Source organism: Dama dama, chromosome 15 (assembly GCF_033118175.1).
Source record: "Dama dama isolate Ldn47 chromosome 15, ASM3311817v1, whole genome shotgun sequence".
NCBI classification, from domain to species: Eukaryota; Metazoa; Chordata; class Mammalia; order Artiodactyla; family Cervidae; genus Dama; species Dama dama.
Genome location: NC_083695.1, coordinates 57,528,199 through 57,600,287, shown reverse-complemented (window position 1 = coordinate 57,600,287; position 72,089 = coordinate 57,528,199). Strand labels below are relative to the sequence as shown.

General features: G+C 40.3%; 1 protein-coding gene and 1 long non-coding RNA gene across 2 annotated transcripts; one reads left to right on the top strand and one right to left on the bottom strand.

Annotated features, from left to right (window-relative positions):
- Positions 1 to 14,819: 14,819 nt before the first annotated feature.
- On the bottom strand, positions 14,820 to 46,615 carry FAS (Fas cell surface death receptor). The gene is made up of 9 exons (XM_061162130.1): positions 46,483 to 46,615; positions 32,710 to 32,872; positions 25,100 to 25,237; positions 23,713 to 23,821; positions 20,804 to 20,859; positions 20,562 to 20,636; positions 18,724 to 18,785; positions 17,560 to 17,584; positions 14,820 to 16,844 (listed from the first exon to the last, which is right to left on the bottom strand). The coding sequence occupies exons 1-9, from the start codon at positions 46,510 to 46,512 to the stop codon at positions 16,525 to 16,527; spliced, it is 978 nt and encodes a 325-aa protein (XP_061018113.1). The 5' UTR covers positions 46,513 to 46,615; the 3' UTR covers positions 14,820 to 16,524.
- On the top strand, positions 46,440 to 54,898 carry LOC133070224 (uncharacterized). The gene is made up of 3 exons (XR_009696105.1): positions 46,440 to 46,578; positions 47,024 to 47,182; positions 52,836 to 54,898. It is a non-coding gene; the product is annotated as an uncharacterized LOC133070224 (long non-coding RNA).
- The last annotated feature ends 17,191 nt before the right edge of the window (positions 54,899 to 72,089 follow it).

Genomic DNA, 72,089 nt, shown 5'->3' with positions numbered 1-72,089 from the left:
AGTGCAGTCTTGAAAGCATCATATAGAAACAAGAATGCTTCTATAGCTCTCATTAGGAACTAATACATTTTGTGGACTTGAAACAGAATAGAGTTGATGACCAAGAGAAGTAGGGTATGGGAGGAGGCAGGGATGCTCAAGAAGGAGGGATATATATATATTTGCTTGTTTGCCTGTTTATTTATGGCTGATTCACCTTGTTTGTGGCAGATGCCAACATAACACTGTAAAGCAATTATCCTCCAATTAAAAAAAACAGAATAGGAAATTCACATACACATACACAGAGTCTGTGAGAAGCAGTATGAGGCATAAAGGATACCTGGCAAAGTTTGAGCCTGGTCTGGTCATCCTTATTGAGTGTCAGCTGAGACAGTCTTCTCTAAGTGAGGGCAGGCACCTCTTCATCTAACTCTAAATCTCATGTCAGACCCATGTTGGTTTTCAGTGAAAGTTCATTAGGCTACCAGTGAGATGTGGGTATGAATAAGATTTCCTGCAAATGACACTGCTCATTATTTTAGAACTTTCTGTAGAATGTAAAAACTCAGTCTGAGTTGTCAGCTGAAAGATGTATAAATATGTATAAGGCTTTATCTTCTTAAAGCCTTGGTTGCTTCATCCTTAAAACGGGGGTAATAATACCTACCTCAAAGTCTGGGAATAAAATGCATTGATGGAATTAAAATTTAACAGGATTCCTGAGTGAACCAATAATCAGTCAATCAGTCAGTTCAGTGGCTCAGTCATGTCTGACTCTTCGCAACCCCATGGACTGCAGCACACCAGGGCTCTCTGTCCATTGCTAACTCCCAGAGCTTGCTCAAACTCATGGCCATCGAGTCAGTGATGCCATCCAGCCATCTTGTCCTCTGTCGTCCCCTTCTCCTCCTGACTTCAATCTTTCCTAGGATCAGGGTCTTTTCCAATGAGTCAATTCTTTGCATCAGGTGGTCAAAGTACTGGCGCTTCAGCTTCAGCATTAATCCTTTCAATGAATACTCAGAACCAGAAATATTTCTCCATAAATGAAAAAAGTAAGAATACCTCAAATCTCTCCACATCTGAGACCCTCCAGTCTCACATCTTGCAGGAAACAATCTCACTAAACCTCTATTGAAATGCTTGCTTTTATTGACAGTAAGGGCAGAAACTGAGGAAAGACTACGCAAGGACTTATCAAAGCTGTTATTGTTGCCACGTGTGTTCTGGATCTTTTTTTAAAATTTTTATTGGAGTATAGTTGATTTACAATGTTGTGTTACTTTCAGGTGTTATTCTGTATCTTTATCCAAAGAAAACTTGCCCTAGGAAATATAAATCTGATAAGCATTGTATGTGTCACCTGAAGCTGAAGCAATCAGAATCTGATTATAACTATCAGATAAGAACTAACATTTCCTTTTTTTCACTGCAGAATTAAAATCTGCTGCTTCACTTGAATATTCTTAGGCATACAGTTCCATGAAAGAAAGCAGACACAAAAGACTACATATTATGTGATTTCGTTTATATGAAATGTCCAGAAGAGTTAAACCCTTAGAGACAGAAAGCAAATTGGTGGTTTCCAGGAGCTGGAGTGGGGGAGGGGGAGAAATGACCCCTTCATGGATAGAGGGTTTTCTTTAGGAGTGATGGAAATGTTTTGGAACTAGAGAGAGATGGCAATTGCACAACTTTGTGAATATACTAAATGCCACTGAACTGTACACTTTCAAGTGGATAATCTTATGTGAATTTCATCTCAGTTGAAAACAAAAAAAGAGGGGTGCAGAAAGGGACTTTCCAAATTCAATGTTCTTAAGAAAGTCCTTTCTCAGTGAAAAGATGACTAAGGTGTGAGGCATAGGTCATCCCTAGAAAAAGTAGTGGAGTCAGGAAAATGCCCAAGGACAGAGTGTGCTTTGCAAAAGAAAGACTTGGCAGGATGGGGTGCAAAAAGTGCTGCATTAATGAGTCACATTTTAGGTCAAGCAAAGACAGTATCACATTCCTTTATTTGCTATACTACATTTAAATCAGATTTACAGTTCTTCCATGATCTTCACATTTCTGTATTCAATCTTTTTTTCTAAGCAACTGCTAAGAGCAAGAGCTGGTTGAATAAAACTACCAAAATAAAAAAAGGAAGTGCTGCATTGAGATCACCTCTCATTTACTGATTCAGGTTTCCACCAATTCAACAAATGGTATTTACAAAGATCAACTGCAATCAAGTCCATTTACTATGTAATGTGTCTCCTGCTGCTAGAATCTTAGCTCCACAAATAGTATTCTTTGGATATTTTATTAACATTTTAGTGGCAAGTTGAAAATGGTGCCTGGCTCAAAAAGACTAGTTCAACAAGGATTTTCTCAAAGACTAAAATTTCTGTGATTCCATTAAGCACCTTCCTTGCCATAATAGTGTGAAGTCTGAACATAGTCCCAGCAAAGCAAGTTTCTGTAGCCCCTTTGGGAAGCTTTGTTGTCTTCTGATGCCTGAAATAAGAGTAGAAATACTCATGTTCAGGTTCTGGGGTTGTCACATGGAGCTATTCTACCCCAGCCCTGCTGCCCAGGGGCCAGACTGCATAGCACTTGCACACTTTGAACTGGACCTTCTCTGCTGGGGCAACAACCCAGTGGAGGAGCACCCTCTGAAGAGTTGGGGGTGGCGAATCTTTGCTTTGATATTTGCCAGTACTGGTCGGAAAGTCCTGGAGGTCTGTGATAGCCACAGTGACAGAGAACTTAAGGAGATTCCCGAAACTTCATTGCTAAACTTCCTGCACATCTACCTCTTTCTGCAGGGTGAAGCCACTATCAGAAGGCACTGGGTCACTTATTTGAAAGCAAAGAGAAGCCCATGGGAATCCAGAGGCAGAGCTCAAGATGATTCTGTTGAGTCTGCCAAGTCCTGTTACCCAAATATACCCATAAATGAGGTAAACCTTCAAGGATGCTCTATAGACTATCCTAGATCTGACTGCATGTGTGCTGAGTCACTTCAGTCATGTCTGACTCTTTGAGACCTTATGAACTGTAGCCTGCCAGGCCCATTTGTCCATGGAATTCTCCAGGCAAGAATACTGGAGTGGGTTGTCATGCCCTTCTCCAGGGGATCTTCCCCCCCCCCCCCCCCAGATCTGATTACCACACAGTAAATATTTCCAAATATTTGCTGTGAACACCAAAGGATGAACAAAATACAATTCTCTGATTTAATTAATCCACGAGTAAAGGGGATTTCATAAAACTTTTATTTAAAATAGAAAATAATTAGTGCTATTACAAAGGAAGTTAATAACTTCTGTGCCTTAATATCTCTTTCTATTGGTATATATTTGCATAACACAGTTTCTTAAATTGTGGTCCAAGAGCCTTCAGCATCATGATTATTTATCAAGGATGCTTGGTAATATGCACCTTCCCAGGCACAGCCCTGGACTTACTGAACATCTCTGGGAGAAAGACCTGGGGAATATGCATTTAAAGAATTTCCTCAGGTGATTCTATGCACATTAATGGTTAAGAACCTGTTCCATAGTGCATTATAATTTATTACACTTGCCCATGTATTTTCGTCTTGTTCTTCTTCATCACAAGAAGAGCAAGGGAACGGAAACTTGGAGATGTTAAATTCAAGATTGTAAGTCAGTTAGTGGCAGAACTAGAAGCTGAACTTGGATTTATCTGATTTCAGATTGAGTCCTTGACCTACTACTCCATTCTGTGCTGCACCTGTACTAGGAAAAAAATTTTTTTTAAATGAATTAAAACACAAAATGACTGCTTTGTTTCTGTAGGCGTGTCTTTGATACAAGCAGGGCAGTTAGTACCAGGAGAGACACTGCCATCTTCTGGCCACCTGAAAGCAAAGTGTAACCTTGTTATTTTACTGATCATTTTCTCTTGCTGACCCTGATGCTCCTTTCATTGATGGATATGTTCTGAGCCATCCTCACTCACCATAGATGCATTTGAAGGACCAGTGGACCAGTCCTTTGGTCTTTAATTTTGCAGTTGAGATTTCTTTCCCTCGTAGCTGAAGTTAGCTTATTCGTCTAGGAGGACAGACACCACAAGGTTATGAGTGCCATACACACAGTAGATCCAAGGTACATTGATGAAAATGTTTTCTGGAGCCAACATATCCTGAATCTCTAGATTCTTAGGCTTTGTTTTTAATTAAAAATATTTTTTGCTATGGTTACACAACTTTCCTGATGAATCCAATGTGAAAGTGAGAGAAGGTGAAGGGAAAGAATACAGCAAAAGCATGGGATGGAGGGAAAGAAGAACAAGGATGGGGAATGGGGAAGGGAAAGAGAGAGGTGATTTCAAGTTGTTGCTAGAGAAGAAGGGGAAGAGGAGAAAGCTGAGAAAATGAGGTGAGCAGGAAGGAAAGGGAAGGCTCTGCTTTCTTGGTTCGGTGGCCACTGGCGGCACCCAGTCTCCGTGTTTATGGGTTTGTGGCTCCAATAGGAGCTGATGGTTGATGACTGGAGATGTCTCACCAGGTGGTTAATGTTACCACCAGATTAGTCCCCTCCCATTAAAAAATTTTTTAAAAAAGGATTACTGTTGGTGTCAGAAAGATAACCCCTTTCTTCAAACATTTTTTTTAAACACTGTTTTATTAATTTATTTGACTGTGCCAGGTCTTGAGTTGTGGCATGTGGGATCTTCACTCTTCATTGCAGCATGCAAACTCTTAATTGTGGCATGTGGGATCTAATTCTATGACCAGGGGTTGAACCTGGGCTCCCCTCATTGGGAGCAGACTCTTAACCACTGGACCACCAGTAAAGTCCCCCTCAAACTTGCTCATGGAAGAGAAGATAGAGCTTCTCTCTGCTCTGCTTAGTCCCTCAGACGTGTCCCACTCTTTAGCTTGGTCCTATCTTTATCAGTGTAAGCGTTACCAGACAGATGCTTGGAATGGTGGCTAGAAATTAAATGTAGGACTTTTAAGCAGAACTTGCAAGTCTCCTGACATTCACTGGGTTTCATAGTAGATTGATCTCTTCTACTTAGAAAGCAAAGTAATTACTCCCACCACAGTAATATAAAGCTGAAAACAATTTAACAGTTGGCTTACAAAATTCCTGAGTATTGAACAATTAATGCTTGTGAGCTGGTCCAAGCAATCTTCATGGTATCACTGAGCCAGGCCTTTGGACTGCCTGTCCTGTAATGTATTGGGTTGGCCAAAAAGTTCATAGCATTTTATGAAAAACCCAAATGAAATTTTTGGCCAACCTGATACTGTATTTTTCTATTGTCAGTTTGAGTTGGATACCCAAAACATCCTAGCACTCCTACTGAGAACCCCCCTTTTACCCTCTTAGCAAGGGTCCTCCTCCCAACTATATCTTTGGCAACTCAGGGAAACCTGATCCTACCCCAGGCTCAAGATTGAGCCCCATGGATTTAGCCAACCAGCACGTCTTGCCTCCCTACATAACTGTTGTCCTTCCTGGATGTTGTGATACACAGATAGGTCCAAGCAGCTTGTCGCTACCAGTCTGACAAGTAGATCCATATGAAGATGGTAAATCCAAGAGAATCATAGGAAATCATGACTGGAGGCACTAGAATAGATTAGTGCTTAAACTCACCCTATCTCTGAACTGCTAGTAAAATATGCCAGTCAATTTACATTTTGCTTATGCATCTCAGTTGGATTTTTTTATTGCTATCTGCCAAGGTATAGAGTCAGGTACCATGGCATATACTTCATACATGTTTTATTTATTCATCATAAAACTCCAAAATATTGAAACAATTTTCCCATTTTATAGATGGGGAAACTAAGTCTCAAAGACATTAAAATATGCACTTCTACCCTTATGGAGAAAATAAATATTTAATCCCAGATCTGTAGGTCTCTAGATGTATCACAATAACAAAACTCCGGTCCACTTGGGAAATCCTACAGTCCCTGTTCTTCTATTCTTATCAAAGGACTCTGTGAAACTGAAAGCAACTAGAGTGTTAGTTGTAGCTTAAAAACATAAAACAAAGCATTGTTTCTGATCACCTAATGACAATATTGGGGCCTTAGGGTTAATCTAGAATTGTAAGTGCGCTTCTGGAGGGCCACCCCCTCCCAATCTGAACAAATAGCAGTGATCCATAACACACTTTAAAAGGAAAATGAAAAGGCACGGCCAGGCTAAAGAATAAGAAACCCTTCCTTCCTAGAAGAATGGAAAACAACTGCAAGATAATTAATGACCTGGACACAAGCCAAAGTCTTGTGAGATCAATGCCTGTAAGGAAAGCAGGGTTTGCTCATGGGTTTAGTCAACAATAAATATGCCCCACTTGAGGCAGAGGACAAGGGCCAGCCTCTCTTCTTAACATCGGGGAATGAGGCAGAGCTTTCTGACTGGTGAAAGAAAGCTAAACAGAACTTCTGCCAAACATGGCCTGGGTCTATGGCTCATATGAAGTTCTGGAGTCTGAGAGCTAGGAAGTCCTAGGTACAACAGCCACGTGACATGGAGCTGAGCCAAGCTGCCGCTAGATGCATGACTGGGTATTGTTGTTGTTCAGTCGCTAGGCTGTGTCCGACTCTTTGTGACCTCATGGACTGCTTATACCAGGCTCCTCTGTCTGACTGAATATGCAACAGCTCTAATGTCACCAAGGACTGTGAGTTGCATAACACATCTATAAATCCAGTCTCAGAACTGAGGACTCTGGAAGCCCTAGTAAAAGAAGCCACAAAACCACTAGACAGATGAGACTGCAGAGAAATGGGAGGGGGGAAGGGGGAATCTGTTATTCAAGATGAACCTACAGAGCTCAAAAATACAAGAAGAAAATCCTGCCTTACTTCAAAATCAGTATGAAATTGCTTCAGTTAAAGTTTAACAAAGCAATTCTAAAAAAGACTTTAAAAATAACTGTAAGATCTTCTTCTCTATAAGGAGATAGATGATGGAATAAAATCTATTAAACTCTAATACATTATCAATGAAAATCAAGTATAAACGAGGTAAGTACAAGAGAAAATGTGAAAGAAGCACTTAGAAATGTTAAGAAAGAAAAATGTAGAGAATAAAATATATACCTAAGTGGATAGAATACTCCAACCTGATTAGTAAGAAAAAAATAGTTAATTTAAAGAGAATGATGAGGAATTTCCCCAAAATGCAACATTTAGAGAAAAATATATTAAAAATTTAAAAGTATAAGTTAGATACTCAAGAAACTTCACCGGATAATACTAAGAGTTTCAAAAGAAACTCTTATGAAAGAGAAAATAGTTGAGAATTTTCCAGATAGGACAAAAACTACAGCCCTATCTTTCTGATAAAAATTTTGCGCTTATTACATAGGTTAAGTAAAACTAAATCTTCATTGAAGCTCATTATAGTGAAATAGCAGAACACCAAGGAAAAGGTAGGGGAAACTTTAAAACTTATCAGAGTTAAAAAATAAATATTATCTTTGAAGGAATGATATTTAGACCAACAGTAGACATTCCCTCAGCAGCAATAAATGTAAGAAGACAACATTAACATTTTCAAAGAGATGAGGGAAAATTGCAAGTATCCTAACATAAAATTCTGTACTCAGATAAAATACCATTCAGGAGCGAGTGTGGAAAAAATTTTTAATTGTATTGATTCTATAACTTATCTAGACAGCTGTGCAGGAACTGATTCGATAGCTAAAAATTTCTGATCAAATCAGAGTTAGGAGAGCTCCATGTGCAAGCCAATGAGGAAGACCAAGCTGTTTGTGTAAGCAAGTCTCACTGTGTGACCTACGACCTCCTTCTATAGATAACCTTTTCCCTCCAGCTCACGAGTGATACTCTTCTCCATGATGTCTACTACCAAGAGGACCAGACCATGTTCACCACAGTAAGGGTGATCTTGAACCAAGGGCCACCTCAGACTCTGGAACATGGTTGTAACTATTAGGAACAGTCACACTCAAGTGAAACTATGAGGGAAAGAGCCACGTCACCAAGTCCAAAGACCTTCTCAACTTCCCTCGTCCTCCCAAAGGAACCTGAAATTGTTTGACTGGAGCTCACCAGAGCGTGTACAGGGTGTTCTATGACTCCAGTTCACCTTGCGAAGTACAAAGCATACCTCAGAGATATTGTGGACTCTGTTTTAGATTACTGCAATAAAGCAAATATTGCAAAAAAAGGCAAGTCGCACAAATTATGGGGTCACCCAGTGCATGTAAAAGTTATGTTTATACTACACTTTAGTCTATTTAGTGTGCATTAGCATTATGTCTAAAAAAATTTACAGACACTAATTTTAAAATATTCCATTACTAAAAAATGTGTGTATATATATATATACAGGCAGCATATGGCTCAGACGGTAAAGAATCTGCTTGCAATGCAGGAGTGGTAGTGGTTTAGTTGCTAAGTCATATCCGACTTTTGCAAACCCATGGACTGTAGCCTGCTAGGCTCCTTTGTCCATGGGATCCTCCAGGCAAGAATGCTGGAGTGGGTTGCCATTTCCTTCTCCAGAGGATCTTCCCAACCCAGGAATTGAACCCAGGTCTCCTGCAATGCAGGCAGATTCTTTACTGACTGAGCTATTAGGGAAGACCTGCAATGCAGGAGACCCAAGTTTAATCCCTGAGTCAGGAAGATTCCCTGGTGAAGGGAATGGCAACACACTATAGTATGCTTGCCTGGAAAATTCCATGGACAGAAAAGCCTGGCAGGCTTTACAGTCCATGGTGTCGCAAAGAGTTGGACATGACTGAGTGATTAACACTTTCACTTTTACTCTTCACAACATCAGAGATCACCGATCACATTTCAGTTCAGTTCAGTTGCTCAGTTGTGTCCGACTCTTTGCAACCCCTGCAGCATGCCAGGCCTCCCTGTCCATCAAGTCCTGGAGTTTACTCAAACTCATGTCTACTGAGTCCTGGAGTTTACTCAAACTCGTCTATTGAGTCGGTGATGCCATTCAACCATCTCATCCCCTGTCGTCCCCTTCTCCTCCAGCCTTCAATCTTTCCCAGCATCAGGATTTTTTTTTCCATTTATTTTTATTAGTTGGAGGCTAATTACTTTACAATATTGTAGTGGTTTTTGTCATACATTGACATGAATCAGCCATGGATTTACAGGATCTTTTCAAATGAGTCAGTTCTTCGCATCAGGTGGCCAAAGTATTGGAGCTTCAGCTTCAGCATCAGTCCTTCCAATGAATATTCAGAACTGATTTCCTTTAGGATGGATTGGTTGGAATATCCTTGCAGTCCAAGGAACTCTCAAGAGTCTTCTCCAACACCACAGTTCAAAAGCATCAATTCTTCAGTGCTCAGCTTTCTTTATAGTCCAACTCTCACATCCATACATGACTACTGGAAAAACCATAGTCTTGACTAGACAGACCTTTGTTGGCAAAGTAATGTTTCTGCTTTTTAATAAGCTGTCTAGGTTGGTCATAACTTTTCTTCCAAGGTGCAAGTGTCTTTTAATTTCATGGCTGTGGTCACCATCTGTAGTGATTTTGGAGCTCAAAAGAATAAAGTCTGTCACTGTTTTCCCATCTATTTGCCATGGAGTGATGGGACCAGATGTTGTGATCTTAGTTTTCTGAATGTTGAGTTTTAAGCCAACTTTTTCACTTTCCTCTTTCACTTTCATCAAGAGGCTCTTTGGTTCTTCTTCACTTTCTGCCATAAGGTGTCATCTGCATAACTGAGGTGATTGATATTCTCCTGGCAATCTTGATTCCAGCTTGTGCTTCATCCAGTCCAGCCTTTCTCATGATGTACTCTGCATATAAGTTAAATAAGCAGGGTGACAATATACAGCCTTGACGTACTCCTTTTCCTATTTGGAACCAGTCTGCTGTTCTATGTCCAGTTCTAACTGTTGCTTCCTGACCTGCATACAGATTTCTCAAGAGGCAGATCAGGTGGTCTGGTATTCCCATCTCTTTCAGAATTTTCCATTATATTCCATTGTGTTAATTGTGATCCACACAGTCAAAGGCTTTGGTGTAGTCAATAAAGCAGAAGTAGATTTTTTCTGGAACTCTCTTGCTTTTTTGATGATCCAGCAGATGTTGGCAATTTAATCTCTGGCTCCTCTGCCTTTTCTAAGTCCAGCTTGAACATCTGGAAGTTCACAGTTCATGTACTGTTGAAACCTGGTTTGGAGAATTTTGAGCATTACTTTGCTAGCATGTGAGATGAGTGCAATTGTGTGGTAGTCTGAGCATTCTTTGGCATTGCCTTTCTTTGGGATTGTAATGAAAACTGACCTTTTCCAGTCCTGTGGCCACTGATGTGTTTTCCAAATTTGCTGGCATATTGAGTGCAGCACTTTTCCATCATTATCTTTTAGGATTTGAAATACCTCCACTGGAATCCCATCACCTCCACTAGCTTTGTTCATAGTGATGCTTCCACTTGACTTTGCATTCCAGGATGTCTGGCTCTAGGTGAGTGATCACACCATTGTGATTATCTGGGTTGTGAAGATCTTTTTTGTACAGTTCTTCTGTGTATTCCTGCCACCTCTTCTTAATATCTTCTGCTTCTGTTAGGCCCATACCATTTCTGTGCTCATCTTTGCATGAGAAGTTCCCTTGGTATCTCTCATTTTCTTGAAGAGATCTCTAGTCTTTCCCATTTTATTGTTTTTCTCTATTTCTTTGCATTTATCACCAAGGAAGGCTTTCTTATCTCTCCTTGCTATTCTTTGGAACTCTGCATTCAAATGGGTATATCTTTTCTTTTCTCCTTTGCCTTTCTCTTCTTTTCTTTTCATAGCTGCTTGTAAAGCCTCCTCTGACAACCATTTGCCTGTTTGCATTTCTTTTTCCTGGGGATGGTCTTGATCACTGCCTCCTGTACAACATCATGAACCTCCATCCATAGCTCTTGAGGCACTCTGTCTATCAGATCTAATCCCTTGAATCTATTTCTCACTGCCACTGTATAGTCATAAGGGATTTGATTTAGGTCATACCTGAATGGTCTAGTGGTTTGCCCTACTTTCTTCAATTTAAGTCTGAATTTGGCAATAAGGAGTTCATGATCTGAGACACAATCAGCTCCTGGTCTTGATTTTGCTGACTGTATAGAGCTTTTCCATCTTTGGCTGCAAAGAGCGTAATCAATCTGATTTCAGTAGTGATCATCTGGTGATGTCCATGTGTAGAGTCTTCTCTTGTGTTGTTGGAAGAGGGTGCTTGCTACGACCAGTGCATTCTCTTGGCAAAACTCTATTAGCCTTTGCCCTGCTTCATTCTGTACTCCAAGGCCAAATTTGCCTGTTACTCCAGGTATCTCTTGACTTCCTACTTTTGCATTCCAGTCCCCTATAATGAAAAGGACATCTTTTTTTGGGTGTTCGTTCTAGAAGGTCTTGTAAGTCTTCTTAGAACCGTAACTTCAGCTTCTTCAGTGTTACTGGTTGGGGCATAGGCTTGGATTACTGTGATATTGAATGGCTTGCCTTGGGAAAAAACAGAGATCATTCTGTCGTTTTTGTGATTGCATCCAAGTACTGCATTTTGGACTTTTTTGTTGACTATGATGGCTACTCCATTTCTTCCAAGGGATTCTTGCCCACAGCAGTAGATATAATGGTCCTCTGAGTTAAATTCACCCATTCCAGTCTGTTTTAGTTCACTGATTCCTAAAATGTCGACATTCACTCTTGCCATTTCCCACTTGACCACTTCCAATTTGCCTTGATTCATGGACCTAACATTCCAGGTTCCTATGCAATATTGTTCTTTACAGCATCGGACTTTACTTCCATCACCAGTCACATCCACAGCTCCGTGTTGTTTTTGCTTTGGCTCCATCTCTTCATTCTTTCTGTAGTTAGTTCTCCACTGATCTCCAGTAGCATAATGGGCACCTACCCGACCTGGGGAGTTCATCTTTCAGTGTCCTATCTTTTTGCCTTTTCATACTGTTCATGGGGTTCTCAAGGCAAGAATGCTGAAGTGGTTTGCCATTCCCTTCTTCAGTGGACCACGTTTTGTCAGAACTCTCCACCATGACCCATCCATCTTGGGTGCCCTACATGGCATTGCTCATAGCTTCACTGAGTTAGACAAGGCTGTGATCCATGTGATTAGATTGGTTAGTTTTCCTGGATTGTGGTTTTCAGTCTGTCTGCCTTCTGATGGAAAAGGATAAGTGGCTTATGGAAGCTTCCTGATGGGAAGGACTGACTGAGGGGGAAACCAGATCTTGCTCTGATGGGTCATGCTCAGTAAATCTTTAATCCAATTTTTTGTTGAAGGGCGGGGCTGTGTCCCCTCCCTGTTATTTGACCTGAGGCCAAACTATGGTGGAGGTAATGAAGATGATGGCGACCTCCTTCAAAAGGTCCCATGCACACACTGCTACACTCAGTGCCCCCGACTCTGCAGTAGGCCACTGCTGACCCATGCCTCTGCCAGAGACATATGGACACTCATGGGCAAGTCTGGGTCAGTCTCTTATGGGGTCACTGCTCCTTTCTCCTGGGTCCTCATGCACACATGTTTCTCTTTGTGCCCTCCCAGAGTCTGTTTCCCCAGTCCTGTGTAAGTTCTGGCGGCTCTATGGTGGGGTTAACGGTGACCTCCTCCAAGAGGGCTTATGCCATGCCCAGGTCTACTGCACCCAGAGCCCCTGCCCCTGCAGCAGCCCACTGCTGACCCATACCTCCTCAGGAGACACCCAAACACAGTTCTGTCTCAGTCTCTGTGGAGTCTCTGGGTCCTGGTGCGCACAAGGTTGGTTTGAGCCCTCTGAGCATCTCTGGTGGGTATGGGATTTGATTCTAATCACAGATCACCATAATAAATATAATCATCATGAGAAAGTCCAAGATACTGATACTGCAAGAATTACCAAAAGGAGCACGAAGTGAGCAAATGCTGTTAGAAAAATATGATGCCAATAATCTTGCTTGATGTAGGGTTGCCACAAAAACCTGTTGGTAAAAATCACAACATCTGCAAAATTCAATAAAGTGAAGCACAATAAACTGAGATGTGTCTGTAGGACCTCTGCTTCTGGCCATGAAGACGAACTAGTATCATCTTGCCCCACTGTTGTCTAGAACTAGAAAACCAGATAATAGAGATTACAGATTGTCCCTTAGAGGAGAGAAACTAATGAGGTGACCCCTATGGTCACTCAGACCTTCTGCCCACAAGCTCTTTTCAGACCCTGGTACAGGAGGAACTCTAAGCAGAGAATAGTCTTCTTATCAAGTTGAGGGGCAGAGGGTAGCATTTAGGAGGCTGAGGCTGCCAGACTTCTCAGAACAGAGTACTGAAAAGAAGGAAGTTACACAGAAAAAAAGTTCCAGAAATCTGTGCAGAGATTCTTTGAAATCTTTGGGCTGTTACTATGTGCATGTGCAGAGATCAGACTCTGAGAGCCAGCAAAGGACAGCTATGGGTGCTGTAAGCAGAACAGTTCCCAGCGGTGACATGAGGGTGGGAGATGACACTCCACCCAACCAGAGTGAAGAGAACCCCTTGAAAAGATGGTGAAAGTACTGGACTTTAGTAGTAGGGCTAAACCAGCTTTAGAGTTAAATTTGCACACCTGCCCTAATAAAGAGACCTGAACTATCAGTACCATAGCCACTAGCCACCAGCTGTTGAGTCTTTGAAATGCAGCCAGTCCAAACTGAGATGTGCTTAAAACGGTAACTAAAATACAAACCAGATTTTGAAGGCTTTACTAGGAAAACAAAAAAGAATGCAAATGATCTCATTAATGGTTTTTATATTGCTTACATGTTGAAATGATAACATTTGGGAAATAATGGGCTAAACAAAATGTACTGTTAAAATTAAATTTTAAAAAAGAGAGATAGTCCAGTGGTCATTATGGAGCCAGAAATAAAAAGTATGCAGGAAGGAATATTTCAAAATCCCCATTTAGCTTTCTTACCAATAAAACCAATCCTTTGAACTAATTACTTTTTTTTCTTATGTATGTCCAGTTATACATATTGTTAAGAAATTTTATTATTGAAATATAATTGTTTTACAATGTTGTGTTGGTTTCTGCTATATAACAAAGTAAATCAGTTATACATACACATGTATCCCCTCCCTCATGAGCCTCCCTCCCACTCCTCTAGGTCATCTCAGAGCACTCAGCTGAGCTACCTGTGCTATGCGGCAGGTTCCCACTAGCCGTCTATTTACACATGGTACTGGAATATGGGATTCCCAGGTAGTGCTAGTGGTAAGGAACCCGCCTGTCAATGCAAGAGACATAAGAGATGCAACTTTGCTCCCTGGGTTGGGAAGATACCCTGGAGGAGGAAATAGCAACTCACTCTAGTATTCTTGCCTGGAGAATTCATGGACAGAGGAGCCTGGAAGGCGACGGTCCACAGGGTTGCAGAGTTGGACGTGACTGAAGTGACGCAGCATGCATGCACTGCATATGTATCAATGCTCCTCTCCCGATTTGTCCCACCCTCCTTTCCCTGCCTATGTCTACATGTCTGTTCTCTACGTCTGCATCTCTATTCCTGCTCTGCAAATACATTCATCTGTACCATTTTGCTAGATTTCATTTACATGTGTCAGTATACAACACTTCTAGTGCCTAATATATAATCCTGTCATGGTAAGTCCTCACATAATAAGTAATCATGTGTTGTTTAGGAGATATATGCTTTAGAGTAGAAGCCTATAGAGGAAATGATTTAACCACTAAAAGCCTTTAAAAAGAAGATACCTCCTGAGAGATCAGAGAATGGATGAAAGATTAATGAACAGGTTACAGTTAGTAATAAATAGAAAAAGGGAAAATAAAAAGCAAAGTCCCACCAAAAAAGAGATAACCTGAAATACCAAAAACATGATTTTAATAAAATATTTTTGTTTATATTTTCTATTTCCAAACATACGGGAAAAACATCTTCCATCAGTGGACGCTCTTGAGGTAGTTCTGAGCATCTGCTTCAGCTTATAACTGTGTTCCATTTACAACTATATAAATATAAATAGTATTTATTAACATTCACAGTTAATACAAACTTTCAAAAGTGTTTAAATGTAAAAGCAAGGAAGTGATAGTGGGGAGAGGGGCTTGTCTAAGAAGCTACAGAAAACAGGCAATTCTTAACACTTAGAATGATTTCTGGAGAAGGCAGTGGCACCCTTCTCCAGTACTCTTGCCTGGAAAATCCCATGGACGGAGGAGCCTGGTGGGCTGCAGTCCATGGGGTCGCTGAGTTGGACACGACTGAGTGACTTCACTTTCACTTTTCACTTTCATGCCTTGGAGAAGGAAATGGCAACCCACTCCAGTGTTCTTGCCTGGAGAATCCCAAGGACGGGGGAGCCTGGTGGGCTGCCGTCTATGGGGTTGCACAGAGTCGGACATGACTAAAGTGACTTAGCAGCAGCAGCAGTATGATTTCACTTCTGCTGTGTATAAGCTGCCTTTACATCAACAGAGAATACATGGCAAGTTACTGAGCACTTTGTGAAGGATGGGACAAAATAAGAATCTATCTTATCAGTTTTGGTGATAGACATGGGTTCATGATATGCCACAAAGCTACCTTCCATAAGAGCAGCTGGTCTCTCCAAATCAAGCTAGATGTTTCTAAGGGCAGCCCCAGTTTTTCATCAATCATTCAGTGTTTCTTAGGAAGTCCTTTCAAGTCTGGGGGTTCAGTCTACCTAGATGCACATCAAGGTGAAAACAGGGAGATGACAGTGATCTAGTAATTCTTTCCTGACCAAAATGTTTGACACCTGAGAAAGAAGTAGGTTATTTGATCTACAGTGACAAATATAAAATATTCAAGCACTATAACTGAGTCTGCATTTTCTATGTGAATCCAAAATGGAAATAGTTCACTATGAAAGGCCAATAATCTGTGCAAAGATCTTTGAGGTAGAATTTAAATTTTATATTCAGAGGATATGTGCAAGTTTTCCCTGAATATACTCCTCTCAAAGGTGTAAACAAAATTTGTAAATATGGAAAAATATCTAGAATTATCAGTAGAGCTGGGGAGGTAATTTAGAGGCAGTTGATTGTCACATGGCAACAATGATCACATCTACTAATTCGTGGAATGGGGTCAACCTGTGGATAGGCATTTGTGTTCACATTAATTTGTGTTCACATTAATTTGTGTACATTAATTACATTGTGTTCACATTAATTTGTATACATTAATTACATTCACACTGACAGAATCATATGTTACACACTTGAACATGATCTCAATCTTTGAATGCATGCTTTTTCACACACTTAATAGGCAAGAAGATGAACATGGGTATTTACTCTCACCAGCGTTCATCTACCCAACTAGACTTTAAAAATCCTTGAAGGCAGAATCATGAAATGCTCAAAGCTATTAGCTCTACAAATAGCTTTGAGCAAATATATTAGCTCTACAAATCTAATAAATGAAAAAAGAAAACACACCCAGTAAAAAGCTAAGTCAAGCAATATCTATAGCTACTCAGAACTTATTTGAACATATTTAGAACATTTAGTATATTCTCAGAACTGAGTTAGTTGTTTTTCACTTTAAACCAAGTTTTCATTTTCATTTTGCAAGTTTGCATTTTCACGTTCATTAGTAATGTCCTTTGTGACTATGTCACAAATTTTCTCTGCAAGAGTTTTTGGGAGATTTTTAGTCAAAGTGCAATATGCATTTTTCTTTCCATGACTTTGATACCAACTGCGGAGCAGTTGGACCTTCTGTTCAGCTGTTTCATGGAGATTGTCATGCATGATATCATCTATTTTGGCTTCCTCTATACCATTCTTCCGAACAAATTCTTTAACTTGAGTTATTTTCATTAGTTCAGCAATAGTAGGGATATATTTACCCAAGTCAACATCTGAAAAATAAAGAAGAGTCTCTGAAAATTTGTTTTTCTAAACAAAATTCCCACTTCTGAAAAACCATAGTTATTTCTCTTCTTACAGTACTTATGAATATGGGTAAGTCCTAGAGATCTAAAGAGCCAACTGTGGAAAAATAAAAACAGAAACAACCTTGAGTTCTTATCCCAGCTCCTCCTACGTCCCCAGTAATTTGCTCTATACCCTGGAAACGATACGTAACATCTCTATGTCTTCTTTTCTCATCTATATAATAAGAGAGCTAGAAAAACTCATTTCTAACGCCCTCATGGATCTGATGATCAATGATCCACAAATCTAAAAGGCAGGCAAAGGGTTTATGACCATCTTATCACTGACTCACTGGAACTAGGATACACCAAGAGTAAGTATACAACTGAGTCTACAATTCAGATTACCTAGGAGTTTAGGCAGAGTTCTATACTATACCCAACTGCTTGTGAAGGAAAACAAAGCTTTAAGAATAGAGCCTCTTATGTTACCTGACTTATTTTTAATAATGAGTATTAGTTATACATTTAAACACACTGCCTAATAAACCCTTGTTAGTGAGCAGGAAGAAACGCAGCCTCAAGGAATAGCAAGACCCCACAATGTGTCACTGAAATTCCCAACATTATTTTAACTGTAAAATTAGCCTGTTACTCCCAAGGAAGCCATCTCTATGAAACAAAATGATAAAAATCTTACCTGTTAAATTCAGTTGCCTCCCTTCCTGGGGAGAAAAAAAAAAAAAAACAGAGGGAAGGAGAGAGGGAAATAAAAATATATTTAGAATACTCCAAATGCAATCTTCTAATTCTTCCTTAAAACTCAAGGAAGTTCACTTACTTGATGTATAAAATTAGACTAAATGACTAAGGAGGGTTTTTTCACCATTCAAATTTTTATTCTGAAACGTTCCAGCCGAACCAGAAACGAAGGGAATAGTGGTTCACTTTTTACAGAAGCAAGAAACCTAAGGGATTTGTGAAATGTGCTGAGATCATTCTTTGTATAGACACATGAAAATAAACATAGTACACATCATTCTAACATTTTCTTTACTGTAACAATTTGAATTTTTGACACAAGAATGTAGTTTAAGTTGAAATGATTTTGTACTATATTGATTTAAAGAACCCTAAATCCCACTGGCCCCAAATGAGAAAAATCAATATTCATCAGGTGAGCTGGTTACTCTCCGCAGTGTGCCTTTGGCTGTTTTTTTTCCTCCTTTGAGCACGGCCTGCAGGATCTCAGTTCCCTGATAGGGACTGAACCCAGGCTATGGCACTGAAAGCCACTAGGCCACCAGGGAACTCCTTTTTTTAGAGATGTGACATGCTTTGATTCCATGTTGGAAAAAGATATGGTGACACATAAGGTAACAAGTGACTGGAGAGAGCTGAGTTGGGCCTTTAGTGTGAGCTTTCAGAGTAATCTCTTTGCTTGGGCATGTTGAATCCATGCTCTGGTAAAGGATATCTCTCTGCATTTCTGTTCATGAATAATACCAACATGGAACATGGAAGCTTGGCCATATCCTTTCGTCAGCTCCCTTTGTGTAAGTGAGAACTTATTAATAAGAACTTATTTGTGTGTTATTTGTATAGGAGTTTCTTATAAACTGGGCACCATATCTTAATTCATTTTTGATGCCCCTCTAATCCATGCACACACAAGCACCATAAAGGTTTGCTTTTTAAAAAGTAACAAGTAGGGGGACACATGTACACCCATGGCTGGTTCACGTCAATGTATGGCAAAAACCACCACAATATTGTAATTAGCCTCCAATTAAAATAAATTAATTAATTTTTAAAAAGTAACAAGTAAAAAGCTGAATGACTTATTTTTCTAGTCAACACTTACATCATTTGAGGCTTCAGAGTTGTGATAATCATTCTTTTTATTCCTGTGTCGACTTTTCACTACTGAAAGATCCAAGAAATATCTATCACACTCAGGTCTCAGCTTTGTAGGAAGCAAGAGAGAACAAAGTCTCATACTAAGAGAAGCGTCAGAAGAAAGGAGAAATTCATTCACTAAAATTTACAGCAACCAAGCACCAGAAGAGGCAGATTTGTCCTGATTTTGAAAATTCCATCCCACTGATTCAAGTGGTACAGAGATATGCCACATCTTTCTTTAAAAGTTTTTAAAATATTTTTTTAATGTGGACCATTTTTAAAGTCTTTTATTGGGTTTGTTAAGGCTTCCCTGGTGGCTCAGATGGTAAAGAACATGCCTGCAATGTGGGAGACTGGGTTCAATCCCTGAGTCAGGAAGATCCCCTGGAGAAGAGAATGACAACCCACTCCAGTATTCTTGCCTGGAGAATTCCATGGACAGAAGAGCCCAGCAAGCTACGGTCCATTAGGGTCACAAAGAGCTGGGACAGGACTGAGCAACTAACACACACACTGAATTTGTTACAATATTGCTTCCATTTTACGTTTTGGTTTTCTGGCCATAAGGCATGTAGGCTCTTAGCTCCCCAACCAGGGATCGAACCTACACCCCATGCCCCATGCACTGGAAGATGAAATCTTAACCACTGGACCATCTGGAATGTCCTGATATGCCACATCTTAATGGAGCCATCCAGTTACCACACACTGGCCTAGCCTGAAGCTGGCTTTTGCCTTATTGTGTAGCCATCACCACTCCATCTTGCTGGCTTGAAGCTGGGTAACATGGCTACAGCAGGGCAGAGAAGCCATAGGCTACAGAAAGTTGACATCAGTTTGCCATGAAGTGGCATTTAAAGTGTTTAAACATTGAGTTTATATTTTCAGCTAAACAACCTCTCAAGGCAAGATAATTTTTTTATCTTCAGTTGACCTGGAGAAACAGTGGTTTGTTCCAATAGAAAAGAAAAATTGGATGTATCAGTGCTATTGAAAGTTGGCTCTGCTATGTGTTGTATGAATGATCTAATGGGAGTTTTCTAGAATAATTATTGCTGTTGCTTTAGTCGCTAAGTTGTGTCCGACTCTTTTGTGACCCCATGGACTGTAGCCCACCAGGCTCCTCTGTCTATGGGGTTTCCCAGGCAAGAATACCGGAGCGGGTTGCCATTTCCTTCTCTAGGCAATCTTCCTGGCCCAGGGATCGAACCTGTGTTTTCTGCATTGGCAAACAAATTCTTTACCACTGAGCCACCTGAGAAGCCCAGAGTACAATTACAAGTATTCCAAATTTTGGTTTACCTGATGATTTTACTAAGTAACTCTTGCATAAAAGGTATGCCACAGTCTTTAAGGTTAAAGTGGTTAAATAATTAAAAAACATGGGGTCTGGACAAGGGAGAAGAGGCACAGAGAGGGATGAATTTCTCAACTGTCTGCTGCAATCCCTTTGCTCTTGGAGTTCTCTTTATGCAGGGGATTATCTCAATGTAGAGTGAAGGACTACTTCCAATTCTTGGCCAACTTGGCTGCTGTCTAAATGAAAATACCCTTGTTCGTGGGGAGGATGGGAATACCCAATCAGTGCCCCAGAATGGTTGCTCAAAAACAGTAGCTGAAGGATAATATCATCTATTCTTATCAGCTCTCAGGGGTGCATTTAGAAGTAGAAATTTAACTCTATACCAGAGTTGCTACCTGGTAGGAGCTTTCTTACAAGTAAAAGACAGAAGGGAATTCTTGTGAACAATGACTTCCCAAGTCACTTCAACCTGCCATTTGAATGAAGTAAGAGCTTACCTTTGTATATTATTAGAACTATTGGGATGAGGAGGATCAGCAGGGCCCATAAACTGTTTGAGTGAGATCTGGATCCTGTAGATAGGAACATTGTACATGGTATATGAAAGTACATACTTCTTAAGATTAAAAAAAAAAGATGAAAACAAAGCACTCATAGAATCAAAATGGATTGCCTTTTCTTCATATTTTACAGTGAGTTTGGGAGTAAGAAGAGTATAATCATAAAAAGAAATAATAACCTTTGCATTTGGTGTTGCTAGTTGGTGAGCATTTCTCAATGATTCCATGTTCACACCTAGAAAAAAATATAGAGGGAATTCAAAAAGTCTGATGGACTGATTCCTTGATCATTTTCAATAACATACTGTAAATCCAGGGACATTTTATCCATTTTTGCATCTCGGGCAAACATATTCCCTCAAATATTTCTAGATTAGCTTTCTGTTGTTGTTGTACAGTCACTCGGTCGTGTCCAACTCTTTGCAACCCCATAGACTGCAGCACGCTAGGCTTCCCTGTCCTTCACCATCTCCCAGAGTTTGCTCAAACTCATGTCCATTGATTCAGTGATGCCAACCAACCATCTAATCCTCTGTAATCCCTGTCTCCTCCTGCAATCAATCTTTCCCAGCATCAGGGTCTTTTGTAATGAGTTGGCTCTTCACATCAGGCAGTCGAAGTATCAGAGCTTCAGCTTCAGCATCAGTCCTTCCAATGAATATTCAGGGTTGATTTCCTTTAGGACTGACTGGTTTGATCTCCCTGCTGTCCAAGTGGCTCTCAAGAGTCTTCTCCAACACCACAGTTCGAAAGCATCAATTCTTCGGCACCTAGCCTTCTTTATGGTCCAACTCTCACATCCATACATAACTAATGGAAAAACCATAGCTTTGACTATATGGTCCTTTGTCAGCAAAGTAATGTCTCTGTTTTTTAAAACACTGTCTAGGTTTGTCATAGCTTTTCTTCCAAGGAGCAAGTGTCTTTTAATTTCATGGCTGCAGTCACCATCCACAGTGATTTTTGGAGTCCAAGAAAATAAAGTCTGTCACTGTTTCCATTTTTTCCCCATCTATTTGCCATGAAGTGATAGGACCAGATTGGAGAAGGGAATGGCAACCCACTGCAGTGTTCTTGCCTGGAGAAACCCATGGACAGAGAAGTCTGGCGGGCTACAGTCCATGAGGTTGCAAAGACACAGACATGACTGAGCGACTAAGCATGCATGCCTAATGAGATCGGATGACACGATCTTAGTTTCTTTTAGCATCTACTTGGTGCAAATTCGTAACATAATTTGGGTGTTTGGATGAAAAATATCCTAAAGAATGACTATGGGTTAAAAATACCTTGAGGAAAAAAAAAAAGGCATTAAAATATCAACATGTGACAAAAAAGAATAGACATAAAAATAAAGTTTAATTAGCTAATAAACTTAAAATCATAAATTGCCAAAAGCAATTTCAAAACAATCATGGAGCAATAAAATGCTCAGACAATAGCCCACTGTCCAGGCTGCTGCTTATGGAGTCTACCTAGCTAGCCCCTAAAGGCCTCCTTTTTTATATCAACTAGTGATTAGGGCACTCAAGAAGTCCCTGTAGGATTTTCTTCAGACAGCCAAATACTGACAAATTATCTGAATTATAACCTGGCTCTGCCCATTCCCTAACTAGGTGAGCTTTGACAAATTTTTACAGCACATATTACCCAATCTGATTGTCACAGAGAAGATGTTGATAAGACAAGTGAGTATTATTTGCATCCACATTCAAAAAACTATGATCATGGCATCCAGTCCCATCACTTCATGGCAAATAGATGGGGAAAAAAATGGAAAGTGACAGACTTTATTTTCTTGGGCCACAAAATCATTGTGGATGGTGACTGCAGCCATGAAATTAAAAGACACTTGCTCCTTGGAAGAAAAGCTATGACAAAACTAGACAATGTATTAAAAAGCAGAGACAATACTTTGCTGACAAAGGACCATATAGTCAAAGCTATGGTTTTTCCATTAGTTATGTATGGATGTGAGAGCTGGACCATAAAGAAGGCTGGGTGCCAAAGAATTGATGCTTTTGAGCTCTGGTGCTGGATAAGACTCTTGGGAGTCCCTTGGACTGCAAGGAGATCAAACCAGTCCATCCTAAAGGAGATCAACCCTGAATATTCATTGGAAGGACTGATACTAAAAATGAAGCTCTAATAGTTTGGCCACCTGATGCAAACAGCCAACTCACTGGAAAAGACCCTGATGGTGGGAAACATTGAGGGCAGGAGGAGAAAAGGTTGACAGAGGATGAGATGGTTGGATGGTATCATCAATTCAATGGAGATGAGTTTGAACAAACTCTGGGCGATAGTAAAGGACAGGGAAGCCTGGCATGCTGCAGTCCATGGGGTCGCAAACAGTTGGACATGACTTAGCGACTGAACAACAACAAAATGAGTGTGGAAACCAAAGTGCAGAGAGGTTAAGTGATCTGTTCAAAATGACCTGATTAATCGGAAGAAAAGTGAAACCTACAATCAGGTGTCCTATCTTTGGGTTAAAATCAAGCACTTTAGCATGAAAGACAGGTCCTTCATGATCTGACCTGGTTCCTTCTCAGTCTTTCCTAAACTCCAGCCAGGTCCTTTGTTCTCCAGAGCTTCCATTTGCCTTGTTGCAGTTGCTGTTCCCCTGCCTGAAATGTCCTTTCTCTCTGTATATACCAGGTAAATGTCTTTCCTTCCTTTTTTCAAGACTCAAGCCATGTGTCATATCTTTACCCATCCCCCAGAGTTGAAAGGTTTTCCTATATAACTCAAAATCTGAAGCACAAGTCTTACCATATGGTCTGAACATAATAACCGTCATCTTCCTTGACACTCTCTGCCTTTAGCCTTAGATCTTCAAGACCAGGCATGTGTCTGCATACATCAATGGCTTGAGCAGCCAGCACAGAATCAAGTACGCAGGAGGTGTTCAATAAATATTTAGACACAGGATGTTTGGGGGGAAAAATGGTTATCTAGTTTCTTGGAGGCAAAGCAAGATTAAAACCCAAATTCTTCACTCTCAGCCAGTGTTGCTTCCCTTTCAGAAAATCATTTTCTCTCAAGATATACCTACCGTTTTAACCAGAGAAAGACTAAAACTTACGTGGTACAAGGGTTACAGTGTTCGCATGGAGAACTATTACAAAAAAAGTTTGATTTGCATCTGCACTTGGTATTCTGGGTCCGGGTACAGTTTTGTTCCACTTCTAGCCCTAGAAAACCAATTTGATGAATGAACAATGAAAAGGATGGGCAGGAGCAGCATGGGTTTTTGAGATCCAGCGCTGACATCAGCAGTCAAACTATTAAACCTTTAGTAACATAACTAGCGTTTAAATGCCAAATAGACAACCCCAGGTTGAAAGAGCTGAAATCATCTAGCAGTGTTTTAAGCAGACAGACAAGCCAGCAACTGAGACAATCCCAGTGTACTTAAATGGCTCCCCTGTTCTCATCTAGAGCCTGGCTACTCAAAGTATGGCTTATAGATCAGTAACATCAGCATCACCCAGGAGCTTGTTAGCAATGCAGAATGTCAGGCCCTGCCCCAGACCTACTCAATCAGACCAATGTCAAAACCCTCACTTAGAGATTCTGATTTAATTACTGTGAGATGGGACCTGAGTGAGAGATTGAGTGAAAGTCACTCAGTGGTGTCCAACTCTTTGTGACCCCATGGACTATAGTCTGCCAGGCTCCTCTGTCCAAGGAATTCTCCAGGCAACAATACTGTAGTGGGTAGCCATTCTTTTCTCCAGGGAATCTTCCCAGCCCAGGGATCGAACCTGAGTTTCCTGCACTGCAGGCAAATTCTTTACCATCTGAGCCACTAGGAAGCCCTTGAAATTGGACCTAAATGTTGGCAATTTTCATAGCTTCCTGTTTGATTCTACTATACAGTCAGGGTTGAGAAACACTGCTTTAGAGACTGAACAGGGACAAGAAAAGCTTTATGTCCAGAGAGTTCTTGATGTCTAACAAAACGGGGAGTACTTCTGCTTTATTTTAATCTGAACCCTCAAGACAGACTGGAATATCAATGAAAATTCAGGTCCTCGACAGTAATTATCAGGACAAGCCAGATCCTCAGAGAAAGGGGGAGCAGTCCACCCACCTCTTGGGTTTCCCTGTCCTTGTATCTGCAGGCTTCTGAGCTCTTTCTGGCTAAGAACAAAAGCCATTTTACAAGCATAAATCAAGGCAGGAAAAAAAGTCTCTGCAATTCTGATTAGAGCTGACAGGTCCTGTTCACCATGCTTACATTTAGTCATTCTCTTACATCTGGAAGAACTGTCTAGACTTGACCCATAAATGTCTAGACCAGTCATTCACTCAGTACCTGATCCTGCTTCATCCCCATCAGCCCCACCCTCTCCCTCCTGTATGCTGACATAGCACCAGCTTAGGTCCCAGTTTCTGACTGTATTATACATGGTGCAACTTGCAGTACCATGATTTGTCCCTTTTGAATGTTTTTTTAAGACACTTACCATGTTCTTCATCACAGGCACTACATCTTATGCATTTGTGAGAATGATGGCTCGTGTCTGTGTACTCGTTCCCCTCTGAGCAGAACACACATTCTGGTATACCTCTGTCGTGTTTGCAATCACTGGTTTTCCGTTTGCCTGCCCGTGGGAAAAAATGGAGCAAGTGTTTAGGTGGTCATGCAACAGCAAGGGAAGTCTGCAGGGATGATAATAAAACACTGCTGAAACAGGAGTGGAAGGGCTAAGCTAATGAAATATAAATATAGTAGTGGAGAAGGTTGTTGAAAAATCGTATCAAGAGACAGAATTTCTCCCAAGACAAAAGCTAAAAGAGTTACTGAGAGCTATGCCTACTTCATTTTTAAAAAATTTTTATTGATTGACTGATTGATTTTTGGCTGTGCTGGATCTTCGCTGCTACACGCGGGCTTTCTCTAGTTTCAGCGAGGAGGTGCTACTCTCGAGTTGTGGTGTGCAGGCCTCTCACTGCGGTGGCTTCTCTTGTGGTAAAGCACAGGCTCTAGGGCACTCAGGCTTCAGTAGTTGTGGCACATGGGCTTAGCTGCCCAACAGCATGTGGAATCTTCCTCGACCAGGGATCGAACTCACGTCCCTTGCATTGGCAGATTTCTAACCACTGGCCCACCAGGGAAGTTCCTATGCCTACATCTATAGGATGATTAGCAATAGGAATGTATGAAAAAGAGGTCAGAATGACCAAAAGCAATGGAAGAGATGCCTTTACCAGCTTTGGGGGGAGGAGGGAAGAAGGTTGCTAAGTATATATTCTTATTAAGAGATGACTGCCACTGGCCACTGAGATGACCCAATTCTCCTTGCTCTGACTTCTCATTTGACTTTCCAAAGTCCACAAATCCTGGCAAGAATAGTATTGTTTCAGGAAAAGAACATTTGGAGTTCTAAAGACTGGTTAAATTTTTAACAGCAATAATATCTCTAACAAGCTGCTTAATCTCTCTGAACCGAATTTCTTCATGCATGTGATGGAGATAATCACACTTCATTTGCACAGCTAAAAGAACTGCAAGGGACCTGCCCAGTAAGTGCTCATAGTTTCCTTTTCACTCCTCTTTCTTTCTATTCCTTTGCCACTAAGTGACATAGTTTGTTATGATGTGTAGGAATGAACTTTATTACTAGGTTTGCTATCTTAATACACAACATTTTAAATCATATTCATGTTTGCTTTCCTTTACTTTAAAAATAAAATGAATCATTGGATTGCTATTAGTAAGTATTATACAACAATGGCCTTCCCTGATAGCTCAGTTGGTAAAGAATCTGCCTGCAATGTGGGAGACTCTGGTTTGCCTGCAATGCGGGAGACCCTGGTTTGATTCCTGGGTTGGGAAGATCCCCTGGAGAAGGGAAAGGCTACCCACTCCAGTATTCTGGCCTGGAGAATTCCAGGGACTGTATAGTTCATGGGGTCACAGAGTTGGACACAACTGAGCGACTTTCACTTTCTTTTTCATACAACACTGTCTTCTGGAAAATTCATTTCCTTAAGAAGTGTTTATTAGTACCTATTGTGTGCCAGGCACTTTCTAGGAGCTGGAGATACCCTTGGAAGACAAGTCCTTGGTCTCCAAAGACTTCACATTTTCAAGGTAGAAGCAGGCCATGCACAAATAAATACAGATGGCAAGTGGTGATAATTGCTATGGGGGAAGCTAGGTTATAGCAAAGGAACAGTGAAAGAAGAGAAAATAAAAGGGGAATAGCAAGGGAACAGAGAAAGATGAAAGAGAAAATATAAAGGGAAGTTTAAGAGAAAAGCCTAAGTAGTGACTAAACTTGTTATCACTAAATAAAAAGAATAGGCAAAATCTAATCTGCCCCCCTCGTATGAACGGCAAAAATAATTTATTCTGTTTTTCTCAGGTATATGACTTTCTTAATAACTTCATAGCATTATTTGTCTTTTTCTTAGTTTTTTAAAAAAATTTATTATTGGAGTATAATTGCTTTACAATGTTGTGTTAGTTTCTTCTATATAACAAAGCAAATCAGCTTTATGTATACATAAGGATCCGCCTCCCAGTGCAGGAGATACAAGAGACACAGGTTCAATCCCAAGCTCAGGAAGATCCCCTGGTGGAGAAAACGGCAACCCACTCCAGTATTATTGCCTGGAGAATCCCATGGACAGAAGAGCCTGGTGGGCTACAGTCCCTGGGGTTGCAAAGAGTTGGACACCACTGAGCAATTTTCACTCACTCTCTCACTCAGGTCCCATCTCAGAGCAATTAAATCAGAATCTCTAAGTGAGGGTTTTGGCATTGGTCTGATTGAGTAGGTCTGGGGCAGAGCCTGACATTCTGCATTTCTAACAAACTCCTGGGTAATGTGGATTTTGCTGGCTTATAAAGCATACTTGGAGTAGACAGGCTCTAGATGAGAACAGGGGAGCCATTTGAAGTACAGGTGGGATTGTCTCAGTTGCTGGCTTGTCTGTCGACTTAAAATTCCATTAGGTGATTTCAGCTCTTTCAAGCTAGGGCCCAGAACCGGGATGTATATATGACAGTGCTATTCTAATTTATTGTAACATTTCAGACAATTACTATACATAATTGTTCAGAAAATATTCTCATTTCAGATTCCATGGCAGCAACAACAAGATTAGTGGATTAGTATACAGAGAAAGTGAGAGAAGGAACATTTGAGATTTATGTTAAATTTTAAAAGAAAATTCCTCAGTTACAGTAGCTCATTGTCATTCATGAGCAATATGTTATAGGACCATCACAAACTCTCAGTTTCACTTATTCCAATATAGCATGTACTTCTATTCAGAAGAATGCAGGTAAAATGTATATGAACTCATCAGATTCATTCAAATGAACCCATTCAAATGTACATGAACCTGTTATAATTCTTACAATGGTAACAATAAATAATAATATTAACACTTATTGAGCCAAGCACTCTGCTACACACTATTAACACATTCCATTTATTGTTCACAATAATCCACAAAAGGGCAGAACTATTACTACTTCCATTTTACAGTTAAAGAACCAGACTCAAAGAAATCAAGTATCTTGCCCAAGGACATGAAGCTTGTAAATAGCTAGGAGGACCAATCATCCCTGTTTGCCTAGGATGTGAGACTTTTAGAGCTAAAATTGGGGAAGTCTTGGGCAAACCCAAATACACTGATCATCCTGTAAGTGTCAGATGGAGGATTTGAAAGCAGTGTCTGATGCCCGAACTTAAACTATGAAACACAATTTAATATCTGCTTGGTAAAGATGTCAGCTATCATATTACAAACTATTAATACGACAAAACTTTTCAGGGGCTCTGATAAAACAGGTCAGGGGATCTGTCCTATTTCTCTGCCTTCATCTCACAGTCCCAGTGGCTTATCTGTTGCACTGGAAAATGTGTGTACCAGAGCATGATTCTTCACTTGCTTTCCTTTTCCTTCTTAACACTGTCCCATAACTCTCTCTCTGAAGTCAAAGCTTCCTTGTTTGCCTTCCTGGGATCACTTTACTGGGGAACTATTTACTTGGTATGCCCACTATAGGTGCCAAAAACCTAACTGCAAATGGTGATTACTACACAGTTCAACACATTACAATGTCTTTACATTTTTCTTAATTTAGAACTTTGTAAAAGACCAATCAATGTTGCAGAGATCCCTAATTCACCTAATATCCATTTTTCCTTCTCTCATAGAAGAGAGTATTTACTAGGAGACATGGCTGTCCTGAGTCAAGACTACATCTCCCAGCCTCCTTTGGATGGCCATGTAACTAAATTCTGGCCAATGGGATGTTAGTAAAGTGTCCAGTAATATCTTCCAGGATGTTTACTGAAGATAGCTGGTATGCACTTTAAAGTTTAATTTGCCCTATTCGCATGAACAGCAAAAATTATGTATAGCATCTTTCCTAGGAACATGACTTTCTTAATAATTTCTTTTCCCAGCATTCCTTTTGATAAAACAAAATACTACTCAATACATAAACAAGTCATGAAATTTAAACATATACAATACTTTAGTAAACAAAGGCAATGATATGTCAATAGAAAAAAATAAACAAATTGTGGAAACTCAGAACCAAATTTAAATACAGGGTATCAGGGTTCTATATCATTGCAGCAGTATGTTTAAGAAAACCAAGTCAAAGTACAACTTTAATTGCTTGCTAATAGAATTATACTGCTTTCCAAATGGACTGACCTCTTTAATGAATTACCTCGCAGAATGCTTATGGCATGACAGGGATATAATATCACAAATTCTTTCTTTCTTCCAATGTATAAAACCTAAATTTATCAAAGTATTAAAAAAGAAGTTGTTTTCTTGAAAATAATATTTTAAAATATATTTGTTTCTGAGTATACTACTACATATGCTCACTGTATAAATTTTAGGAAAGTGTAAAAAGCACCTATATATCAACCACTCTGAGATATTATTTTGGTGCATTCCTACACATATAAATACACACATATATACATGTGAGTAAACACATACCTATGTGTATATGTGTGTGTGTGTGTGTGTGTGTGTGTGTATATAAAGATATATATATAAACATATATATGCAATGTATGCAGTGTACCATAGAATCCTTCTTATTGGATATGGTGATGTGATAAGGACTTTTTTTTATTAAAAAAATGTCAATTCACATAGGGGATCACAGAAAAATTACTACAAATAATTCAGTTTATAAAGTATACCTGTATAATTATTTGCCACTCTTGTGATATAGAAACAAGTTATTAGAATTCCAGCTTCTTTCTCACTTAAGTCACATCCAAAATGTATCACTTATAATTTCTTTTTTCTTTCTCCTTCTTCCTTTCTTTTTGATGGAAAGAAAAGTTAAAGACTTCAATAATCTGTATGAAAGGCTTTCATAGTTTCATTATTTTTCCCATGTATTTTGCCTCCACCTAATTAATTAATAATTTTTTTAGTAACTCAACTTTACTGAAGTTCTCCAAAGCATTAAAAATAATTTCATAGAAATTAAATGTTTTTTTCTGTGTATTTGTTTACTGATTTATGTAATGTTAAATTATATATTACTATTGCAAAAATTTTTGGAAACAATTTGGATATTGATAAGCTTAAATTTTTTTTCAAAAAGGAATAGAAGTGGGAAGATTTTTAGTACATATTGAACACCATCCAGGATGTTTTAGAGATGGAGCAGAGAGAATCAGTTAATCCAGCCAGCAGATCAGTTAGAAATCCCCTAAGGAAATTTATATACATTGAGGTTTATATCAGAAATATATCAGAAGACATGATTTTGATTGATACAGAGTCTTCCAATCTTTGAATACTTTGAAATTTACTTAATCTCACATCATTGGGTATCACAGTGAAATGTTATGTATATATTTCTTTTATTTTTTAACTATTTTCATAAGACATTTTTCTACAAATCTATTATAGTATCAGTAGATTTTCAAATTTTTGACCCACATATCAGAATTTCTTTCTTAAAAAGAAATCTCACTAGGACTCTAGGATCCTCACTAGGACTCACTAGGATCTCACTAGGACTGAGATCACTTTGAAAATGAAAATAAAACAAAGCAAAACAAAAAAAGCAAGTAAACAAAAGTCCTTAACAGCTTGATATGCAAAGCATATTACCTTCATTTTAATTTGCATTTTAGGGTTTAAAAATATGAGTAAAGATCTCACTTCATAAGACAAGTAGATGGTGTTTGTGAGTGAGCGTGAAGTTGCTCAGTCGTGTCCAACTCTTTGTGACCCCATGGACTGTAGCCTACCAGGCTCCTCTGTCCATGGGATTTTCCAGGCAAGAGTACTGGAGTGGGTTGCCATTTCCTTCTCCTTTCCAGGGGATCTTTCCAAACCAGGGATCAAACCCAGGTATCCCACATTGCAGGCGGATTCTTTACCAGCAGATTACAAAAAGCCAGGAAGCCATTCTTTTTTCTCATTTGGAGAGGACTAAATATAAATGGGTTGGATTATGACAGATTTTCCATAAGGGTTGTTAAAACCTGGAGAGAAGGCCAAGTAAGACGGTTAGAATCTTTTCATAAACAGGGCCCACATCTGTTTAGCAGCTTAAGTAATGGAGGCCTGGAAAGCCAAACATGAAACCTACTACCATCCTTTATGGTTCTATTAATCTACTGCATATGCCCATGTGCTGTTTTCCTTTATCTTCCTGTCTTCCTTCATGATGCAGCTGGGAAATGTTTATCTGTATAACATAGTAGTCAACTCTACTCCGTGTTGAAAAGAAAAGTCTTTTCTTTTCACAATGCACAAGTGCATTTCGCTTAGCTTTTAATTTGCTAGTGTTCAGAGGATTTCCGATCTGCAATTGGGTTTTCATTTCAAAAACACCGATTTTAAAAAATGGTTGGTTTTTATCCGTTGCTTTTCTAGCTCATCTAGTTATTCGGTTGCAAAATGCAAATGTATTTTGCAGGCTTCAGTGCTAGGACAAACATTTTTCTTAGAGACTTTCTGATTGAAGGGAAGTGTTGAGACATATCTCTTAAGTGTAGACGTTTCTTGCTTTTAGAACTCCACAATTATTATGATACATTCTAACCAGTTCTGATGTGGTCAGTTTTAATATCCACAAATTAGTCTTTTTTGGGTATTGAAAAATGGAGCTAAACAAATAAATCCTCTCACTTCTGAGGTACATGTCATTTACAAATTATATTTACTCATGCTCACATCAAACTAGTGTGACAAAGATAAAATAAGCTAGTCTTGGAGGAATAAAACCACCATATGACCCAGCAGTCCCACTCCTAGGCATATACCCTGAGGAAACCAAAATTGCAAAAAGACACATGTACCCCAACGTTCACTGCAGCACTATTTACGATAGCTAGAACATGGAAGCAACCTAGATGTCCATCAACAGATGAATGAATTAAGAAGTTGTGGTATATATACACAATGAAATATTACTCAGTCATAAAAAGGAACGCATTTGAGTCAGTTCTAATGAGGTGGATGAACCTAGAGCCTATTATACAGAGTGAAGTAAGTCAAAAAGAGAAAGATAAATATCATATACTAACGCATATATATGGAATCTAGAAAGATGGTACTGATGAATTTATTAGCAAGACAGCAATGGAGAAACAGACATAGAGAATAGATTTATGGACGTGAGGAGAGGGGGGAGAAGGTGAGATGTATGGGGAGAGTAACATGGAAACTTACATTACCAAATGAAATAGATAGCCAACAGGAATTTGCTGTGTATCTCAAGAAACTCAAACAGGGGCTCTGTGACAAGCTAGAAGGGTGGGATGGGGAGGAGATTCAAGAGGGAGGGGACATATGTACACCTATGGCTGATTCATGTTGATGTTTGGCAGAAAACAACAAAATTCTGTAAAACAATTATCCTTCAATTAAAAGGTAAATAAATGTAAAAGTTAAGCTAGTCTTGGGAAAATAATGTCATAGTGTGTTTTCTTCTCAGTCATGCCATAATGCAGGAGAACTAAATGCTGTAAAAACACTCTTCAGTATTACTACATGCTACTCCTCACCCTGATTTTCACTCTGATTACTGGATTTTTTTGTTTGCGTGTGTATAACATACCAGGCGGACAAGGTAGACAACAAAACTGGTGCTCACGATGTAGGCCTTCTGGGCAGGAACTCACTTCAGTAATATTCTTAGCCAATTTCAGCACCTCAGAGTCGATACCAGCCACGTGGGCCTTTTCACCTTTAGACAATGGTCCAGCAACAGAGATAAATATCTGTAAAAGAAAAGCATGAAGAGAATTCTACTGACTTTTGAACTAAGCAACTTGGTAAAAAGATGTTAACTCACCCCAAACGGCTGTGTTTATTTGCTGCACACAGATCGACATAGGCTCCATCCTTCCACTGACCCATCTTCAAAAAAGGAGCAGGTCAACCGCCTAACAGTCCAAACCTCAGGTTCTCCAAACCACCCCAGAAAAACAGCATCACCGATGGTAGCTCTGGCCTCAAAAGTCATGGCTCCCACTTACCAGCCACATGATTGAGGGAGAAGTCACTTAATTTTTCCAAGTCTCTGTTCTGTTATCTGTAAGGTGGAAATAATCTCTTCTTCACAGGTTTGGTGTGATAAATAAAATAGTGCATTTAAAGCTCTTAGCACAATTCCAGACACACCACAAATAGGTGTCTGGTAAGCAATATTATTATGATTTTTATTGTTGCATTATCATAAAGTTCCAGCAAGGGACAACATAGCAGACTGGGAAAAACATGAAATTTAAATACAGTTGTGGTTTGAATCGTAGCTCTGCTGTCGACATTGACTTTGGGCAAGTTAGATAACCTCAGTGATCCTCAATGTCCTGATCTGTAAGGGACAACAGTACTTTCCGTTTGAAGGGCTGTGAGGATAAAAAGTGGTAATTTCTCCCAAACCTGGTACTTAGCTTATAGCATGTTCTCTTTCTTCCTTTTTTATACATAGTGACAGAATCTTCAGTGCTGATGAAATCCTTCCTGGTTAACCAGCACTAATAGATGGCTCAGACAGTGAATAATCTGCCAACAGTGCAGAAGACTCAAGTTCAATCCCTGGGTGGGGAAGATCTGCTGGCGAAGGAAATGGCAACCTACTCCAGTATTCTTGCCTGGACAATAATGGACAGAAGAGCCTGGTGGCTTTCACAATAAATCCCACAGGATTTTTTTCACTTTTACTCAGGAAAAATGAACTTCTTTTAATACTGGTTCCTCTGTTTGGGAGACAAAACCCATAAGGGACACTGTGTCAGATTTATCTTAGAGTCAGTTGTAGGCTTGAGTTCCTCAGAAAAATGAGCTCCTAAAATGTATAGAAACATTTGGGGTTAATGTCTATTTGATTCCTTTCTCAGATTTTCTAAACATTTATTGTGTGTCTCTCTAAACACAAATTTAAATAATCTTTCATTCTATGTGGAATATGTAAATTCATTGCCAAGCATCAAAATTTTTTAAACTACTAGTTCTGAGGGTTTTGTCCCTCAAGGTCATTTTTCACAGTTTTCATGGCATACATTATTTTTTTCTACTTCATGGCATCTCCTGGGTTAAGGGAACTAAACATTCTTTGTGTATAAATCACTGTCACAGGAGTTCCCAAATCTTCCCTTTTAGCCCTTCCACTTTTGTCACCAAAGCCTGCATTCCCCTCTAAGTCACAAGATACCATGGGACCTCCAAGGAAGGAAGGATGAAGGAGTTGTGGTTGCCATCTTTTCCTTCTGGGATGGCTGATTTAAAAATGCATTTCCAGGGACTTCCCTGGTAGTCCAGTGCTTAAGAACCCACCTTGCAATGCAGAGGACATGAATTCGATCCCTGGTTGGAGAAACTAAGATCCCACATGCCATGGAGCAACGAAGCCCACATGCCACAGCTACTGCAGCCCACATGCTCTGGAGCCCACATGCTATAACTAGAGAGACAGTCTGTGTGCAGCAACAAAGATTCACGTGTTGCAACTAAGACCCAGCCCAGTCAAAGAAAGGAAGAAAAATATTTTAAAAATAAATAAAAAAAAACAAAGATCCATTACTAACATCCAGACTCCAGGAGGAAAAATCACACCAGAATATCAAGAAAATACCTGACTTATCCAGGGCCACTCATGAGCAAAAAGCAGAGAGCAAGGACTTGTCTAAGTCACCTTACTCATATTACAGTGTTTTTCTTGCTACACCCAACTCACCGTAAAATGTAGCTTACTTTTTCTATGTCAATGATTCTATTTAAAGAATAACTGGAGCTGGTAAACAGATCAGAGGAATTATGCCTCAGTGTGCTGGCTTCACTATCAAACCACTGCCTTTTCAACCCAACAGACATTTCTTTAGCACATACTCTGTGCCAGGTTCTGTGAATAGAGAGCTGTGTAACACTGATTATAATCGAAAATGAACGTTAAGTTTCCAAAAGCAGACTTGCACAGGGACATGTTATTTGTAATATATTAATCATTTGGGAATTTTTTTAACATTCTACTTGCCTGACTTTTACTTTTTAAAACACATTTGAACCTATGGTCTTTTTCTAAAGCATCTCTGAACTAAAGATATTTATCAGTATTAATGTCTCTTTTCAAGATGACAGTTCCCCAATTCTTACCTTCTCTACAGAAGATCACCCTGTTAATATTAGTCCCTCTTCTAAATCATAGAATCAATAGCTAATGAACAGTAACTGAATTGGACACTTTAGGAAATAATGTGATTGAAATCACACCAAAGCATTCACTGTTAAGATGGGAAGGGCTTTCAAATGAAAATCACTCATGTTTTAGGATCCTCATTCTATCACAAACTTTGCTCTATGTGACAGTCAGGAATTAAATATACTAACCATATAACATTCCAGACAATGCCAGCACATGACAATTCTTGCACAAATGTACAAATCTCTGTAGCTAGAAGAAATCAGTAAGCCCCTTCTACAACAGATAATGGAAAACTGATTCTAAGCAACCAAATTGTGAGTAGGAGCAATTTCTTTCTGTTATCAGCCACCTCAAGGCCTGGAAAGAGGGAGTTAGCAGTGAGATACTACTTGCTCTCCTCTTTCAATTCTGGTTTCTCACCAGAAACTGAAGAAAATGCCACAGATTTAAACTCAAAGAGATCTGAGTCAAAACTGGACTAGTCAAAACTGACAGCTCAAAGGTGTTCAAAGTTGATGCACAGTAGTGTGTGTGTGTGTGTGTGTACCCTACAGCTATAGGGCCCATCTTCCTTGGTATGCTAATTTCATTCAATAATCATGTGACAATATTATGAGCAGGTCCACAATTCCTGGTTTAAATGATCAAGTGCTCAGAGGAGCAGCACATTTTACATTTATGAATTGTTATATTAGTGTTATTTCTAAAAACACTGTGCATATACTCAACTTTCTGGAACTGTCTGAAAGAAATGTCCTTGCTAATACATTTTGCTTTAGTTTTGAAGTTTTTGACTGGAAATCAAAAGTCTCTGTCCAAAATACATTCAGAATTTGAGAAATGTGAATCTTGGAGTAAAGCGGTGAAAGACAGTCACATTGGCCCTGAAGCAGACACCGGCACCACCAAACTCACCTCATATTTGATCACACCAGCTTCAGAGAGTTCAATTTCTGGAAACATTTCCTACTTACTTCAGTATCAAACAATTATGTCAAGGATTAAAAAAAGAAAGATGGGTCTAAAGAGCATATTCAACTATTACATGATACGATGTAAGCAGTTTCCACACAGCTTGCATTTTTTTAAGTTTTTAAATTAGCTCAAGTTTGCAGTATGCAAAGATTTAACCCAAACTTTCCTAGCAGAAACTGGGGTGTTTTTAATTGTGACGAGGCAGGAAACCCACAAAGAACTAAATGATCAGAATGCTCAAAAATTGTTTTTCAAAAAAGCTGAAAAGGCCAGAAAATTAGTTAAAGATTTGAAAAGCAGATAAACTAAGGAAAACAATAACCACATGGGGAAAAAAGGAATAAAATTAACCATCATAACAAAGGTTAAAAAGTCAAAAGGGCCTCAGTTTTAGATTCTGCTGGGAATAATATTAGCTGATACATTAATCAATTATTTAAATGAACAAATACTTTGCTGAGTACCTTTGTTGCTGTTTAGTCACTCAGCTATGTCCGATTGTTTGTGACTCCATGGACTATGGCCTACCAGGATCCTCTGTCCATATATAGGATTTTCCAGGCAAAAATACTGGAGAGGGCTGCCATTTCCTTCTCCAGTTGAGTGCCTGCTCTGTGCCAGACAGACTCCAGGAACAAAGCAGTATACAGATAAAGACTCAGCTCTTATAGCTGCTGCTGCTGCTAAGTCGCTTCAGTCGTGTCTGACTCTGTGTGACCCCATAGATGGCAGCCCACCAGGCTCCCCCATCCCTGGGATTCTCCAGGCAAGAAACCTGGAGTGGGTTGCCATTTCCTTCTCCAATGCGTGAAAGTGAAATCGCTCAGTCGTGTACGGACTCCCAGCGACCCCATGGACTGCAGCCCAGCAGGCTCCTCCGTCCATGGGATCTTCCAGCAGGAGTACTGGAGTGGAGTCCATTGCCTTCTCTGAGCTCTTATAGCATTTATATGTACGTGAAGTGTATTGGTCAGGCTTCTCAAGAGAAACAGACCCAGTAGTGAGTGAGTGTGTGTGTGTGTGTGTGTGTGTGTGTGTGTGTGTGTGTGTGTGTGTGTGTGTGTGTGTGTGTGTGTATGAAGAGACAGAGACTGATTGATTTTCAGGAATTGGCTCATACAACTGTAAAGGTTTGGCAAGTCCAGATTCTGCTGATGGGGTAGGTCAGTATGTTGGAGAGTCAGGGGAGTAGCAGCTGAAGTTCAAAGGCAGTCTGGCAGAATTCTTTCTACCTTAAGGGGTCTCAGTCTTCGTTCTACTAAGGCCTTCAACTGATTGATTGACTCACACACATTGCAGAAGGTATCTAATTTACTCAAAGTTTAGCACTTTAAATGTTCAACTCATACAAAGCAAACAAACAAAGCCATCACAGAATTATCCAGAGTACTGTTGGAACAAATATCTGGGTGCCATGGTCCAGTCATATAGACAAATAATATTAGGCATCACATGGAGGGAAATGATGAAGAAACAAAGAAACAGGCGACATAACCAGGAGGGGTAAGACTATTTAAAGGAATAAGGCAAGCTTGGGGGCATGCAGAATTTGAGGTGTGAGGCAGTGCTCGTTTAGGAAGACTTGTCTGTGAAGGCCACTGAATAAGAAAACTGACTTGTTGCAAGTAGATGATTAGCTGAAAGGGCTTTCCAGGCAAGTCACACCCAGAGAAACTTGGCTTAACCCAAATGGGGACATACCTGAGGTCCTCAGCAAAAATATTATTAGCAGTTAGCTATTAACAGAGATAAAGATCAATGTCTCCTGAACCACACAGGTAATTAACATGTTGACTAATAAAGACATAGTGTAGTGAGATGATAGAGCCAATCATAACCACAGATAATGCAATCCTGTAGAATCCTGAAACATCAGAGCAGAAAGGGACCATGTAGCCATCTGCTCAACTTCTACATAGATTTAAAAAATGGATCTCCTTCAGTCTTTCATTATCTACAAGATTTTAATATTTTCTGCAAATCACAAAATTTCTTATGAAATGATGAAGAAAGGTAAGATTTGTTATTTAGCATGCCTAGTAGATGCATTAACAGCATAAAGCCTAAAACCTGGTGAAATTCATTTTGAGAAATGGCACATAAAAATATTAGTCTATTAAATTCAGAATATTGAGAGTTCTGACAATGAAGTGGCAATTCATATCTAGCATCCCAAGTGAGGAGAATGTTATGACCAAAATGTCATTAGGAGGAATGGATAGAGTCTTTCTGAATAATTCATGAAAGTGTTGTCAGGAAACCAAACCCTAGAGTCATTTACCTATTCTCCCTTGACATTTGCCTGGGGTTTTACAAAGTTCATTCATATATATCACCTCATGGTCGCCACAATAAACCTACACATGAGGAATTATTACTTTCTTATTTTATAGCTGAGGAAGCTGAACAGAGTATGTGAAATGACTCATTGGATAACCCCCATTAGGACGGGCTAAGAGAAGATTCAGCACCTCTGGTGCAAATCTGGATTCTAGTTCTGGTTTATAAATCAGTTTCCTAATTGCTTTCTCCATTTAGGCATGCAAACAATGCAGTTTGTTTTCAGACAACTGTGGGCAAGATGCCTGAGTGTTAATTTTACAATGAACCTTCAAAGCAAATGCATGTTGAGGGTGGAGGAAGTTAGCAGGAAACTTCTGAAAACCAGAAGTCCATCCCAAGCCCTCTAGTCTGGGAAAACTGTGACAGGGCTATCCAGGCTGGGGTTCTGGCTGGCAGGGAAGGGGAAACTTCCTAGCCCTGATCTCTGTCTTGAAAAGAAGGGGAGTTTGGGTTTCCCTTCCTCCCATCTGGGAGCTGAGTTTCTGAGCACTGCCATCAAAGGCACTGTGAGTCCCGTGTGGGGGCAGGGATTTGCAATGAATAGCTAGGAACCAGGAATCCTCCTAGCCTACCATTGATCTTTGCGTTTGCTCCCTTTGAAACTCTCAAAAACAGGTTGACATGAGAGTTTGTCCCTTGTATCAGATGACGGTTGACTTTATATTAATTAATTGCCTCATATGATAGATCACTTTTCATAGCCAACTTGGTTACTACATAGAAGAAACAAAGGAAGGGCCAGATCCAGAAATCGATGACCACCCATGAGGCGTATCACTCCCCTTTGACAAACTCACCAAGCTTTCCCAGGAATTGTAAACACTCAAGATCTAACATGGCAATTAAAAATAGAGTAGCCTCACAGTGACTGAATTATACAAACTACTGGAAAAAACTGAGAATCCCATTAGGGTTACTTCAAAGAATCAGTGTGGCAATTAGCCCTAAGAGATGAGCCAGGGTTTGAAAAGGAAGTTTAAAAAAAAAATCATCTTTTTTTCTGTTCTCAGTGAAGTTCAAAACAACAGGAAAATAATTTTTAAAAGCAGAGGAGGAAAAAAAAAGGTGTCAGAAGGTGAAAAATGACAGTCCTTCAAATGACAAGAGTAAGAAGACAGATGCTTAGAATGGTCAGTGAGAATTTTTCATACTGAGCACATACTTCAGACTGACTACAAGCTCTCCAGTAATCATGGGGAAGAGTTTTAGAGATGACCAACCCAAGCCCTTCATCTGTTAGAAGAAGCTCTGCCCCAAACTGGCGGTCGGGTGACTGGTCCATGTCATACAGCTGGATCAAGAGAGTCAGACTCATGGGCTGAGTTGTCTCTCCCTCACCTCCAAATTCTTCTGTTGAAGTCTTAATCCCAAGTGACCTAGAATGTCACCATATTTAGAGATAGGGTCTTTAAAGAGGAAATTAAAATGAGGTCATTGGGTGCACCCTAACCCAATATGACTGGTGTCCCTCTCAGAGGAGGAAATTTGGGCGCAGAGACAAGGGGAAGAGGATGTGAGGACACAGGGAGAATGCCATTCACAAGCCAAGGAGAGAAGCATGGAACAGATCGTCACCTCGGGGTCTTCAGAAGGAGCCAAACTTGTCGACATCTTGATCTCAGACGTCTAGCCTCCAGAACTGAGAGAAAATACATTTCTGTTGTTTAAGCCACCAAGTCTGCGGTGCTTTGTTACGGCAGCCACAGGAAATGAGTGCCTATCGGCCCACACCACCACCTCTTGATTCCCTCAGAGTCTGGATTTGAGGGAGGTACATGGTGCACACACATTTGGGAATCCCTTGCAGCTGAGTATTAGGATTTCCCATCTTCAACCATCACTGTGCTGAACAGATCAGAGACTGAAAATGGTCTTCAGAACTGGAATCCTCAGGGGCCAGTAAGAACCTGAACCTCCCAGTCTTACAGACCTCCACTATGAAGTTGAAATCTCACTGTCCCCTACTGTCCAGGACATAACTATAACAACAGATGAGTACTGGTCATTCCCTTTTCAGACTTCTAGTTACTTATCAACACTTTAGGAAAAAGAACTTCTAAAAAACCATTAATAGTCCACCATTTCTGATTGTTCAATGCATCTCTAATATATTTGTATAGAAAGTGAGATAATATTAATAGTGATGGTATTTTGTAGTAGGTGCATTATTGGAAAACTGAAATAAAAACAAGTATTCTAAATTTTCTAAACACAAAAAATTTTCAGTATTGAGGAGATAAGTGAAGATTTCATTCATTCTTATTTTTTGTGTGTAAATAAAAACACACAAGGTAATCTTGTTCCAGTAAGGTCTTCATTCTTAAGGCTGGTTTCTGGGAAGACCAGGAGAGAGATAGTAAAGTCAGTAGATTAAGTGATTAGTTAGACTCCTGACTGAATCAAGTCATAAATAAAATAGAATAAGGAAACCTAGAGAATTCTATTTGGGATTAGATTTGGGGTTTTGTGCTAGAGTTAGAAAAACTGTCCTCAAAACCCTGAAAAACATTAGAATTATGTAGTGATGGTTTCTCCAACGGCTCAGCAGGTAAAGAATCCACCTGAAATGCAGGAGACACAGAGATGCAGGTTCAATCCCTGGGTCAGGAAGATCCCCTGTAGAAGGATATGGCAACCCACTTCAGTATTCTTGCCTGGGAAATCCCAAGGACAGAGGAGCCTGGTAGGCTACAGTCCACGGGGTCACAAACAGTTGGACAAAACTCAGCACACACATACACAGTGATACATTAAAAATAAGAAATGCTTCAGTACCAACACAGACCTACAGAATCAGGATCTCTGAGAATGGGGCTTCCTCATGGTTATGCTCAACCTTGTTATTTAGTATCTAATAACCCTGGTTATTTTGCTGCTCCTCCCAGCTGAAGACCTGGGAAGGTCTTCAGGGCTGGAGGAAGTGAAATCTGAAGTTAGCAGATGAGTACATTGACATGTGAGAAAAGTATTACAGACCAACAGCCCCTGTGCTCTGCACTTGCCAATCAGAATTTGACTTTTCATGGAGAAATAACGACCCTTCTAAAAATAAGCCTGAAAGGAAGAGAAGTCATCTTTGGTGGAGGAAATGGGAGGATTACCGAGTCCTAAACTTGAGCCCAAGAAATCTCAAATGCCCAGAGGGGTCACAGGAATAAAGCATCCAGGAGGAACAGACAACAAAGCGTAGGCAGGGCTGTCAAAGTGGAGAGGGACACCTGGACCCAAGGGGCAGCCTCCTGATCCAGGAGGGTGGGGACCAGGTGGCATGTGGGTCCAGACCTTTCATTTTTCAAGAGAAACCAACATCCTCCAACATTTAAATGGGGCAACTAATATTAAAAATACATACCTGCCTATATACATTCTGTATGTGTCAAGACAGTGCAGCATAGACATAATGCAGTCTGGGGTGGGGACTTCCCTCGTGGTCCAGTGGCTAAGACTCCATGCTCCCAATGCAAGGGGCCTGGATTGGATCCTCGGTTCGATCCTTGGTCAGGGAACTAGATCCCACATGCTCCAACTAAAGATCTTGCATGCTGCAGCTAAGACCCAGTGCAGCCAAATAAATAAATATTAAAAAATAAAAACATAGTCTGGGGCAATGTAAGCCCAATTTTTGAAATCACGCCTAAGACAGACATTCATATGAAAAAACAGTCTATGAGGTACAAAGATCCTTTTGTGAAGATGGCTAAAAACCAAAGCTCAAACCTCAGCAAGGGGTGGGAACCTTATGCCACATGTTCTGATTACATTTTCTCTCTCTTTCTATCTCTCTCTCTTTTTCCCAAGATCTCTGATCTCAGAAATCAAAAGTATTGACGATTCTCACAGGTTATATTTTTATGGTGTCCCAGAACACAGAGGAGACTAAATCTACAATGCAGTATCACTCAACTATAGGACAGCCTGACATTAATGACTCCAAAAAAAGTTTATTCTAATTTCCCAAGTTCATCCCAGTTCACAGCTTAACAATACCTACATCCAGCAGGTTTGCTTGCTTTGCTGGGCTGAGTACATCCGCCGAACGAGTTTATAGTCAGACTGCTAATTTATAAGACTAGCCTTAATCAAAATGCATAATTTCATACAAAAGTTACTATCACCCCCCACTTAGTGGGTCTCTAGCCAGGTGTCCAGTAGAGCAATGGCTGCTGATTCTAACTGGTCCATAGATGGGGATGGCTCAGTTGCACAAAAGCTCATTCCAAATCAAGAAGGGAACTGTGATCAAAGAGGAGAACCAGCCCGTTTCCTTCTGAGGAAGGTGAAGTTAACAGTCTTACAATGATCAACTTTCTAATTTGGGTCTTACTACTCATACTCTCACATCAAAGAAAATAAAAGTAGGCAAGTACATTTGAATTATTTGTTCCTGATTAAGACTGAATGGAAGATACTCAATTGGTGTTAGGAATCCAATTACATACAAAACAAAAGATACACTACTTTATTTCATTTTTGTTTATTCATTTTATCTATTTCATTTCAAAGCAAAGGTCTTCCAGGAAATGAAAGGACTTAATAAGTAGTTAAATACTGTTTTCCCACTTTTGTAAATAGATCCAAGCACATAGCAAAAAGAATACACTACTGTCCATTAAGGTACTTACAGTGATTCTGCAAATAATTTTTTGGTAACAAGCTATACATGTTATTACCTTTATATTGTTACTTTTCATCATAAGTCAATAAGTCTTTAGTACCTATTACAAAACATGTGCTCATTTAAGGGACTTTTGGAACCCAAGATAATTTACCAAAAGGCACTTAACTCATTAGGGGTTTTCAAGTGGGGGATTTCCTTATTCAGGTTTTTGATCATCTCTTAGAAAGTGATTACTGCTTAGCAGTTGTGGTATAGTGCTAGTAGCCTTCAGAGAGGTTCCTTTGAAATGCGGACATGTCCACTCTTAGGAACTATTTAGAAGCAACTTACTTGTTTAGTGTTCCAAAGAAACTTACTTAGAGACAACATCAAAATCCTGAGTCCTCTTTGCCTCTATCTCACTTTTCTCCTTCTATAAACTCAGTGCAAGAGTAAAAACTGCTTTGCTAAATTAAACTCTAGTTTTGCCACTAAGGGTGGTAATTGTATTATGGAGCTGGACAATAGAAGAGTTTTCATTCATCTAATTGAAGCTAGCAGTGAAAGTCCTGAGGATCTTCAAATATCAATTTCATTTTTGCCTCCCAATCTTGCCATCTTTTATCAATGTGTGTTTTTACATCCTGGTTGTTAATGTTTTAAATTACATTTCATAATATTATTTTATTCAAAAGAATTTTCAAGTCCACCATGAGATAAGGAAAACCTGCTAAAAACAACAATAAACAGAAACACACCACAACCTATTTCTTGCTTCTTAGCCTGGTTTATGGGAAAATTATTAAATTACAAATTGAACAACTGTCCTTTATTTTCTTCTCAAAGCTCTCCTTTAAATACACCAGCTTCTTTTTCAGCTGCCCTCTCCTTTCCCTTGCCCATAATTTTGAAAACTCCAAGAAATAAAGGACAGGAAAATGGCTATCTAGTAATTGCCTAACCATAGACCTAAATAGCACAAAACAAAAGCTATCAGAACTATGTGCTATTAAAAGAAGCAGCAGCAGTGCTCACAGCTATTTCTTACAGAAATTTCTAAAGTAACTGTGCCTTTTCTTCTGTATCCGAATGATGCCCAGAAACTAAAGAGAGAGAAAGCTAACTTCAAGAGGGAAGAAAGATGGAAAGAGAAGCAAAGAGGTAAAGGATGGGCTATTTGCTGATGACAGATCACACTAGAGATGAGAGGACTAGAGAAAGAAAGAAGAAAAAAGAAAGTCTGGCTGCTCCCTCCCATCCACTTACAGTCCACTGACATGGCTGAACTAAATTTGCTTCTGTGTTCCATGTAGTTAGCACTCACGCCTCAGTTTAATTGATTTAATTTATTTGCGACTAGTAAGTAAGCCCCACTAAGTGTTAAGTCATAAAAGCAAGCATTTTCTGGAGACACACAAGGTGACAGAATGGTGTGGAAACTTTAAGAACAGAGGCGTGATGCTGGGCCTGATGGGGGCAGGGCAGGATTCTGTGTAACTAAACCCAAGAAAAGGGAAATAGAGGATATACTACAAAGTGTAAACAGGACTATCTAGGTGATACAGTTATATCAGATTTTTTTCTTTCTACACATCTGTACTGACACATTTTATTCAATAAACATTCACTTCTGAGGCTCTATATCATATAACAATAATAAATGATTAATATATATCATAGATATTATAATATGCATATACAAATAAATATAAGTCTGTATTTGCACATATGTATGTATGAATACGTGTGCATTCTTTCAGAAAAGCAGTTTCCCTGGTGCTTTAAACAGGCACCCCTGGTAGAGATGCTATAGTATTACTATAAAAGTAAAGTGTAGCTCTGGGCTTTGATAATTTTGCTATACTTGTTAGAATTGTTGTTCCAAGACCTAAGAGATTGTCAAAGCAACCAAGACTGCAATAAGGCAGTGGTTCATGGTAAGGAAGAATGTGATCTGAGGTTGTATAAATGGTTTCCCAACTTTGAATCTCAAATTTTCTCAAAGAAAATTTCTAAAGGAGCCCAAATATCGTACATCACTTCCAAAAGGACCAGGAAGAATTTTTTTTCCAACCATAAGACGGTTCCAGACATCGATTTTTTTTTTCTCCAACCCTTGGTGTCCTCTGGACATAGGTGTGGTCGATACCCCCATCCCCACCCCCCAGGCTTTGGAAAGGGATCTAAATTGGATTTAAATTCAGTCCTGCCTCTTACTGTTTGGACTCGACTTATGTAAGCTGTCTGAACCCCATTTTGCCATATGTAAGATGGAGATACTGCGCAGCTGCTGCGAGAAAGTGAGATCATACTCATAAACATTCCTATCACACTGCGTGGCACATCGATGAGGCACAGCAAATAAGAATCCACTGGTTTTCAGAGAGTTCGGAACCCACACGAACCCCTTGAGGCCAGGGTCTTCGATCACAGTCACCAAGCCTGAGGTAGGGACTCTCCAAAAGAGGTGGATGCGGCTTAGGCTTCTGGGCCAAGTACAGCGCGTGCGCGGTGGCAGCAGGTACCACCGCCTGAGCAACCGGGCGAGGGTTGCCTCCCGTCCAGCAAACAATGAAAGATTTAAAATTAAAAATTAAAAAAAAAAAAAAACAAAAAAACGGAAGAGAGAGAGGGGGTGGGGTGGAAAGGGCAAACCTGAGATAGTGACTCACACTCTCAAGGAGAGGGATTCCCGGAAGGGAAACAAAACAGTTTCTTTTTCTGTGTAGCGGTAAAAAGGTAAACAAGTCTCTTTAAGGCGCATTCAGCCCCAAGAAAACGTTTTCAAGAAAGAAACGGTGCGGTCCAAAGCCTCCGGTGTAACCACTGCCTCGAGGCTGATTTATTCCCTAAAGTTGGGAAGTGTTGGAAAAACTTGTATTATCAATTTCGAGAGTGCAAGTTCTCACCGCCCCGGGGCGCAAATGTTCATAGCACAGCCTTAGCGAGACTTGCAAGGACTTGTCCAAAAGACCCCTTCCTGCCTCAGACGGGGCTCTCCCTGCAGCGACCCCCAAACCTCCCCGGCGCCGGCCCCCTCGGCGCCGCAAACCGCGTTCCCAGGGATGTTCCGCCTGCCTCGCGGGCTCGCAGCTTCGCATCCAGCCCCAAGAAAAACGAGTAGCCTGGTTTCCTGAGACCTCGCCCTCAAGAGAAATCCTAGCAGTCATGCGGAGCTAGCCGGCCAAGTCCGCCGCCCACGCGCGCACCCCCCCGGCCGCCCCCAGGGCGCGTCCCCCCGCCAGCCCAGTGGCCGAGCAGAGACGACTCACCAGTGACAGGAGAACCCCGTTCCCGGACATGGCTGTGGAGCAATCGCCGAAGTGAAGGAGCCTTTCCAACCGGCACCAGGGCGAGTTACGCACCCGGTGAGAAGTGAGCCCCGACTGGCCCCACCCCGCGCTCCAGCCGGCCTGGAAGAGTGCGCCCCTCCCGGGTCCGCCCCGGGGGCTCACGCACTGTTACTCTCGGGACGCTTTCCTCTTTCTCCAGCAGCGTGTCTGAACACCTGTTGGTGGCTCATTTGAAAAGACCAAAAGAAACGTCCCCGGAGCCAGGGGGTGGGGGTTGGAGGAGGAAGCTTAGCTGGGGAACGCCCGGGTAGGGGAGGGCGCCTTTGATTCTGCAACCCGGAGCCTGGAGTGGGGGGTGGGGTGAGGGCCGGGGTGTTGAACGGGGAGCGGGGAAAGAGCCAGCGTTTGTTGCACAAGCGGGCATTCCCCGTTGGGAGCGTTTCCGCGATCGACTGGCATGCTCGGGTTCAGGTGAGGATCCTGAGAATGGGCCCCGTGTCCTCTCTAAACTCTTCTGCAGTTTCAGCTGGGGAGGACTGAAGTGCGGAGCGCACAGGTCTTGCTCGGAGCAGGAGCCTCGGCTGACTGCTGGGATTCTCAGAGGAGACCCAGCCTTGGCTCGGCTCCTTGTGCCGTGGTGTCGACGTTAGAGGCTCACAGGAACCCCGGACGAGTTTCTGTAAGTGGCAGTTCTCCAAGGCACAGGTTCAGATGTTGTGCTGTGGGGATTCCGAAGAGGGAGGACCCTTTATATTTTATTCTCACGAGGAGTACAAAGCTAACTCCTAAGACAAATCACACAGCTCCCGCTATATGATTAAAAACTTACAATTACTTCCCCTCCTTTGTTACTCATTATTTCCTGGCCAATTTTCTTTATAGTAAAAAAAAAAAAAAGTATTCTTTAGTGCTTTGGTTAACAGCTCGAAGTCACTATTGTTTTGGAAAAGTTGATTATTCCGGTTAGCCAGTTTTGCAACAGTTTTACAGAAGAAGGTATGTATAATGACATCCTTCATGAGCGTGATTCTGAATTAGGTGGTAAGCTGGGAACCGGTGAAATGGTCAGTATTTCTCTGGCATACTCCACGAAGCTCTGCACCTGCGCTGTGTTGTCCATCTGCCCTTTGGCTGTATCCGGTTAGGAACACTCTCCTTACCCGCCCCCCGACCCCCCAACCTTTGCCTGGCTCATCCCTCATCCATCCGGATCCCTCTCTGAAGACATTTTCAAAACATTTTCGTCTGGGAGATCTTCCTGACTCCCAATTCAAGGTTAGGAGCTGAATGCTTTCCTCCTAACTGCTTTCACTCTCCTTGTTTTCTGCTCTGCACTCATGGCCCTGTCTTACAGGTGTGGATTTATCTGTCCCCTGCTTCACTGCCCAGCAGATTGTTAGTGCCGTGAAGAAGATCCTAGCTGACCAGTCCTGCTCCTACAGTTCCCAACCCAAAACAGACACAAAAAGAAGTGAATGGTGGGAGGTTGGGGGGAGGGGTGTAGAGGGGCTGGCATATGGAGACTCTGTATTATCTTTGCAACTTTTCTGTAAGTTTAAAACTATTCTGAAATTAGGAGTTTATTGAAATAAAAAAAATCACAAGAAGAAAGGCAAGAAAGGAGGGAGGAAGGAACGGAGGAGAGCGAGACAGTTGACAAAATCAACATCTCTTGAGAGTGAATCATAAGTCAAAAACTTTCACAAATGGTTCTTCCATACCTAATATTTGCCACTTTAGCCCAGTGAGGTGGCTAATTATTATATTTGCTTTATAAAGAATTGTAACCATAAAAGTTTAAGCAACATTGACAGTTTAATTAGTAAATAGTAGATCCAGGAATTAAACTTAGATATTCTTGCTCCTGAGTCATTCCTCTTTCTAACTCCCCTCAAATCTCCCCCACTCCACACACACACCTAACCCTTAATTTTAATGAAATAGTAATAGGTACTTTGTGGGAAGAAATGTGTTACATGATCAAATGATTTTAGAAAATTCTGGGTTAATTTAAACAGGTCTCCTAATCTAAGAGTTCTCTGAGCCCTCAATATGCTAATATACATTCTGACTGTCTAAGATGGAACTGTGATCTATACTGCTCCCCAGGCTTCTTTGTCTTCTTTATGGAGTTCTTTGAAGAACACCTCCTGAATGAACATCTGATGAATGCTGGTGTTCTGGAAGAAACAGTTCAGACATCTTTAAAAGTTTATTTTAATAACACACTTTTACAGGCCTTCAAGGGCAAAGAAATACAATTTTAATAATAGAGTTTCCGGGCACTCCACCAGATGTGGGAGACACTTTGGACAACCATCCTGATTTTACTCAATCCATACTGTGTAAGTTAAAGCCTGCTGCTTTACTCTAAAGAAATCCTTGCCATTGAACTTTTCATTCTGAATAACATTTAAACATATATCTACTTATTTTAAAAAGCTGGGAGGAAGAAAACCCCCAATACCCTTTTACCACCAAGACTTTTTATTTCTTCTCCCCTAAAGTTTTAAAATTTTTGTCAACAAAAACTCTCTTACTAAATAGCAGCAAATTGATTTTAATAACCCCCATCTGTAGTGCACATTCATGATTGTTTATTCTGCATCTTCTCCCCTTCTTCCTGGTAACAACATCTTCCAAGTTGCCTTTGTTCCTCTTCCGTCTTCTTAGCTATTGACGTGGTTGCATTAGTCAGGGTTCTCTAGAAAAACAAAGCCAGTAGGATACATACAGATTAGCCATGGATACCAAGATTTATATAACTATATCTATCTATCTATTTTTACATAGACCTATATATAAACAGAGAGAGAGAGAAAGATGTGTTGTAAGGGATTGTTTTATGTGATTATGTAGGCTGACGACTCCAAAATGTGCCAGGTAGGCTAGCAGGCTGGAGACCCAAGGGAGAATTGCAAAGGCCATCTGCTGGCAAAATTCCCTGTCTTTCAAGAGAGGCCAGTCCTTTTCTTAGGGCCTTCAACTGATAGGACGAGGCCCACCCATACTATGGAGGGCAACTGCTTTACTCAAAGTCTCCTGATTTAAATATCAATCTCATCTAAGAAATACCTAGAGAAGTACCAAGTCTTTGGATCCTGTGGCCTAGTCAAGGTGACACATAAGATTAATCATTACCACAGCAGTGACACCGATCCTAGCGTCTGTGTGTGTATGTAAAGTGGGGGAGAGGAGGACAAGGAACCCTACTTGGTTAATGCAACCAGCACATCACATTCTGTTGTGAGCTTTCCAGGAAACAGTGGGACACACGCTCTTCTTTGTCTTTTTTCCACTGTATTTGAAGTGGAAATACTTGTGGTACAGAACTGATGAGGTTGCTCCTGCCAGAGCTGAAGGCAGAGTCAACCCCTGATGAGAACAAACCACACTGAAGGGCCAAGCCTGATAGTGTCGCCTGAGTCCAGAATCGACTTAGTCCTGAAATCGAAAGTTAGACTACCCACAGTTACCCTTCTCAATACAGTCTCAACGTTTGTTTAAGTCACAGTCTTAGAGCTAAAAAGAGCCTTAACAAGTAGGTCATCAGAGCTTATAATTGGTATAAGAAATCCTCTGTTATCAAAATTAGTTGTTAAAAATAGACTGTTACAGTTTCAGTAAGGACATGGTCTTAAACAAGCCTGTAGAGATGGCTGAAGATCTAGGAACATCACTTCTACCAAAGAATCTTTCTGTCACTAGAGGGTGCCAGATACCACATCAACCAAACGATGAAGCAACTTGAACAAGGTTTCGATTCATTCAAATAAAAATATATTTGGGTTCTTGGGAAATGGAGGAAAGAAGAGAGAGAATCTGTGAACTGATTATCTAGGCATTTTCATCTACATGAGAACATTCTTCCAGGATTAAAGACACGATGTATACAAAGCACCTAGCACATTCAATAAATACTACTTTATCATTGCTCTTCCTAAATGAGGTGTGTTCACAGGACAGGTTGCTAATTGGGGTCACAGTTCAGGTGCAAAGACAGACAAGTTCAGTAGCTTACAACTGCTTTCCTATGCTACTTCCGGTATTAGTGTGATCATGGCCTGAAGGTCCAGCCCGCGGCAAATACTTGGAGCCTGACAGACAGAAGCTGGAAAGCTTGGCCACTGGGATATGGAGCAAGTTCCTCAATCTCCCAATGTGTTCTGCCTTGAAACCTGATATATCAGCCTACCTCTTGAGCAAGAACTTGAAAAAGACAATGGATTAAAGAGCATTTATTTGTTTAATATTTATTGACTGATTTGATAGAGTCAGGTCTTCAGTTGCAGCCCACAGGATCTTTGTTGCGGCATGCAGGCTTCTCCAGTTGTGGCACACGGACTGCAGAGAACGCTTAGTAGTTGCGGCGTGCAGGCTCAGTGAGCCTAAAGCTTGTAGGATCTTAGTTCCCAGTGTGCATGCTCAGTTGCTAAGTTGTATCTGACTTTTTGTGACCCCATGAACTAGAGCCCACTAGGTTCCTCTGTCCATGGGATTTCCTAGGCAGGAATACTGGAGTGGGATGACATTTCTTTCTCCAGGGGATCTTCCCAACCCAGGGATTTAACGCTCATCTCCTGCATTGGCAGATGGATTCTTCACCACTGAGCCAACAGGGACGATCTAAAGACGGTAGTGGGTAAGATGCAGAGTGCACTCTGAGCAGCAAGTGGTTGAAGAAAACAGTTCTTCTGTAGGTCCTGGTTTTGTAATCCAATTGGACACTCCTTCCCTGAGTGCCCTGAAAGCACAGATTTTCTATGAATCCACAGACCAGAAGTGGGCCCATCCAAGGTGTTCCAAACCACACATGCAAAGATAGGGGCCACTTTTCAAGAAGAGCTAATCTGGGGCATATGAGATTTGAGGCTTATCTTGAGGCAAAATTTCTTAAACCTCAGTCTACCTTTTGCTATTTCTGTGGTCCACTTGTACTTTCATTTAACTAATATACATATATAAAATCAACTTGCATTGTTTCTTAAGCAATTTATTTTTAAAATAACATGTTACATTGTATTCCTGCCCTGCAGATATTCATCAGTACCAATTTTTCTACCTTCCATATGTATGTGTCAATACATGGTATTTGTTTTTCTCTTTCTGACTTACGTCTCTCTGTACAAGGACGATGTAGAGAATGGACTTCTGGATACAGCGAGGGTGTGTATGTGTGTGTAATGAATTAGGAGATGGGGATTGACATATATATACTACCATGTGCAAAATAGCTACTGGGAAGTTACTGTATAGCACATGGAGCTTAGTTGGGCGCTCCAAGAGGGGTGGGATGGGGGTGGGTGGGAGGAACACTCAAGAAAGTGGGGTTTATGTATTCCCAGAGCTGATTCACATTGTTGTACAGAAGAAACTAACACAAAATTGTAGAGCAATTATACTCCAATTAAAAAATAAATTAAAAAATAGATGTTATAGAAATAGAAAAAAAAAAAGAGCATTACATTGTAACCGTAAATGGAAAATCAGCATTCATTACCAAAGATAGAAGGTATCTGTAAAAATAACTATTGAAACAAAATAGTTGCCCTCATACCACTAAAAATGTTTCCCAAACCACCAGTGGTAAGGATACTGAAAAGGCTGACATAAGGCATGAAAGTCTTTCTGTTTTAGCCTTCCTCTCTGCCTCCAAAATGACCACCAGAAAAACGACCAGCAAACCTGGGTAATAATATCAACATCAAGAGGTGTCAGAGCAGTATGGAGTCCGGGGCAGTCATTGCGTCTTAAGCCCCACCTAATGCTGGAGGGATGAGATTGGGGGAAGCCCTGGGAAAGGCCCAAGCCTTTCCCATTAGAACAGGCTAAGTGAGAGCTCAAGGGAGATGATGGATGAGAGATAAAGGAGGGTTACAGAGAGTCTTGTAAAGCTAGAGATAGAATGCGGAGTAAGGTATTAGAAAAGAGACGGTAGGGGAACAGTAGGCTAATTTAGAGCACAGAGCACATGAAGAGAAGGATGTAGATGGTTTTCTGCAGAAGATGGCCTTCGTCAACTAATACAGAAGAGTGAGGACGATAGGCCCGTGGATTTAAATGAATTCCTTCACCAGCTGTGAGAAGTTTTAACCTCTTTCAGCCTCAGTTTTCTCACCTGGTAAGCCTAAGCACTTTCAGCATAATGCTTTGCTTGGAAGCCAGTCTTGAATTTTGCAACTTTATTTTAACTTTCGCGGTGTGCAAATGTCCTCTCAAAACCTCTTGGATTGCTAGCACCTTTTATGGATGACAACATACACAGGCTGGTCCCAAAGTTATCACCATCAGCATCCTTTTACTTACCTGTACTGCTTTTCCTTCTTCACTAGGTTGGAGCATAAGCGTGGCCTGCAGCCCCTCATCTTGGCTTCTCCACAAAGGAAGGTATATTTTAAACCTTCTGGAAAAGAACTAAAAAGAAATCATTGGCTCAGATTTTTTGATCCCATGATCATCTGTTGTTGGCTCTGATCAGATCTCTTCATATGTGACTTGACTACTTAGACTGGCCCAAAGGTTTCATTAAGAACCAAATGCAAATTACATGCCCAGTTTGTGCCATATCCATAGTTCATTTGCTGGTTCAAGTCTATCAGATGGGTATTGACGAAGAACAAAGATCTTAGTAACTTGCTTTGTATGTGCCTCGATGATTATGATCAAGTTGTTCAAACCCGTAATGAGACATGCCCAAAAAGGGAGGATGTCATAGATAAACTATTTAAAATAGTTTTACATTTCTAAGCATCCTCTCCTCCTATACACACACTGCCCTCTGGGAAGGATGGTTCTTTAAAAGACTCCTGTGTTGTAGTGGTTATGAGTCTGCTGGGGTTTGGAGAGGCTGGGACTGAGCACAGACCCAAAGCAGGCATCTTCCACTCACCTGGCTGTGAAGTCTTGGAAATTCCAAGTCATCCAAGGGGCTTATCAATACTCTAAGATTATTCTTCAAATTTATTTTTATTTAAACCATGGAAATATGTTGGGAAAAATTGTTTAAAAGAGAAGGGAACTGTGAAATCCAACAAAACTAAGGCATTATTCATAATAATATCTAATAATATTAAAATGTCTAATGCTTAATAATAACTAATCTTGACACAGACATTTGTGTGTTCTTTGCATTCATACTAACTCATTTAAGCCTCGTAACTTAAAGTAGACCCTGTAGGTCCATGAAGTAGGTTCCGTTAGCATCTCGTTTCAGATATAAGAAACTTGTTGCAGCAACTTACCCAAAGTCACCTGGTTATAAAGTGGCTGAGGTGAAGTTCTAAAGTCCAGGCTGAATCGACTCTAAGGAAGTACAGAACCTGATTGTTTTGTTGTTCTGTTGAGCACATGGTTTCTGGTTGATTACTGTCATACTTTCATCATTTTATTTTCTTAAATTTCAGGTTTATTTCCTAAGATTTCATGAGCTAAGGGAACTCTTTATTGCACTGAGTGAAATCTATCAAGTAAGAAATGTTGCTGTTTATATCCACTCACTCCTAATTATCATAGCTCTTGTCCATGTTAATTGGATTGAAGTGATGACTGTAATGATTAAGATTATGTGGCCATAACTCCACACTCTCAGTCTTTCCAAATCTTAATATTAGAGATAAATCACCTGGTGATTTTATTAAAATTCAGGGTTTGATGCAGTAGGTCTGAAGAGAAGCACGAGATTCTGCATTTCTCATATGCACACCCCTGATGTGGATGGCAAATCTGGAGAGGAGTTGTTGGGTTGTCAAGGTAACCAGCTCAGAGAAACTAGCCATTGATCCAGCTCAGACAGAGGCAGACAAGCTGACCCCACTTTTAACAGTTTGACCAACTATATTATTATTTGAGAATTTCTTTCATGGTATTAGGTAGGGAATGTAGGGATATCAACAAATTAAATAATGTCATAATAAGCATATTTTTATCCAGTTTCCATTTAGCTTACTATTATACTCCCTAGGCCAAATTTTCACTTAGCAGAAACGAGCCTTCTCTGACCACATAAATAAATCCTTCCTATCAAGAAAAATAAGGAGGAATAAACTTAGTTCATTTTCAAACATACTGAACTTTTATTTCCTTGAACGGAAAGAAAACTGGCCAGAAGCCTGCTGATCCCCTCAGCCAATCAGAATAATGTGACCATAAATGTCCATGAATTCCCCCCTCAGTGAATCTCTGCCTTCTTTATTTCTGTCGTGGGGACATGTATCTTACAGTTCTGTGCACATACTCTGCCTTTTATGTCTTACTTTCCCCTTCTCCAAAATAAATAAATAAATAAATAACCCACAGTGGATCTCTCATGTAGGATTTTTTTTATGTTAAATTTAGTGCATGTACAGCTTTTGATTATCTTTCAATGATAGTATCTAACACATTTATTTAGAGCATTTAATATAAGCCAGGTACTATGCTAAGGGCTATAAATATCATGTCATTTAATGCCCATAAAAATCCTCAGAGATAGATCTTCTTATACCCATTATATAGATGCAATAATGTGAGGCCCCAAGTGGTTAAAAATCTTGCTGTAGTCACACAGGAAGTAAATTGTAGGGCTGGGATGCGAACCAAACAATTGTTTCTTGCATTTAACCATGTGCTGCTTTCTTCCTAAACCAGCATAGATTATTTAGTTGAGCATTCACTATGCATTAGATCCTTTTACATATATTATCTCATTTAATTCTCCTACCCACATCTATGAGGAAAGACTAACTTTTCTTATTCACATAAATAAGTACCTTGATCAAGTTCCTGAGGTAAGTAAGGAACTCAAGTCTGTTGTTCAATTGCTAAGTCATGTCTGACTCTCTGTGATCCCTTGGATTGCAGCATGCTAAGCTTCCCTGTCCTCCACTATCTCCTGGAGTTTGCTCAAGTTCATGTCCACTGAACTCAGGTTTGTCTGACTCTAAAGACTGTGCTCTGTCTTTGCCCAATACCTTGATATTTCCTACCTTTTTTTTGTGAGTGAGAGTTTGTCTTTTGCTTTCTTTTGATACAGCACCAATCTGAAGCCTTTTCATATACCAGAGCATAGACTAGGATGTATAGTCTCTGGCTCTGGAGCTCTTTCTGGAAGGGTCTGAAATACCTGGCGTAACTTTTCCCTAGTCTTTTCCCCATCTCACCTGACCTTTCTCATAGTCCCCTCTTCCTGTAACCTCATGTCTGCCACACCCATCCGTCTCCTTCTTTGTGTTCTTACTAACAGTGGCGACATTGGTTGGGAATTGGGAAATGTCCCTCCCTTACCCTCCCTTGGGGCTTTCCCACGCTCTAGGATTGCATCTCTTCATTTTTCTTTCTTTTCTTTAGATACCAATCTAACCCTCCTTCAAAACAGTTTCCTATCTACTTTTCATGTTGTGAATATAGCGAAAGTTCATAGACCACAATGACAAAGGGTAAAGCATTGGCCAATTTCTTCAGAAAAAGTATTTCCTCTCTCAGCCCAATGATTGACACATTACTAACCTTTAGTCAAGAGTTAACTGCACTGTGAAAGTGAAAGTTCCTCCACTTTGATCCACCAAATCCCGCTTCTCACAGAAGGCAGAATTTAAAACTCTAGCCTTCCCTGACTTTCTTTACCCACTGTGACCTTTCAGAACATAGAACTTTCTCACCACTTTTGAAGAGTGAATGATATTGAGTTTCATATTTGGAATCTGTGAAAATCATCTTTAAAAAAAAGCAAAACAAAACCACATTTTGGATAAATCTATATCAACGTGGAACTCTACCCCATCCTGATTCACCTTTGCCTTAAAAATGGACTTGATTTTATTTAGCACCAGATACATTGCTAAATCAGAAAACAAGTTACTTGAGAGAAGGGCATCCTTTACTCCTGTGTTTGAACGGAGGCTTTGAACTTAAGTCTGGATCCCAACAATCTCCTTAATTAGATGAATATCTATGAGTATCTGCTTTGTGGCATGGGCTGTACTAAGTCCTGGGAATAACAGTGAGTTGAACAGGTGTGGTCCTTGCCTTAACAGATTTTACAGAATGATTGTAATTGTCAACCCTGACTCCCCTTGCCTGAGAAACACTTATCTCCTTCGGTTCACCAGACACCTCTCTTCTGGTCCTCCTCCTTCCCTGCCATCTGTCTTCACCCTGATTATGCTTGACCTCCTGCTACTCTCCTCAGCATTTCTTCCCCTCACTTTCTCAAAGATGCCCTAAAGCTTTGACCATCCCCTCTTTCCAGATGACTTTCAGATCTCCCCCTCTTTCTCCCACTAAGGTTTACCTTCCCATTGCACTATTTTAATTCCTTCTCATTTTCCACTTATCACCTCAAACTGTTCATTTGTCTAAAATTGAACTCTTTGATTTTCATCCAGACCACAAAGGTGAGGAAATTGAAAGCAGTGAACAAAATAAAAAAGTCAAATTTCAAGTGGAAACAAGCCCACAATTAGTCTTCGGGCCCATCTGGCCGCGCTCAGAACCCACAGACTTTGCAGCTGTGTTTTGCTTCTTCTGTCTGTTAATGTCTGTAATTAGATTGGAAGCTCCTTAAAAGTAGGAAGTGTAACTTTTACTATTCCATACTGTCAGGGTCTACCCTCAAAGTCTCCTAGGCACTTTCTACCATTTGAGGAGGTATGTGGTGAAGATGCAGACACTGGAAATGGCTTTAGCTGTTTCTGTACAGACTCACCAGAAAAGGCAATGACACCCACTCCAGTACTCTTGCCTGGAAAATCCCATGGACGGAGGAGCCTGGTGGGCTGCAGTCCATGGGGTCGCTACGAGTCGGACACAACTGAGTGACTTCACTTTCACTTTCCACTTTCCTGCATTGGAGAAGGAAATGGCAACCCACTCCAGTGTTCTTGCCTGGAGAATCCCAGGGACGGGGGAGCCTGGTGGGCTGCCGTCTATGGGGTCGCACAGAGTCGGACACGCCTGAAGCGACTTAGCAGCATCAGCAGCAGCAGTACAGAGTCACCTGTCACTTGACTGTGGAGTCAGGACCAGATGGCTAGCAAATTATAAGGCCAAACACCTATAATCTTTTCTGATTGAATGAGGTTTTAATTTTGCCCTGATTTTTGATAAAAAGATCAAAAGAATTATATCCATGCTGTCCTTCCCCAAAGTTCAGGGCTTTGAGACATGTTAAGATAAACAACAATGTCATCATCCACAAAAGAAATGCAGAGGGACAGAGAGGAAGAGAGAGATGCCTCAGCTTGAGACCATTAAGTTCTCTTTCCCATTCTTTGCTAGGGTGATGACTGCTACACAAACCAGAGTTTAGTATCATCTCTAGCTGAGTAGCATACGTTTTCAGGGGTCATGACAATTACTTGGCCAGACTTGGCCTCCCTCCTGGATGCTGGCATCTTCTCCTCCTGAACATCTCCCTTTGAAGTCAGCAGGAATCTGGTCTGTGATGAATCACAAGGCCTGGCTTCCTTAGGAGCCAGAGCTGCCAAACCTCCCTGCTGCAGAGCCTGGAAATTCACTGACCCCATTTTTTTTTTCTTCCCTTTATTCTCAGCTCTCATCTCCCTCTCTCTCCACCCCTCCCCCTGCACACACATCAGTGCAGCCCATTAGAACTGGCTTAATATCAGCTAAAGAATCTATCACTTGAATTGTGTTTGTTCTTCTCTGTTTTCCAGGGGTTTAGACAGTGGACCATGTTCCTAAACATAAAATAGCATTTTTTTTTTCCCCTCACCAGTGCCCATTTTTTGGATGCACATTTTATCCTTCTCTTTACTCCACTCTGGTCATCCTACTTTTTCTCCATTAAGCAGAGGAGACATAAGGACAGGTGGAGTAGTGTAGATGTACATCAGGACAGGGAAAATACTGTGTCCTCAGTTCTGGGAGATAGTCGGGTGCCATCACGTTCTCAGGACTGAGCCTTTTGTCCATAGAAACCACATTTTCCCATGCTAACTACTTTCAAAGGCTGACTTGTATTAAAGATCTTTCTTTATTGTTGTCTTATGGAAGATGGTAGAATTCTGGGTGTATTCAATGGGGTGGCCAAGTGAAAATAGATTTGGTTTATTAAACAGGGTGAGGGAGAAGAGGAACTTTCTAGGTTACCCTGACAATCAACCATGGTTTGCCTTTCACGTAGTTTATACTTCTGAAGGCATAGGGAGAAAACCTTTCTACCTTCAATTCTGTTCTCGATTAACTCACATTGCTATGTGACCTCTTCATGTCCCTCAATGAGGAAGTCGCAACAAGCCAGCCTGTTCTCCCGCCCAGAGTGAAACCAAAGACCAATTCACTTCTGGGTTTTAATTCCAAAACTATGTATTGACATTTGGGCAAGTCTCTGTCTTTGCAGCAGCAGTAGAAAAGGAAGACTTAGGATGTAGAGATGGATAGTATATGGGTCCTGTCCCCTAGAGAACCTAGGCAGTCAATATAATCTATGGGGTCATAGCATGGATTCTGGGAGTTGAATTGTGGCTCCACAACCATTAAGTAGGTGGGCATGGAGCAGTTACTTAGTTTCTCTGAACTTTTAGTTTGATCTGTAAAAAGATGTTAACAGAATGTACCTTCTATGCTTGTTATGAAGGTACAGGTAATTCATGGAAAGGATGTGTTACACAGAATCTGATACATAGTCATTTCCTGATGAGTGTTAGTTCCTAATAGTGTTATTATTAGTGTAAGAAAGGCAAAATTACCAAGAGATCCAAATGGAGGAAAGGGTGCTTCTAGTTTCAGGGACCATAGAAGACTATGGAGAAGCCGCTGCTGCCAGGGGTGGCCCAATTTACCATGTGTTAGTGGGAGAGAAAAAGTGAAAGTGTTAGTCACTCAGTCACATCCGACTGTTTGTGACCCCATGGATTGTAACTCACCAGGCTCCTCTCCAGGCAAGAATACTCGAGTGGGTTGCCATTTCCTCCTCCAGGGGATCTTCCCAACCCAAAGATTAAGCCCTGGTGTCCTGTACTGCAGGCAGATTCTTTACCATCCAAGCCACCAAGGATGCCCTAGTGGGAGAGAAGATCCACTTTAATAAAAGTCCCTTTCCAGAGTGGTCCCCGAACACCTTGAGACTTCTCGGTTCCCTGGCAGTAGGGTGAGCTGGAGCTTTAGTGTGAAAGGACTGATGACTAGATCAGCTGTCAGCACACGCCTGATGGCTTTCATTTCTTCCTTCTGTTGCAGTTGGTTCCAATAGAACAGACTTTTCCCTCTCCTTCCACTTGCTGACAGGTCAGAGAAGGTATGCAGAAGCTCTCAGTGTACACAGAAAACAGGCTTGTGCAGATTTGTAGAGTTCTGACAAGTGTACTGACAGTTATGTTTTCTCAGCTTCACCTATTTCTGTGAAATGGAGATAGACACTTCTTTTAGCCTCTTAATAATTCAGTCCTCAAAAGTATTAATTCACTTAATGCTGAAGGGGCCAGGAATAAGTTTCTCCTTTGGGATTCAGAGTAAAATATTTTGCTGCTTATTCAAAGGAAACTGGGGGGCGTAGGCAAAACTCCCTAAACCAAAGTCAAGCATCTCAAACAATGTCAACATCTTCTACAAACATTGGTATTGATTTAAGCCTTTAAGAGGGACTAATAATGTTTGATAAAATAAATGATTATTTAATTTTCAAACCTCAACTCTTCCCAAGTACCTGAGCATTTATGTTTTGCATTATTTAATGAAACATTTTCAAAGAATCCTATTCAACATTTTCTTCCGAACATAATTCCTTAATTATAGATATACATTTTAAAGTGTCAAGAGAATACAATTATATTAATTTAAAATTACATACATTTTAAAATAAGAATACAATGTCACTGAATTGTAATGAATTCAGCATTTGTTACAGTTAGTCGTTTTCAAATCACTGAAGAGGAAGTGTTTTTTAGCTATAAAATTACAGACTTTGAGAACCGAAATCTTTAATTAGATTGTTGTAGCCGTGCGTTCTGGGAAACAAACTCACTCAGAAGAACAATGCAGATAGTGGAGTGCAGTTTATTATACCGGTGGGCCCAAGGCAGAGTCTCCTCTTAGCCAAGGACCCTGACCAGTTTTTGTGAAAACCTTATATACCCTAAGTGTACTTGCTCAAACCCACCTCCCCAAATTCCTTGAAACTAGTCTGGACAAGGTGAAAAATTCGATCAAAATTAACCCATGATTCATGTGTCACAAGACTAGATAAACAGTGGATATTTACCAATAGGCCTGTGGTCATGTCCCAGTAAACATAATGGAATCTACCACTTTGTTCTGTTACAGAGATAATTAGCATATTCTTTTAGGCAACGGAGAGTCCAAGTACAAGTCCTGAGGCTCTTTTATCTGGGGGGTCTGGTTTTCCATTGGTATGCCATTTCTATAGACACCACGCACAAAGTTCAGAGTCCATTGGGAGGGTGACCATGCGTGTAGCCTAATGTTCGCAGCCTGGCCTAAGATCGAGTCCAGCTCTGTCTGTTTCCTCCTTCAAGATCAGTACAATGGAAAGGTTACTTGAAAGTAATCAATGTACTTGTCTTTTGCATGACTATCAAAATAAACCAGTATATTGTCAACCCTATCAACCTGTTTGAGAATAAATACTTTCCTATCATCTTTACTCTGCTTTTGTGATAATATTAATATAGTTAATTAATATATCAATTATATACCATCTATTCACATCATAAAATTAGTAATAATAATCCATGACAATATCAATAATCTATAATAGAGTCCTAATCTACAAAGGACATAAGAATCAAGCTTGAGAAGGAGCTCAGATTTTGGCAGCAATTAATTTGAGAATTTAAAGAAGAAGAATCAAATGATGTCACAAATGCTGGTTCTAAATTAAATTCTCTGAATTACAACTGTGTAGTGCTCTGGCATCACACTATAGTATTGTACTACATACTTTGTATTATTGTGTAGTATTCACACGTGTTAGTACTACATGTGAGTACAACTACTACTAACTACACATTATCTGTGCATGTGTACTAAGTTGCCTCAGTCATGTCCTACTCTTTGCGACCGTATGGGCCATCACCTGCCAGGCTTTTCTGTCCATGGGATTCTTCAGACAAGAATACTGGAGTGGGTTGCCATGCCCTCCTTCAAGGGATCTTCCTGACCCAGGGATCGAACTCACATCTCTTATGTCTAACCTCCATTGGCAGGAGGGGTCTTTACCACTAGCGCCTCCTGAGCAGCCCACATACACACTATACATATACACTAATACTGCTACATTCCCCAAATCTAAGGAGAGAAGACAGGTTTTTACTACCTTAACCCTGTAGTATCTTCCACTTTCTCTCCTTGCTTTTGTTCCAGAATACTCAGAGCGCACTGTGTGGTCAGCACTGGTTTGTATCCTGGAGATGCAGCAGTGAACAAAATTGAAGAAACTTTCCTACCCTTTGGAGTTTACAGTTCAGGTGGAAAGCACATGTGGCCCCACTTAAGTGAGCCCAGAGCCCACGGATTTATTTTCCTAAGGCCCTGTTCTCACCCTTTGCGTGCTGCTTTCCATATTTTTCTTGCCTTTCCACCTGAGATTCTTGCCTTAGAGCTTTGGGAAACTAGGAATGACAGGAAAACTTTTGTTATGTCTACTCTGGAACAAACAAAACACTTTCAGTGTTTTCTGTTTCCTTAAAAAAAAATCACAAATTTATCTTTTTTTCAATTGGTTTCCCTCCATGGGGCTAGGCTTCCCTGATGGCTCAGTGGGTAAAGAATCTGCCTGCAATGCAGGAGACACAGGAGATGAGGGTTCGATCCCTGGGTCAGGAAGATCCCTTGGAGTAGGAAACAGCAACCCACTCCAGTATTCTTGCCTGGAGAACCCATGGACAGAGGAGCCTGGTGGGCTGCAGTCCATGGGGTCACAAGGAGTTGGATGTGACTAAGCATGCACAAAATACCCACAGGACTAGTACCTCACTGAAGCACAGATGCTGACCTTTGGGGGTCCTTTCTGTCTCCAATTTATCATCTTTCTTTTTATAAATTCGGCAGTCTTCTTCAGGAGCCTTAAAATACCCACATGTTCAGAGATTTAGAAAACATAGAAGCAGTATCATTGCTCCTGCTTGAAAGTCATCTTTTCTTTTTAATCAATGACTTAAAACACTGTTTCACTTTGACTTTAGTTGGCAATTTAATGTGATACTGATACAATCCATGATAATAGTGAAGGCCCTGAGCACTATTACATGCTAGACAGTGCACTAAGCAGTGTGCGTTATTTCATTCACTGTCAGAATAACTATATCATTCCCCCCACTTTATTTTATTTTATTTTTTTATTAGTTGGAGGCTAATTACTTCACAACATTTCAGTGGGTTTTGTCCCCCCCACTTTAAAGATGAAGTTTGGAGACTACCAACATTTAATAAATTACATGCTTTGGCAATTGCTTTTTCCATATTTTCAAATTAATTGAGTGGGGCTTTAGCCTCAATCTCTCTTTTGACACACGAATCATCCAATTTCAAGTACAAATTCTTTGGACACCTATTAGGTGAAAGACACCAAGTTTTCTGTTTGCTGTTGGTTTCTTAAATCAGGGTCTTAAGAGCCTTGTTTCTTTGCTGAAGATTCAAGCCAAATTAAATATGGCTTAAATCAGGTTACATTTACAATTCACCTTAATGCCTGTTTTAGGCCCAGCTGTAAAATTTAATAAACTTTGTAGCTCTGAAGGTACATGCTTACGTAATTATGCAAAACACACAGGTAATTATGCAGGTACATGTATATATACTTGTTTGCATTTGGCCTGCCAAACACTAGATTGCCTGGTGACTTTGGTTCAGTTGCAAAAATGAATAGAGGTTTTATCTGAATATCTATAATTGAATGAGAGTCATTGGAGGTCAGTTCATTTTAAGCACTTTGTATCTGAAGAAAGAGTGGTCCGTTAAAGAGCTTTGGGGGTACTCTGCACTCTAAATGGGGCCTGCAGGCACATCGTCTTACATCCATGAATACTTGATGGAATGATGAATCAGGATGAAGTGATACATTTTTCTTTAGAAAGGGGTAATCTCTGGGACTGCACCTCCCTCTCCCCATCAAGACATTTCACTTCCTGTCTGTCTTAAAGCTGCGGTTCATATGGGGATGATAACCTCGAGGTCCCTAAGGGTGGGACCCCATAAGGGTCAGACTGCATCTCCAGGGTCCACTTCCTGGAGTTTGTCTCCAAAGTTGTACCTGAAATTATCCAAATAAGGAGTTTCTGACTCCATGGGTCACACAGAGGAAAGAAGGGGGATGGTCAGTGGAAGAGAAGCGAAGAAAAAAATAGAAAAATGAAATTTAGAAGTTAAAATTTATTTTTGGAAAGCCCAAGGGCTTACTAAGTTGGATTTTAAAATAAAACAACAACAAACACCATATGGGTTCATTCTTCTTTAGTCTCCTGCAATGGCTCTTTTCAAAAGTTCAGCCCTTACAAACACATGTACATAGAAACACAATCTTTGGATCAGTCATCTAAAACACATGAAATACTACAAAATTGCCTTTAGGACTCTCAGTTCAAATACATATTGGAGACAGTCTAGAAATAGATCAAAAGATAAATGAGGTGCTCACTTTGACAGTGCATATGCTCAAATAGAAATAAAGCAGAGTATATTAAAGCAAAAATTATATGATTGTATGGGGTTTATAATAGGCATTGTAACAGGATGAGAGAATAAAAGTACTTATGCACTTATAAGGTTTCAACTGTTTCCATGAAGTGAAACAGTATTAACTCTATGTGGATTGTGACTATTTAAGGAGGCACATTGTAGTCTCTAGAGCAACTGCTTAAAAATAGTACAAGAAGATATAACTAAAAAGAAATGAAGTGAAGTCTTAGTCACTCAGTCGTGTCCAATTCTGTGATGCCATGGACTGTGTAGCCTGTTAGGCGCCTCTGTCCATGGAATTCTCCAGGCAAGAATACTGGAGTGGGTAGCCATTCCCGTCTCCAGGGGATCTTCCTGACCCAGGGATTGAACCCAGGTCTCCTGCTTTGTGGGCAGATTCGTTACCATCTGAGTCACCACGGAAGCCCAAAAAGAAAATAGATACATTAAAATGATGTTTAGAAAATATTTACATAGCACAAAAGAAGTCAGGAAAGGAGAAAGAGAAAAACATCAATCACTATTAAAAATAATAATAGTCCCTTATTTTCCTGCTGCCTGAAGGCCAGCCAATGACTGAATTTAAGCTTCTCTCCTCTTGTTAGCAGTTGATGACTTTGTTTCATTTCACTAGAAATGTATAATCAATAAGTAGTTCCACTGAACAACAGCCTCCTAGTTCTCCAGGAACTGTAAATCTGGCTCAAATAAATAAGGAACTATTTAAGCGACAGATCTCATCATCAGAGTACTACCCTCCAAACACTTATTCTTGGCTATTTCTAGGGGAAAAATATGCAGCAAGGTTAACAAGAGGAGTATTGCACAAATTGTTAAGCCACTACATGCTGTAGATCTTATCTTCATTATACAAAGGTCCTATTAGCACTGTTGCTTCTACTTCTGATAAACCCATCAGAAAATAAATAAATAAAACCCAATGGTCTGAAATGAAAGAGTCAAGTAACGAAATTTGGGTCTTACCATTTAGCAGATGTGATTTAAGGAAATATAACTTCCATTCATTCTTACCTTATTCTATTTACCCAAACACTCACATACTAACAAAAAATTTCAGGGGCCATGTTGACAATGATTGAGACAGAATCCTATGTCTCCATGACATTGATACCTTTTACAAAACATACTACATGGGGTTTGCCCATTTTGTGTTTGTAGTTGTCCTTAACTGTACTTGTTTCATCATATTAACAATTGAGGATAAAAAACAAATGTACCATCTGTTATTTTACACACTTAGAAGTGAGATATTCATTTAAGCAGTTGAAGTTTTAAACTCTAGGTAAAGTGAAAATAGGAAAAACACCTGCCTTCTCCAACTTTGTTGTTGTTTGGTCGCTCAGTCATGTCCGAATCTTCGTGACCCCATGGACTGCAGCACGCCAGGCTTTCCTGTCCATCACCAACTCCCGGAGCTTGCTCAAACTCATGTCCATCGAGTTATTGCTGCCATCCAACCATCTCATCCTCTGTTGTTCCCTTCTCCTCCTGCCTTCAACCTTTCCCAGCATCAGTGTCTTTTCTGAGTCAGTGCTTCACATCAGGTGGCCAAAGTATAGGAGCTTCAGCTTTAGCCTCAGTCCTTCCAGTGTATATTCAGGACTGATTTCCTTTAGGATTGACTGGTTTGATTTCCTTGCAGTTCAAGGGACTCTCAAGAGTCTTCTCCAACACCATAGTTCAAAAGCATCAATTCTTCGGCGCTCAGCTTTCTTTACAATCCAACTCTCACATCCATACATGACTACAGGAAAAACCATAGCTTTGACTAGACAGACCTTTGTTGGCAAGGTAATGTCTCTGCTTTTTAATAAGCTGCCTAGGTTGGTCATAACTTTTCTTCCAAGGAGCAAGCGTCTTTTAATTTCACGGCTGCAGTCACCATCTACAGTGATTTTGGAGCCCTCCAAAATAAAGTCTGTCATCGTTTCCATTGTTTCCCCTTCTATTTGCCATTAAGTGATGGGGCCAGATGCCATGATCTTCGTCTTTTGAATGTTGAGTTTTAAGCCAGCTTTTTCGCTCTCCTCTTTCACTTTCATCAAAAGGCTCTTCAGTTTCTCTTCACTTTCTGCCATAAAGGTGGTGTCATCTGCGTATCTGAGGTTATTGATATTTCTCCCGGTAATCTTGATTCCAGCTTGTGCTTCATCCAGCCCAGCATTTTACATGATGTACTCTGCATATAAGTTAAATAAGCAGGGTGACAGCCTAGGTGCTCTAAAAACCTTTTCCTGCCCCATTCCTAATTGTATGAGAAGTGCTTAAAGATCAGGCTTATCACTCAGGAAGATGTCTACTATTTACCCCTTTAATGGATAAGAGTAAGCCAAGGACAAAGTTTGTTATTACATTTTATTGTCTTTTGATGGTAAAATCCCAATGTCAGACACATTCAGACATATCTATTTGATTTTTGGATTCATAAATATCAAGTGGAAAATTCTAGAGCTGTGCAAACTAATTTTAGGACTACCCAATGCAATATTAATATTCCAGTGTGTGTCCTTTCTACCCTCTAGGACTCACTGCTGGGCTGAGTTGTTTTTAGCTAGAACCAGCTCTATTCAGATGGTCCCTGAATTCCTAACTAAATTCCCTTTCTCAGGAGCAGGGACCTGAGCTTCAAGGAAACTTTGGAATAAAAGTGGTGATGGAGGACTTGTCAGGTAAGCTAATGGTTAAGATTCTTCACTGCCAAAGCAGGGGACACAGGTTCAACCCCTGGTCAGGGAACTAAGATCCCACATGCCTTGTGGCAGAGCCAAAAGATTTTTTTTAAACTTTTTTTTTTTTTAAAGTGGTGATGGAAGTTGGAGAACACTCGGCAATTTGCTGGGTTAGAAGGGAACTCAGAGGAGAGGAGAGTCAGGTCAACGTGACTTTGCTAGGATTCCAGCATGTTTCTGGAGAGTGGAGTTAAGAGGTGGAGGTTGGAGGAATGCTCCTTGGATGAATAGATCTGCTTGAATAAGGTAATGACTTTGCTTGTGAGTGGAGGAAGAACTGGTGAGCTCCACGTACACAAAGGCAAAAATTTTTCTTAAGCGGCATATCCTGCATTCTAACACTAAATGTAAGGGATTTATGGATTGCCTGAATATTGAAAACACTTTTCTCTCACTAAAATTGCATCTAAATTCATCTTCCTTTCATTACCAGTATAGTCTGCTATCAGCATATTTTGCAAGGAGTGCCTGCTTCTTGAAGGATTAGAGGCATTCCCTCATCATCACTGGTTAGATAGCATCACCAACTCAATGGACATGAATTTGAGCAAACTCCAGGAGACAGTGAAGGACAGGGAAGCCTACTGTGCAGTCCATGGGATCTCAAAGAGTCATACCCAACATAGAAACTGAACAACAACGACAGTTCATCATCAAGGCGCAGGTGGAGTTGGTCCTTTGCACACATCCACATGAGAGACCCTTACTGAGCATCTGCTATGCCCATGTCTTTTAAAAGACACCAGACATACTGTGGTGAAGAGTCAGGTCCCTACCCAGGTCTAATGAGAAAGGTGGGTATCACAAAATAATCATACACTATCACAAACACCGATAAGTACTATGAGAAGAAGGTTGGGTGCTCTTAAAGAACATAATATCTAGTTGGGAGGGAGTGTGGTGGTCAGGGAAGGCTTCCAAGAAGTTGACCATCTCAGATCTGAAAAATCTGAGTGGAAATAAAGCAGCCATAAAAGGATGACGAGAGATGAAGCGGAAGGCTCTGAAAGTCTCCTTTGTGTGACAGACAATCTGCCATTCTGGGTGGGTTGTTTCCTTTCAGATAGAGATATCAAAGGCATACCAAGGCAGAGTGACAGCTCAGGTTACAGCATAGGCTTAGACACAGTCGATGCCCCAAACACACCAGAATGTGGAAATGTTTGTATCTTATAAAGCAGTTTTTTTTTTTTTTTTTAATGGAATATTGACACTAAAGTCAAGAAAGTTTTTTGGGAGATGAGAGAAGTGGCAAAGCAAACAGGGTATTGGAAAATCCATTTTAATTTTATGGAGACAATGTGTTCCAACTTCCCCTACTCCCATCACTTAAGATTATACTTATTGTTTCAATAATCAAGACCCTATGTATAAAATTGTCTTGAGCACCATTCAATGTGAGGGAAAAAAACCCCAATGCAACACAGATAATAATGTTCCAAACCCCTAAATCTTTCTGTTTTCTGGAATGTTTCTTCTTATTCAGAAGAATCTTCTACCCAGACACATTTTCCATCTGTATGTCATCTGGGAAAAAACCTTTTTTAATGTAGTGTTTTACCCCCAAATGCCAGACCTATATAAAGTTCTGACAGACAGAAACTTTTCCTTCTTTAAGCCTGAGAAATCTTCCATCCATGTCCACTTTCCAAGAGGAAGACTTTAAAAGGGGTGAGTGAGGTGTAGGGATCTGTAGAATTTCCACAACACATGCACAGTCTGTTACTAGAAAAGAGGACAGAAATTCCTAAATCAACAGTTGCCTGAAACATTTTTAGCAGAGCCTCATTCCAGGCCAGCCAGTGAGAGAGAATTAAGCAGGAAAAGACTTTCTGTGACTCAGAAGCTGCCTTCCCTTATAAAGTCAAGGTTCTCCCCAGTGGTATTTTGACTACTTTTGGAGGAAGGGTTGCTTGCATCCAGCTCTCTGAAGAAGCCAGAATTTTCTGTTCCTCTCTACCAAAAAAGTACTCTGTCGACAAATATGTGCGCAAGACACAAACCCTGTTCGCATTCTTTCAGGTCAGTGGAGTGCCCATGTTACCAGCATCTACAGCTGGTTTTTGGATAAAGTCCTCGTTGTCATGGGTTCAGTAAAACAAACATGTTTTATTGTTCTTGATGAATTTTAAACCCAAGGTGACCAAAGACCCTGCATGTAGACTCCCTGGGTTCCTCTGCCTGTCAGGATGATTATATATGTAACCATCTCCATTACATGTAAGAAAATTGCTGCATAATAAGGAAGTTTATTAATGCATAGATGTGATCACATGGAAACATAATTAAATATTGTGATTAGTCAGATATTCTGGATGAATGAGAGTTGCTAAATCTAACAGATCTGAGTTAGAAGTTTGCGAAGACATACAGATTTCACATACAACGTATAAATTGTACACAAATAATTATATATACAACCCCACTGAATTGAATACTTTACTTCTAAAGGAATGCTAAAATCATGCCATACTTGCAGGTCACAACTGGAAAAATCTCAATTATTGTTATAAGCTATAGCAAAAAAGCAGTTGTTATTTGGATGATATAGCTTAAATTCTGGAGGAAATGTAAGCTTGCAGGATGATAATAATACCAACAAAATCTTGAGATTCATTTAAAAAGCTCAAATTTATATTTATTTCTAGTAGAGACCCAAGGTAGGGGTTTGAGGGAAGACTTATCAACCATCATCCTATTTTTAAATTTAGTGATGAATAAAATGGGTTAAGGATATAATCTTTAAAAATTGTGAATCACTGTGTTGTACACCTATAACTTATATAATATTGTGCATCAACTATACTTCAATAAGAGAAAAAGGATAAATGTATAAGGCAATCAGATATATTACCAGAAAAAGAGGATAAACTGGGTTCAGGGATGCGAAGCCTCATGGCTTCTGGACTAGTTGACGTAATTCACAGAGATTCATCCTGCTTGTCTTTTACCGGCCTTAACAAGACACTGCCCATGGCAAGAAAGTTATGAAACCATTTGTTCTGCATTATATATTCATCTTTCATCTTGGAAAGTTTAAGAAGCAAGGGTTCTTAGGCTTCTTTTTGTTTGTTTGAAGGGTGCTAGGATGTGCTGTGTCTGCAGTTTGGGTTCAGGCAACGTAGCTTGTAATCAAATGCATGTAAGAATGGAACACTGCTGAGGAACATTCTACTGAAAATCGCCAAAATTCAGTATTCCACTATGTTCTCCTGTCAGTCCTTATGACAATATTACAACATTCCCATTTTACACATGAGAAAACTGAGATGCTCAGATGTTAGATGATTTGCCCAATGACTCAAATTAGGTTGTTGGAAAAAAACTAGCCTTTGAATCCAACTTGATTCCAAAGCCCATATGTTTTCTCCTACTTTGTGAAACTTTTCATCACAGTGAGAATTTCAGTCTGATCCAGCTATCTCAAATTCCAATCAGGTTTTAAAGAAGCAGGAGTTCATCCGCCTGAAATTACCCTATAGGGTCTCAATTTCGTTGAAAAAGGAAATGAATGCCTCAAATTCCAAACTGCAGCTTTTAGAATTCTTGAAGCATCCAAAGTTATCTCGTGGGGTCCTTCCTGTTCACTTTCTTTTCTGGGGGCTAAAAGTATGTCTGATGCTAAAATGAGAGTGTTTGTGTAAACTTGCAGCCGATCTTGGCACTCAGCCTGTGCTGCCTCGGCTTGGATCAGGCCACTTTGCTTTCTATGGGATCTTCCCACTTAAACCTCAGGACCATCTAACGGAACCCTACATTCCCAGGGCTTCCCATGACACTTCAGACAACAGCACTGAAGCATCTACTGCTACTCAGTTGAATTAATCCTTGTTTTGGTGACAACTCATAATATGCTCCCTTGATTGGCATTTTAAAGTTTTCAAAGTTCTCTAGCAATTTAAGTCTTTCTATAAAATTTATCAGCTTAGGAACCTTGTGCAGTGGTTGTCATTGTCACTTTGCAAATGAGGAAACTAAGGTGAAAGTCATACTCACAGCCAGTGAATAATAAAGTGCCAACTCTTGGGGCAAAATTTCAGTCACTGTATTTTCATAACTCACCTTCTAGGAAAACTATCAAACTTTTCAGCCTATTACCTCATAGATGGTGTTGTAGACTTTTTAGAGTCCCTTGGACAGCAAGGACATCCAACCAGTCCATCCTAAAGGAAATCATTCCTGAATATTCATTGGAAGGACTGATCCTGAAGCTGAAACTTCAATACTTTGGCCACCTGATGTGAAGAACTGACTCATTTGAAAAGACCCTGATGCTGGGAAAGATTGCAGGCAGGAAGAGAAGGGGACAACAGAGGATGAGATAGTTGGATGGCATCACCAACTCAATAGACATGAGTTTGGGAGTTGGTGATGGACAGGGAGGCCTGGAATGCTGCAGTCCTTGGGGTCACAAAGACTTGGACACAACTGAGTGACTGAACTGAACTGAACTGAACCTCACAGATACCCTCAGGCCAGTTTATACTTTGTATTTTCAGACAATATTTCAATCAGAGATGAGTGGACATAAAAAGGACATTGAAATATATAGGCCCCCTCACTTATAGTTATGGATGACAAAACCAGGGGCACAGGGGTTAGTGAACCATACAAAGCCACACAGACAATTAGTGACAGAGCCTAAAATAGAACAAAGATTCTGGTTCTTGCTCAATTGCCTTCCCCTCTCTGTGTCTGCTCTCTGAGGACACATGCCTGGGACCTGTCATCTCAAGACAGATATTAATGTTAATAATGACCCAACCTACACAATTTTCCTATACTTTGGAGAGTCACGTCATCCCCCTACACTCTGCTCTAGTGCTTCTAGGTAGCTCTTGTTTAAATGCATATCTTCAGGCTCTGCCCTAGAGAATCTGGCTCAAGTAAACCCCAGAAATGTACATTTTGAGAAACTAACAAGTAATTCCAATGGCTAAGGTTCTATAAGTTTAAGCCATGATTTAAGAAAGAAACTGTTCTAACTCAGTATTTCCTAGGACTGGAATGGGAAATGCACTGATTAACTACATTTAAGGGTCAACTTTTGTAAAGCTGTCCCAGAACCCAGTTATCATGTGATCAATAATCGGTTAGCAGCAATTCAACCCAAACCAGTGGCATATCATAAAATAAAGACTCCTCTAAAGAACCTGATGTTCCTTTAGCAAAAGTTTCCTCTGGTCAGCAATCTTGGGAAAATCT

Bases quoted from the DNA above. Each gene is read 5' to 3' on its own strand.
- FAS (XM_061162130.1), bottom strand. From the start codon at position 46,512: ATGTCCGGGAACGGGGTTCTCCTGTCACTG. The intron at 20,637-20,803 runs GTTATTATTTCT...TCCTATCTACAG, and splicing joins TAGCAACACCAAATGCAAAG to GATCCAGATCTCACTCAAAC. The intron at 16,845-17,559 runs GTAAGATTTTTA...TTTATTTTTCAG, and splicing joins GAGGCAACTGAATTTAACAG to ATGTTGACTTGGGTAAATAT.